Source organism: Euprymna scolopes, chromosome 9 (assembly GCF_053919585.1).
Source record: "Euprymna scolopes isolate OS-2025 chromosome 9, ASM5391958v1, whole genome shotgun sequence".
Classification (NCBI taxonomy): domain Eukaryota; kingdom Metazoa; phylum Mollusca; class Cephalopoda; order Sepiida; family Sepiolidae; genus Euprymna; species Euprymna scolopes.
Window position 1 is genome coordinate 130,533,897 of NC_136490.1, and position 60,985 is coordinate 130,594,881.

The 60,985-nt window shown below is 31.8% G+C and overlaps 1 protein-coding gene across 1 annotated transcript; it reads right to left on the bottom strand.

Annotated features, from left to right (window-relative positions):
- Positions 1-23,617: 23,617 nt before the first annotated feature.
- Positions 23,618-38,280, bottom strand: LOC145284659 (chitin-binding domain protein cbd-1-like). Its single transcript, XM_080133560.1, has 3 exons — positions 37,992-38,280; positions 27,832-28,038; positions 23,618-23,826 (listed from the first exon to the last, which is right to left on the bottom strand). Exons 1-3 carry the CDS (start codon positions 38,278-38,280, stop codon positions 23,618-23,620), a joined length of 705 nt encoding a protein of 234 aa, XP_079989686.1.
- Positions 38,281-60,985: the final 22,705 nt, after the last annotated feature.

The following is a 60,985-nucleotide window of genomic DNA, read 5'->3' on the forward strand; positions in this document are numbered from 1 at the left end:
TGGTATTTACAGCAGCTTTATTTCGGATGTTTCCCCTATTGGAAAGCTGCAATGCTGATCCCAGACTTTTACTATCGAAATTTTCCCCTACTCGGAGCCATTATTGTCCGTGGACCGTCCCTCTTTATCTAATTACCAATTGCTCTCTCTCTCTCTGACTCCCAACTCTTGACTCAACGGTACGTGCGCCGTTTTGTTCGTGTTCTAACATTCTTTTTCACCATAGTAACATTTTTGTTTGTGCTAGTTATGAGAACTAATATTCCTTTCTATTAAAACATTTTTACATAAATAATTTCATCTGTAAATATTTATTTCGCTATGATAACATTCTATTTTTACAAATATTAATAACAATCATAATAATCGTAGATCAGCACACTTTTCGGCACTGCCCGGCCAATATTTAATAATAGGCCCCGCACTAACTACCAAGCTCTAACCTCTTCTCCACCGCCGTGATGTAGTTTGTTTCACAAGTAATTTAATGCAATGTGCTCTGACGAGCTCATTACACTAGTACTCACTAGACGTATATATATCCAACAAACCCGTATAACAGCAAAATCCCATGCCTTAGCTGTAGAGCTCCTTTGATGCTGGAAAACCTTCTAATCTCATATTTTCTTCTAACGAACTCCTAGACTTTGGAATTCCCTTCCTGTTCGCTGCTTCCCTTACTGTGCTATCATGCAAAAGTTTAAATGAAATGTGAACAGATATCTCGCTCATCTCCTCACAAGTAGACATGACTCCACACAGTAGCCGCTTACGTTCAAATGGCAATGTGCCTTTGTTGTGGTAAACAAGAGTACTAAGATAGTGCCGATTAAAAAATGTGCCGATTTTAACGATCGATAGAAGAGAATTAATGTTTTTATTTCAATATATACCGCACGATCAAGGGTGTGTAGCTCAATATCATGCTTCGATGATCTTCGTAAACTATTTATTTTGTTTCCTCCTTCATAAATAACAAAGATGGTACACGTGTTGGATAACTAGATGGTAACGAGATCTCGTGTATGATGTCATTACTAGGGCTATAACAACAGCATATTATTTCATTGTTTTGACTCTCGAGTGTGTATCCGTTGATATCTTTTATGCTTTTATATAGAGTGATGTGATTCTCGGTTGATTAACTGTGTCTAACTGTGTCTGATATATACTCGAGAGTCAAAACAATGAAAAGACTATTCTGTTGTCATAGCCCTAGTCATTACAAATACAACAATTGAAACAACGGGGGGCACGTCATGCAAGCAAACTGCCTTTAGGCGATATAAGCCTGTCAGCGCAAAATATCATAAATATATCTTGCTGTATTTTTATAAATAAACAATAAAACGAATTTAGTCACATCTTTTAGTCGAGAATTTATTTTTGGAAAATATCTTTTTAGGTCCATGCATTTAAAAAATGCAAGAAATGAACTCGATTTTTTTAATTCCCCTTTATCACACTTAAAAAATATTTTTTAAAAAATGGTTTACTTTTTTGTATATACTTTTTTTAGATATAGACCTAAAGTGATATTTTGATAAAAAAAAAAAAAAAAAGAAAACTCTTGGTTGAAAGTTATGACTAAATTGGTTTTATTGTTGATTTCAACAATACTGCAATATATATATTTACGATATTTTGCGCTGACGGGCGCAGATTGCCAGAAAGCAGTTTTCTTGACCGACGTTCCGAAGTTGCTTGAATAACAAATTAACAGCAGCAAGTAGTTGTAGATTTGTCGTGCCTAATATAATCGTACATTAATAGTAAAATAGAAGCAACGAACGATAATCCCAGCAGTGAACCTCTAAATAAAACATTTATTTTGGATCATGTCGATCTTCCCTCTCTTTAAAATGCCCGCATAAAAGAGAGATAAGATCTTTTTGGCTGATTGGTAAGTGTGCCCCTATCAATAAATCTATGAACGATAGTAAACGTGTATCGTGACTTCTTGATTGGATTTTGTGCGAGTTCTCACACGTGCCTTTTATAACGTTGTATGAATTATGCAGCATTTCTGGTGTACTTTTTCACTTTGTTTCATCTTACTTCAGTTGAAGTTCTCAGAAGCCAAGGTGGCCCATTTGATCTCTATATGAGATACATAGATATTCAAATATTCCATTAAGGTTCTCCTTTACATCTCAAACACTGAGTAAATAAAGAAGTTGAGAACATAATTTTCCTCTCCCCAATTAACCATTTAAATATGTTAGAATATACCTTTCTTGTGGTTTCTTGGTCTTACTGAATTCCTGGACAATAATTCATCTAGTCTGGTGGAATAACCAGCTTCGTACGGTTACTTGAGGTAACATCACTTGGAGAAGGTTCACAATTCCTCATAAAAGCTAGTATGGGTTAGTTATATTGAGAAGATAATATTTGTGATTTTGAATATATAGTCAGGGTTTATTTTTACGGAAAAGTATCCTCATGCCAAGTTGTTCTGACAAGCCCCTGTACATACAGAGAGACCTTAGAAACTCGAGGCTAGTGTCTAGTAGGTATTCAAGTTCTCTTCCAAGTGTAAGGCCTCTTACGGTAAGACATAGATAGAAAAAGAGAATATCCTTCATTACATGTTCCTAAAGAAGTGTTACTGTATGTTAATTGCCATCGATGGCAATTCGTGATCCTGAAGCGCATTTCCCTACCTGATTATATCAAAAATAAACTTAGTCATGCCGCCATTATTGTTTTTTTTTTTTATATATAATTTTAGGGGTTCCAAATTATATAAATGTTCATGCCTGGGTCGCTGATAATTTCTTCTTGGACGAGGAGTGACGATAAACCTAATAAACCCCCTATTTCTTCTAGATGTCGATGCGAATTTATCTGTAAATCTAATTTATAAACTCACCATGTCTTTTGTCTGTCTCTATTTCCTTTATTAAAGTATATCTCCTCCGATACGGAAGGTCGCAGAGCGACGCAGGAGGGAACAAATGATTACATGTTTTATGGACCTTTTTCTTTTGAGTTTTAGCCGGTAAAAATAGCTGTTGAGGGATCAAAATAAAAATTGGCACTTGGAAAATGTAAATCGACTTGTTCTTGTACGCATGTTCAAATACACATTTATACATTATAGTCGGTTCATTCTTAATTATTTCTTATCGATCTGATGATCGCTTAAACAGTAACGACTAGGGTTGTGGTGCTATATGCTTGGGTTTTGATTCTAGCTGATGGCACACAAGTCGTATTTTTCTTATTTTTGAGATCACTACTATATATTGGGTACAATATAATATATAATGATTGATAGAAAATTGGCTCTATGATAATAAATACGAAATCTGCATAAATTAAAATATAATATTTAAGCGATTTTACGTCCGAGCAACGCCGAACGGCCAGCTTGTCATATAATAAAATGTGTGCTTAAAAGTTATAAGGCGATAAATATCATGTTCATTCTTTGTTGTAGATTATCTCCCTTTAGTAAAAAAAAAATGATTCTAATCTATAGATAACTATGCATGATATGTTTTTTACTCTTTTCCATCCCAACAATGATGTATTGCCACTTGGACGTAATGGGCTACTAATTAGAATCATGTGAAGAATTGAGCCGTAGCATGCCAGTTGGTATTATATTTAAACTTCTGTACATTAGTACAATAAGGGAAGCAAGAAACAGGGGGGGTCCGAAGTCTAGCAGTCCGTAGAAAGAAACTATTAGAGTAGAAGACATCTAAGGACTTCAAAAGTGAAGGGGTGAGATTTTGCTACATCTGTAAGAAGAAGAAGGGGTGGAACCATCAAATTACAGATCGTTTCTCTACCTAATGTTAGCTGTGAAATGAGTCCTTGACAACCATGGCATTCATATCTTTTTTTCTGGGCCCAACGGCGTTTATATGTGTTTGTTGTCATTTTTCATGATTTTGTTGTTGTGTATAAAAAGCCAGGACCCAATCTTATTTTAGATGTGATTCTATCACAGAGGTATGTGTTTATCTATCTCGTATGTAGAAATAACAATGCACTACGATAGACATTATACGAGTTAGTTTTACAATAAATAAATCTGGTCGGCATTTCATTCAATGACGTCTAACTCGGAAAACAAACGCAACTAAAAAGTAAAGCAATGCAGATTATCAAATGATAACGTCAATAATATGATAAAAATTACTTCAAAGACGTTGACACAGCTGGTGGTTTAAAGAAAACTGTGAGTTCTCAAATAACATCCGACGCAGCAGAATGCTAAAAACAACAACGAGCTTTCAGAAAAGACATAAATGAATGTACATTTCTCTAATATCTAGACCGTGTGTACTGAGAAACTATCTAGACATATACACCTGGCAACAAGCACAAAGAAACAACAAAATAATTATCAAATGTATCAAAACCTCATTTAAATAAAATTTATGAACTTGACACAGGCACTTGCATGGGAAGAAACAACAAACTTGATCAATTGTCAAAAAGAAGATAAGTTAAATGTATAATATTAAAAAGACATTTTTGGCAAAAAAGTTACATGAGTCGTACTAAAGCCAGTCAATTCAGTAGAACGACAATAGCCTTGCGCTTTGATAAAAATGTGCACCTGGCGACAAATGCAAAAAAAAAAATACATTAAATAATAATCAATGTACCAAAAGCCCATTTGAATAAAAATTATGAACTAGACACTGGGCCTCTGCATGGATCAAAACAAACTTGATCAATTGTCAAAAAAGGATGTAAGTTAAATGTATGATATTTGAAAGGTTATTTTCGGCAAAAAGTTACACATGTGTAATCAAGTCATGCCAAAGCCAGGCCAATTCAGTGGAATGACAATAGCCAATTAAAACTCCCATGCGGTGTGGCTACAATGTGACATTTCAGGTGGTCACAAATGGTTATATAATAACAACTGAAACAGACATGGTTGTTGGCTGATGAGTTGAACCGCAAAATATCAACCCGATGAATTCCTAACAATCAACCATCCATAACCGTCACCAACAATAAAGATACATCGTTATATTTTCATATATCATGATGTGTTATCATTCTTTTAAACACAGTAGAAATACATGTCTAGATTTAATTTTCTTTTGAAATGAGTTGATCTTGGCAGAAGTAAATCAACTATCATACGTTAAACTTGAGCAGTACTGTAGGGAAAATCGTAACTTACTTGGCTAGCATGTGTGTGTGCTTCAAAGGTGCGGTCATGTAACAACAAAGAAACAGAGGCTAAAATAGGCTATGGGCCCAAAGGTCAAAATCCCTCTGGATTTTTTATTCTGTTACCTCAGTTAGGAATGGAAGAAAAAAATGGTGGCAAATGAATGCCAATAGACCCTGAACATCATGCTGTTTTTCACAAGCATAAATACGGCGCATTCGCGAAAACAGCAGCCATATTTAAAGATAGCCGACAACTATTCAAATACAACATGATTACTAGCTTAAAATCTAGTAGCACCCAAACCAATAAACATACAAACATGTAGTTAAGTACATTTTATTCCCAATTAAATTATTTATCAATTATAATAAGGATATTAAACTTAATCTTTATAGTCTATTTCAGAATCGCAATTATTTGTAGCAAAAAAGCATTTTCATGCATTTTCTGTAATACTGCTTCAATATTTTATATGCATAACTTAAAAATAGATTTTTTGTTACATTTTGGTATTTCTCATGTAGAGACATTTATATTCTACCAATATGACTTGTCATACAAAATTATAGTTGCTTTTACTTCCACCGACGAGGTTATGTTTTCAGTGATGTTTATAACTATGTTTGTTTGTTTGTTTTAGTGCAGCTTAGAATTCACATCGCTTGACCAATCATCACTAATCTTCGTCAAAATATTGATCATTATCCAAATTAGAACTGATTTAATTTTTACATATGTAGCTTAAAGGTTAAAGGTCAACGTCAAAAATATATGTTTGCAATAACTTCGGTTCTCTTTATCGTAGAGATTCATTACTTTGCCCTAATTGTAGCTAATGAAGTTCTTTAGTAAGATAGCTTTGACCTTGAAAAGTTGCATCCATGGTATTTCAATTTTCGGTGTTTTAAATGTTAATGCATGAATCTGATGCCAATCCCTATGTGAAATTTCAGTTTTTAGTGTTTTCAACGTTTCCGTCGCATAATTGATATGATATGGAGAAATAAGGGCCATGTTTATGTTGTCAAGCAGTCTTACAACTTCCGTTCTTGTTGCACATAGATACATCATTTTGACTTTAGATATATTTGCGTACTTCCAAGTTTGTGCCTTAATCCAAATGTATAATAATCGTCAACTTTTATTAGAAAGAAATTTAGATTATATTTCTTTTTTTTATTCTTCAAGTCACAAATAAGAACACAGATTTTAAACAATCTTATTGATAAAAATGAAACACTCATTTATGTCAGTTTAATTAAAGTAAACAAAATGGTTTACATCATATATTGTTTCATTTAATAAGCATCACTTGTTATGTCACTTCATCATTATTATCATTGTTCTTATTGGTGACGTCATCAATGTCATCATCTTTTACAGCATTGTTTCCAGTAATTTCATAGCATTTACACATATCTGGGCATTGTACCTTGTTTTGTAGACATGTGCAAATGTTTACATCTTTACATAAACTTCATTACATTTGGGGATGAAAATAAGAGATCAGCCTCCCCGTTAGGTTATGAAGTTGATTTTGAACTCTGTCAAAGAATGAAAAAATGCTCTAAGCGACACCTCCCCAATTTGGAAACTGCATTATATAATCACGTATTATATGTATCTGAGTTTTGTAAAGCTAGCATATTGCTTCAAGAGTTTATACTTCTGAAGCAGTAGAAAGATTCATCCTTTTTTCAGCAATCTTAGAAATAGATAGAATTTAGATCTGACATGAAGTCCTAGGATTTTAACTGGAACTGAAAAAGGGTTTAAGCATTGGTAGTGAAAGCAGAGAAGCTTGGTTAAAATTAACGAGCTAATTTCTCCCATCGCACCGCACCTCATGCTCCAAATTAGAAATAAGATAATCAGCAAGATTCTAATTACAAATGCACTTCAAACTGTTGCCGTATATTAAAAAATAAGCAGATTTGCATATCAGAACGTAATAAATGAAATTATTGTAGAGCATTATCATAGATTAACACTGCTTGCTCTTCTCCCCAATAGATTTGAGATTCTATTTTTAGACGATTACGTGTGAATATCCAGAAAAACTTGACAGGAAGAAGAAACAAGAAGACAATTTAGAATTTTGACCCGTTTCGCATATAAATTTAACGTATAATGATCCTTCATTTTCGAACTGTTTTTGCATTTTAAAGCAGATAAATTATGCAAGTTCTTTTTTTTTGTAGGTTCTACTTTTTAGGCTATTACTTATCATTTTATGTCCTTACCACTCAGACTTATGATTAATGGTAAAAAGGTTAGTTACTTTCCTGTAAAAATGCAATGGTCCGGAAATGAGATATTTTATGTTACATTTGTACACGAAACTAATTCCTATACTAAAATTCTTAAATACTTTTTCTACCAAAATTATTCGTCTAAAATAAATATTTAGAAAATCATAGAGGTGGGGAGAGGAATAACAGCAAGTGTTCATCTACAAATTTTCCGAAATTAGATTACTTAAAAACATTGAAATTACGAAAATTATCGCTTGATAATTTATTTTCATTTTTATTTTATTTTACCATTGCGATTCTTTGAAGCAGACGATGAATTTTCGTATATATTTCCAATGTTGCTGTTTAAAACGAAAACAAATATTCTAACATATTTCACTCTCTCTCTCTCTCTCTCTCTCTCTCTCTCTCTCTCTCTCTCTCTCTCTCTCTCTGAACACTTATAAATTTCCTATTTATTTATTATAATAGATTAAGTCCTGATCTATAAAAACGCAAAAATAAAATTAACAAGAAAATGTGAGATATCATTCTGCCAATATGAAATCGAAAATAGTTTTGTTTTGTTTACATATTTTCTTTTTGTTTGAAGCCGCCATCTTAATTTAAACACATACTCAAATCATTGTGATTGGTTGATTATAAGCAAGTAAATTAAAGATGTATTCTGATTGGCTACTTTTTACGTAGAGAACTCAAAAGTTAGGATCTAATTTGATAATTAAAATTAAAATTATTTATTAATGCACCAAAATCCGGCATGTGAAAAATTTTCCCATGTTTTTTTTTATGATTTATGCACATTATATTCAAAAATAGTTCTCACCCCTTTTACATCTCATTAAAAGTGATAACTTTCGCCTTGGGCCTAAAATGGCGACACCCAGTTGGTTTTATAGTTGACGGTCACGTGAGCGACGCAGACTGTCGCTGTTTCTATGCAAATGAAACAGGTGAGACGAACAGGGAGACTAGTTGGAAGAATGTGTGCTAAGTACGTAGTCGCGTGCAAATCAACTTGAAAAAATGTCGAGTTTTTGGAGTTGGGAGTTTTTATAACAGTGTGTCGAATTGACCTGAGAAATTGTTAAATTAATCATAAGTACAAAATATATGAAGTTGTAAAGCCTTACAACCATGTAAATCTTAATTCAATGTTTTTTTTCTTTTGTATTTTACTGGTACTCCGTTCTCCTTACTTCAAACTGTAACGTTGTACACCTTTACACACTGGACTTACACGTTGTATGTAGTCTATGTCGCAAAGGAGACCAAGACACTCTATCAAAAACCCCAATACTAATGATTGCTACAATACTATCTCATTGATTACTGCACACGCAATAACCCTTATCTCTGAGTGGCCTTCGGGCCTTGATAAGTGGTGACCCCCATGTAAAAAAAAGACAAAGAATAACTTGAACTCACGTTTTCGTTTTCCAACAACAACATTTATTTCCTCATTTTCCCGCCACGCGTGAATTCTCGTTACATCTGTGACGTCACCCACCTCTCTAACGTTATCGTTCTCTTTAAAGTCCTCTCTCATTCTCCTTTTTATAGTCATTTATTTTTCTTACCGTGACATCACTTCGCACCTATAAAGCATTTTCCTTCCAATAAATCATTCACGGCAAACAGTCGCCTTTCTACAGTCAATATCAGCAATTACGCTTAGTCTCTATCTGTACCTAAAACTAAACGAAAACTCCATGAACAAAGCTTTTTTTTTTTTTCTTCACAACTGCTCGTCTGTGGAACACAATACAGCGGAGTTTTTTGTTTCCAGCCGACTATAAAATGGTCGTCTTCAACGTAACAAGTTCTAGTTAAGCTGTCGTCTTAAATAATTAATTTCTACCCAAATTCAACCATCATCCATCATCACGGTATTGTCTCACCTGACACTAATTAACACTTATCCTCTACTGGCCTCAGGTCTTGATAAACAGTAACTCTACGATATAAAAAAAAAATGAAATATAACAGCTTAAGATTAATTTGTAAAGAGAAAAATAATTTTAGTTACTCAAATATTTTATGCAATTATTTTTTGCATTTTTTTATCAGGATTATCTCCCCTGCATTCATTCAGAACCATTTAATAAATTCTTGCTTTAAGCTTTTGTATTTCTTAGATTCGGTTTTCGGAGTTGGTTCCTAGCTTCCAGCAAAGTAAATGATACTAATGGGTAAGATAAAAAATAAAATACAATATTTAATATCCTTTATTTTCTTCAAGCCATGCGTTTAAACAATTCCATAATGTAAATGATAAATCGCTTTGTGGTTTATCAGGTAAAGACATAGTCATCTTTTTTATTCATATTTTCTTTGCTTCAGTTCGTTATTTATTACATTTTTTCATTTTGCTTTTATTATTTTTATCCAGAAAAAAAAAACAGACATCAAAACGAGTTCTAATTTTTTCTTGAAAAATGTCTGACGTTTAAATCAGATTTGAAAAAATCGTATATAATTGGAAGCGTTTATTTCATTTATTTATTATTTCAGCAGAAAAAGTTTATGCTTTACACGATATTTGTTTGTTCGTTTGTAAGGTGAAGAAAAAATTATTTCGGAAGTTTTAGTCTTAATTTCAAACGCTATTTCAAAAGTTATCGTTATAATACCTTTACTTAATATATCATTTTAAAGGGCGCTTGAATTACAATAGTTTTTACAATCTAAATATGTCGTGGAATTTTGTAGGCGTTTAACCACTAAGCTAGGTGTTCCGATTGTCGTAAACTCCCCCACTTTTCATCACAAGACGAAACACGATCAAGAAACGGGTCGTTCTTGTTGCGTAAAGAAGGAAAGGTGACACTTCATACCGCCGTTTCGTTTGGTTGACGTTCAATTCGCGAGGGACACATTTCTCAATGTTATACATAGTTTCAGACTATTGTAATGTTGTAAAATGTTTTCAGATTATTGTATTGTTTTAAATTGCTTCAGACCATTGTACTGTTGTACAGTTTAAAACTATTGTACTATTATACATTCTTTCAGAATATTGTATTATAATAAATTAATGCAGAAAATTGTACTGTGTTGCAATTAATTTCACACTTATGTACTGTTGTGCATTGTATCAGACTATTGTATACACATTATATATTGTTTCAGACTTTTTACTAATATACACTGTAACAGACTATTTTAATTTGTACACTGTTTCAGACTTTTGTACTGTTGTAAACTGTTAAAGACTATTGTACTATTGTACACTGTTCCAGACTATTGTACTGTTGTAAACTGTTTCATACTATTGTTCTATTGTACACTGTTTCAGACTTTTGTATTCTTGTAAACTGTTTCATACTATTGTACTATTATACACTATTTTAGACTTTTTTACTGTTGTAAACTGTTTCATAAACTGTTTCATTATATTGTAATATTGAACACTGTTTCAGACTTTTGTACTGTTGTAAAATGTTTCATACTATTGTAATATTGTACACTGTTTCATATTATTGTAATATTGTACACTGTTTCATACTATTGTAATATTGTACACTGTTTCATATTATTGTAATATTGTACACTGTTTCATACTATTGTAATATTGTACACTGTTTCATACTATTGTAATATTGTACACTGTTTCATACTATTGTAATATTGTACACTGTTTCATATTATTGTAATATTGTACACTGTTTCATACTATTGTAATATTGTACACTGTTTCATATTATTGTAATATTGTACACTGTTTCATACTATTGTAATATTGTACACTGTTTCATATTATTGTAATATTGTACACTGTTTCATACTATTGTAATATTGTACACTGTTTCATATTATTGTACTATTGTACACTGTTTCATACTATTGTAATATTGTACACTGTTTCATATTATTGTAATATTGTACACTGTTTCATACTATTGTAATATTGTACACTGTTTCATATTATTGTAATATTGTACACTGTTTCATACTATTGTAATATTGTACACTGTTTCATATTATTGTAATATTGTACACTGTTTCATACTATTGTAATATTGTACACTGTTTCATATTATTGTAATATTGTAAACTGTTTCATACTATTGTAATATTGTACACTGTTTCATATTATTGTAATATTGTACACTGTTTCATACTATTGTAATATTGTACACTGTTTCATATTATTGTAATATTGTACACTGTTTCATACTATTGTAATATTGTACACTGTTTCATATTATTGTAATGTTGTACACTGTTTCATACTATTGTAATATTGTACACTGTTTCATATTATTGTAATATTGTACACTGTTTCATACTATTGTAATATTGTACACTGTTTCATATTATTGTAATATTGTACACTGTTTCATACTATTGTAATATTGTACACTGTTTCATATTATTGTAATATTGTACACTGTTTCATACTATTGTAATATTGTACACTGTTTCATATTATTGTAATATTGTACACTGTTTCATACTATTGTAATATTGTACACTGTTTCATATTATTGTAATATTGTACACTGTTTCATATTATTGTAATATTGTAAACTGTTTCATACTATTGTAATATTGTACACTGTTTCATACTATTGTAATATTGTACACTGTTTCATATTATTGTAATATTGTACACTGTTTCATACTATTGTAATATTGTACACTGTTTCATATTATTGTAATATTGTACACTGTTTCATACTATTGTAATATTGTACACTGTTTCATATTATTGTAATATTGTACACTGTTTCATACTATTGTAATATTGTACACTGTTTCATATTATTGTAATATTGTACACTGTTTCATACTATTGTAATATTGTACACTGTTTCATATTATTGTAATATTGTACACTGTTTCATATTATTGTAATATTGTACACTGTTTCATATTATTGTAATATTGTACACTGTTTCATACTATTGTAATATTGTACACTGTTTCATATTATTGTAATATTGTACACTGTTTCATACTATTGTAATATTGTACACTGTTTCATATTATTGTAATATTGTACACTGTTTCATACTATTGTAATATTGTACACTGTTTCATATTATTGTAATATTGTACACAGTTTCATATTATTGTAATATTGTACACTGTTTCATATTATTGTAATATTGTACACTGTTTCATACTATTGTAATATTGTACACTGTTTCATATTATTGTAATATTGTACACTGTTTCATACTATTGTAATATTGTACACTGTTTCATATTATTGTAATATTGTACACTGTTTCATATTATTGTAATATTGTACACTGTTTCATATTATTGTAATATTGTACACTGTTTCATACTATTGTAATATTGTACACTGTTTCATATTATTGTAATATTGTACACTGTTTCATATTATTGTAATATTGTACACTGTTTCATACTATTGTAATATTGTACACTGTTTCATATTATTGTAATATTGTACACTGTTTCATACTATTGTAATATTGTACACTGTTTCATACTATTGTAATATTGTACACTGTTTCATACTATTGTAATATTGTACACTGTTTCATATTATTGTAATATTGTACACTGTTTCATACTATTGTAATATTGTACACTGTTTCATATTATTGTAATATTGTACACTGTTTCATACTATTGTAATATTGTACACTGTTTCATATTATTGTAATATTGTACACTGTTTCATACTATTGTAATATTGTACACTGTTTCATATTATTGTAATATTGTACACTGTTTCATACTATTGTAATATTGTACACTGTTTCATATTATTGTAATATTGTAAACTGTTTCATACTATTGTAATATTGTACACTGTTTCATATTATTGTAATATTGTACACTGTTTCATACTATTGTAATATTGTACACTGTTTCATATTATTGTAATATTGTACACTGTTTCATACTATTGTAATATTGTACACTGTTTCATATTATTGTAATGTTGTACACTGTTTCATACTATTGTAATATTGTACACTGTTTCATATTATTGTAATATTGTACACTGTTTCATACTATTGTAATATTGTACACTGTTTCATATTATTGTAATATTGTACACTGTTTCATACTATTGTAATATTGTACACTGTTTCATATTATTGTAATATTGTACACTGTTTCATACTATTGTAATATTGTACACTGTTTCATATTATTGTAATATTGTACACTGTTTCATACTATTGTAATATTGTACACTGTTTCATATTATTGTAATATTGTACACTGTTTCATATTATTGTAATATTGTAAACTGTTTCATACTATTGTAATATTGTACACTGTTTCATACTATTGTAATATTGTACACTGTTTCATATTATTGTAATATTGTACACTGTTTCATACTATTGTAATATTGTACACTGTTTCATATTATTGTAATATTGTACACTGTTTCATACTATTGTAATATTGTACACTGTTTCATATTATTGTAATATTGTACACTGTTTCATACTATTGTAATATTGTACACTGTTTCATATTATTGTAATATTGTACACTGTTTCATACTATTGTAATATTGTACACTGTTTCATATTATTGTAATATTGTACACTGTTTCATATTATTGTAATATTGTACACTGTTTCATATTATTGTAATATTGTACACTGTTTCATACTATTGTAATATTGTACACTGTTTCATACTATTGTAATATTGTACACTGTTTCATACTATTGTAATATTGTACACTGTTTCATATTATTGTAATATTGTACACTGTTTCATACTATTGTAATATTGTACACTGTTTCATATTATTGTAATATTGTACACTGTTTCATATTATTGTAATATTGTACACTGTTTCATATTATTGTAATATTGTACACTGTTTCATACTATTGTAATATTGTACACTGTTTCATATTATTGTAATATTGTACACTGTTTCATACTATTGTAATATTGTACACTGTTTCATATTATTGTAATATTGTACACTGTTTCATATTATTGTAATATTGTACACTGTTTCATATTATTGTAATATTGTACACTGTTTCATACTATTGTAATATTGTACACTGTTTCATATTATTGTAATATTGTACACTGTTTCATATTATTGTAATATTGTACACTGTTTCATACTATTGTAATATTGTACACTGTTTCATATTATTGTAATATTGTACACTGTTTCATACTATTGTAATATTGTACACTGTTTCATACTATTGTAATATTGTACACTGTTTCATACTATTGTAATATTGTACACTGTTTCATATTATTGTAATATTGTACACTGTTTCATATTATTGTAATATTGTACACTGCTTCATATTATTGTAATATTGTACACTGTTTCATACTATTGTAATATTGTACACTGTTTCATATTATTGTAATATTGTACACTGTTTCATACTATTGTAATATTGTACACTGTTTCATACTATTGTAATATTGTACACTGTTTCATACTATTGTAATATTGTACACTGTTTCATATTATTGTAATATTGTAAACTGTTTCATACTATTGTAATATTGTACACTGTTTCATATTATTGTAATATTGTACACTGTTTCATACTATTGTAATATTGTACACTGTTTCATATTATTGTAATATTGTACACTGTTTCATATTATTGTAATATTGTACACTGTTCCATACTATTGTAATATTGTACACTGTTTCATATTATTGTAATATTGTACACTGTTTCATATTATTGTAATATTGTACACTGTTTCATATTATTGTAATATTGTACACTGTTTCATATTATTGTAATATTGTACACTGTTTCATACTATTGTAATATTGTACACTGTTTCATATTATTGTAATATTGTAAACTGTTTCATACTATTGTAATATTGTACACTGTTTCATATTATTGTAATATTGTACACTGTTTCATACTATTGTAATATTGTACACTGTTTCATATTATTGTAATATTGTAAACTGTTTCATACTATTGTAATATTGTACACTGTTTAATATTATTGTAATATTGTACACTGTTTCACACTATTGTAATATTGTACTGTTTCATATTATTGTAAGATTGTACACTGTTTCATATTATTGTAATATTGTACACTGTTTCATACTATTGTAATATTGTACACTGTTTCATATTATCGTAATATTGTACACTGTTTCATATTATTGTAATATTGTAAACTGTTTCATACTATTGTAATATTGTACACTGTTTCATATTATTGTAATATTGTACACTGTTTCATACTATTGTAATATTGTACACGGTTTCATATTATTGTAATATTGTACACTGTTTCATATTATTGTAATATTGTACACTGTTTCATATTATTGTAATATTGTACACTGTTTCATATTATTGTAATATTGTACACTGTTTCATATTATTGTAATATTGTACACTGTTTCATATTATTGTAATATTGTACACTGTTTCATATTATTGTAATATTGTACACTGTTTCATACTATTGTAATATTGTACACTGTTTCATATTATTGTAATATTGTAAACTGTTTCATACTATTGTAATATTGTACACTGTTTCATATTATTGTAATATTGTACACTGTTTCATACTATTGTCATATTGTACACTGTTTCATATTATTGTAATATTGTAAACTGTTTCATACTATTGTAATATTGTACACTGTTTCATATTATTGTAATATTGTACACTGTTTCATACTATTGTAATATTGTACACTGTTTCATATTATTGTAATATTATACACTGTTTCATATTATTGTAATATTGTACACTGTTTCATACTATTGTAATATTGTACACTGTTTCATATTATTGTAATATTGTACACTGTTTCATATTATTGTAATATTGTACACTGTTTCATATTATTGTAATATTGTACACTGTTTCATATTATTGTAATATTGTACACTGTTTCATACTATTGTAATATTGTACACTGTTTCATATTATTGTAATATTGTAAACTGTTTCATACTATTGTAATATTGTACACTGTTTCATATTATTGTACTATTGTACACTGTTTCATACTATTGTAATATTGTACACTGTTTCATATTATTGTAATATTGTAAACTGTTTCATACTATTGTAATATTGTACACTGTTTCATATTATTGTAATATTGTACACTGTTTCATAGTATTGTAATATTGTACACTGTTTCATATTATTGTAATATTGTACACTGTTTCATATTATTGTAATATTGTACACTGTTTCATACTATTGTAATATTGTACACTGTTTCATATTATTGTAATATTGTACACTGTTTCATATTATTGTAATATTGTACACTGTTTCATATTATTGTAATATTGTACACTGTTTCATACTATTGTAATATTTTACACTGTTTCATATTATTGTAATATTGTACACTGTTTCATACTATTGTAATATTGTACACTGTTTCATACTATTGTAATATTGTACACTGTTTCATACTATTGTAATATTGTACACTGTTTCATATTATTGTAATATTGTACACTGTTTCATATTATTGTAATATTGTACACTGTTTCATATTATTGTAATATTGTACACTGTTTCATACTATTGTAATATTGTACACTGTTTCATATTATTGTAATATTGTAAACTGTTTCATACTATTGTAATATTGTACACTGTTTCATATTATTGTAATATTGTACACTGTTTCATACTATTGTAATATTGTACACTGTTTCATACTATTGTAATATTGTACACTGTTTCATACTATTGTAATATTGTACACTGTTTCATACTATTGTAATATTGTACACTGTTTCATATTATTGTAATATTGTACACTGTTTCATATTATTGTAATATTTTACACTGTTTCATATTATTGTAATATTGTACACTGTTTCATATTATTGTAATATTGTACACTGTTTGATACTATTGTAATATTGTACACTGTTTCATATTATTGTAATATTGTACACTGTTTCATATTATTGTAATATTGTACACTGTTTCATATTATTGTAATATTGTACACTGTTTCATATTATTGTAATATTGTACACCGTTTCATACTATTGTAATATTGTACACTGTTTCATATTATTGTAATATTGTACACTGTTTCATACTATTGTAATATTGTACACTGTTTCATATTATTGTAATATTGTAAACTGTTTCATACTATTGTAATATTGTACACTGTTTCATATTATTGTAATATTGTACACTGTTTCATACTATTGTAATATTGTACACTGTTTCATACTATTGTAATATTGTACACTGTTTCATATTATTGTAATATTGTACACTGTTTCATACTATTGTAATATTGTACACTGTTTCATACTATTGTAATATTGTACACTGTTTCATATTATTGTAATATTGTAAACTGTTTCATACTATTGTAATATTGTAAACTGTTTCATACTATTGTACTATTATACACTATTTTAGAATTTTTTTTCTGTTGTAAATTGTTTCATAAACTGTTTCATTATATTGTAATATTGAACACTGTTTCAGACTTTTGTACTGTTGTAAAATGTTTCATACTATTTTACTATTGTACACTGTTTCAAATTTTGTACTGTTTTAAACTATTAAATAAACTCTTTCATACTATTGTACTATTGCACACTATTTCAGGCTTTTGTACTGTTGTAAATTGTTTCATACTATTGTACTATTGCACACTGTTTCAGACTTTTGTATTGCAGTAAACTGTTTCATACTATTGTACTATTGTACACTGTTTAAGATTTTTGTATTATTTTAAACTGTTTCATACTATTGTACTATTGCAAACTGTTTAAGATTTTTGTACTGTTGTAAACTGTTTCATACTATTGTACTATTGTACACTGTTTCAGACTTTTGTACTGTTGTAAACTGTTTCACACTATTGTACTATTGTAAACTTTTTCAGACTTTTGTATTGCTGTAAACTGTTTCATACTATTGTACTATTGTAAATTTTGTCAGGCTTTTGTACTGTTGTAAACTGTTTCATACTATTGTACTATTGTAAATTTTGTCAGGCTTTTGTACTGTTGTAAACTGTTTCATACTATTGTACTATTGTACACCGTTTCAGACTTTTGTACTGTTGTAAACTGTTTCATACTAGAGTACTATTTTACACTGTTTCAGACTTTTGTATTGTTGTAAACTGTTTCATACTATTGTACTATTTACACTGTTTTGAACTTTGTACTATTGTAAACTGTTTCATAAACTGTTTCATACTATTGTACTATTGTACACTGTTTAAGATTTTTGTACTATTGTAAACTGTTTCATACTATTGTACTGTTGTACACTGTTTCAGGCTTTTGTTTTGTTGTTAACTGTTTCATACTATTGTACTATTGTACACTGTTTCAGACTTTTGTACTGTTGTACACTGTTTCATACTATTGTACTATTGTACACGGTTTCAGACTTTTGTACTGTTTTAAACTGCTTCATACTATTGTACTATTGTACACTGTTTCAGACTTTTGTACTGTTGTAAACTGTTTCATACTATTGTTCTATTGTACACTGTTTCAGACTTTTGTACTGTTGTAAACTGTTTCATACTATTGTCCTATTGTACACTGTTCCAAACTATTGTACTGTTGTAAACTGTTTCATAAACTGTTTCATACTATTGTACTATTGTACACTGTTTCAGGCTTTTGTACTGTTGTAAACTGTTTCATACTATTGTACTATTGTACACTGTTTCAGACTTTTGTACTGTTTTAAACTGTTTCATACTATTGTACTATTGTACACTGTTTCAGACTTTTGTACTGTTGTAAACTGTTTCATACTATTGTACTATTGTACACTGTTTCAGGCTTTTGTTTTGTTGTACACTGTTTCATACTATGGTACTATTGTTAACTATTTTATACGTTTGTACTGTTGTAAACTGTTTCATACTATTGTACTATTGTATACTGTTTCAGATTTTTGTATTGTTGTAAACTGTTTCATAAACTGTTTCATACTATTGTACTATTGTACACTGTTTCAGGCTTTTGTTTTGTTGTACACTGTTTCATACTATGGTACTATTGTTAACTATTTTATACGTTTGTACTGTTGTAAACTGTTTCATACTATTGTACTATTGTATACTGTTTCAGATTTTTGTATTGTTGTAAACTGTTTCATACTATTGTACTATTGTACACTGTTTAAGACTTTTGTATTGTTGTAAACTGTTTCATACTATTGTAATATTGTACACTGTTTAAGACTTTTGTATTGTTGTAAACTGTTTCATACTATTGTAATATTGTACACTGTTTAAGACTTTTGTATTGTTGTAAACTGTTTCATACTATTGTAATATTGTACACTGTTTAAGACTTTTGTATTGTTGTAAACTGTTTCATACTATTGTAATATTGTACACTGTTTAAGACTTTTGTATTGTTGTAAACTGTTTCATACTATTGTAATATTGTACACTGTTTCAGACTTTTGTACTGTTGTAAACTGTTTCATACTATTGTAATATTGTACACTGTTTAAGACTTTTGTATTGTTGTAAACTGTTTCATACTATTGTAATATTGTACACTGTTTAAGACTTTTGTATTGCTGTAAACTGTTTCATACTATTGTAATATTGTACACTGTTTAAGACTTTTGTATTGTTGTAAACTGTTTCATACTATTGTACTATTGTATACTGTTTCAGGCTTTTGTACTGTTGTAAACTGTTTCATACTATTGTAATATTGTACACTGTTTCAGACTTTTGTACTGTTGTAAACTGTTTCATACTATTGTACTATTGTATACTGTTTCAGATTTTTGTATTGTTGTAAACTGTTTCATACTATTGTACTATTGTACACTGTTTCAGACTTTTGTATTGTTGTAAACTGTTTCATACTATTGTAATATTGTACACTGTTTAAGAATTTTGTATTGCTGTAAACTGTTTCATACTATTGTACTATTGTACACTGTTCCAAACTATTGTACTGTTGTAAACTGTTTCATAAACTGTTTCATACTATTGTACTATTGTACACTGTTTCAGGCTTTTGTTTTGTTGTAAACTGTTTCATACTATTGTGCTATTGCACACTGTTTCAGACTTTTGGAATTTTGTAAACTCTTTCATACTATTGTACTATTGTACACTGTTCCAAACTTTTGTACTGTTGTAAACTGTTTCATAAACTGTTTCATACTATTGTACTATTGTTAACTATTTTATACTTTTGTACTGTTGTAAACTGTTTCATACTATTGTACTATTGTACACTATTTCAGACTTTTGTAAACTGTTTCATACTATTGTGCTATTTTACACTGTTTTAGATTTAGATAATGTTGTAAACTGTTTCATACTATTGTACTATTGTACACTGTTTAAGATTTTTGTACTGTTGTAAACTGTTTCATACTATTGTACTATTGTACACTGTATCGGGCTTTTGTTTTGTTGTAAACTGTTTCATACTATTGTACTATTGTACACTGTTTAAGATTTTTGTACTGTTGTAAACTGTTTCATACTATTGTACTATTGTACACTGTATCGGGCTTTTGTTTTGTTGTAAACTGTTTCATACTATTGTACTATTGTACACTATTTCAGACTTTTGAACTTTTGTAAACTGTTTCATACTATTGTACTATTCTACACTGTTTCAGAGTTTTGTACTGTTGTAAACTGTTTCATTCAATTGTACTATTGTAAACTGTTTCAGTTTTTGTATTGTTGCACACTGTTTCCTACTATGGTACTATTGTTAACTATTTTATACTTTTGTACTTTTGTAAACTGTTTCATACTATTGTACTATTGTACACTGTTTCAGACTGTTGTACTGTTTCCAAACTTTTTCATACTATTGTACTATTGTACACTGTTTCAGACTTTTGTACTGTTGTAAACTGTTTCATACTATTGTACTAGTGTACACTGTTTCAGACTTTTGTACTGTTGTAAACTGGTTCATGCTATTTTACAATTGTACACTGTGCCAGACTTTTGTACTGTTGTAAACTGTTTCATACTATTGTACTATTGTACACAGTTTTAGACTTTTGTACTGTTGTAAACTGTTTCATAAACTGTTTCATACTATTGTACTATTGTACACTGTTTCAGGCTTTTGTATTGTTGTTAACTGTTTCCTACTATTGTACTATTGTACACTGTTTCAGACTTTTGTATTGTTGAAAACTGTTTCATACTATTGTACTATTGTACACTGTTTCAGACTTTTGTACTGTTGTAAACTGTTTCATACTATTGTACTATTGTACACTGTTTCGGACTTTTGTATTGTTGTAAACTATTTCAGACTATTGTACTATTGAACACTGTTTTAGACTGTTGTACTGTTGTAAACTCTTTCATAAATATTTTCATACTATTGTACTATTGTACACTGTTTCAAACTTTTGTACTGTTGTAAACTGTTTCATACTACTGTACTATTGTCCACTGTTTCGGACTATTGTACTGTTGTAAACTGTTTTATACTTTTATACTATAATACACTGTTTACGACGATTGTGCTATTGTAAAATTTTTCATACTATTGTACTATTGTATAGTTTCATACTATTGTACTGTTGTAAACTGTTTCATACTATTGTACTTTTTCACACTGTATAACACTTTTGTACACTGTTTTAGACTTTTGTACTGTATTAAACTCTTTCATAAACTCTTTCATACTATTGTACTATTGTACACTGTTTCAAGCTATTGTAGTGTTGTAAACTGTTTCATACTATTGTACTATTGTACACTGTTTCAAGCTATTGTAGTGTTGTAAACTGTTTCATACTATTGTACTATTGTACACTGTTTCAAGCTATTGTAGTGTTGTAAACTGTTTCATACTATTGTACTATTGTACACTGGTTCAGATTGTTGTATTCTTGTAAACTGTTTCATACTATTGTACTATTGTACACCTTTTCAGACTATATTACTGGTGTAAACTGCTTTATACTATAGAACTCTTGTACGCTGTTTCAGTCTATTGTACTGTTGTAAAATGTTTCATACTATTGTACTATTGTACACTGTTTCAGACTTTTATACTGTTGTATACTGTTTCATACGATTGTACTATTGTACACTGTTTCAAACTATTATACTGTTGTACACTGCTGTAGACCATTTTAATGTGGTTAATTGTTTCATACTGTTTTATTATTACACATTAATTCACATGTTTGTAATGTTTCACATAGTTTCAGACTATTGTGTGATTGTACAGTTTTAAACGGTATTATTGTTGTACATTGTTTCAAACTATTTACTGTGGTATATTCTTGAAGACTATTTTGCTACTATACATAATTTCGAACTTTTGTACTGATGTACATTGTTTCAGACCATTGTACTTTTGTACATTGTTTCAGGCTATCGTAATTTCATACATTGTTTCAGACTATGGTACTGTTGTATATCGTTTATAAATAATTTACTGTTGTGTATTGTTTTATTCTATTCTACTGTTACATTTTTTCAGACTATTGTACTATCGTGTATTGTTTCAGCCCGTTAAACATTGTTTCACACAATTGTTTTGTTGCATATTTATTACGACTTGTGTACGATTATGCATTGTTTCGGACTATTGTATTGCTGTACATTGTTTAAAAGTTTTGTAATGTATATTGTTTGAGACTAGTCACTATTATGCACTGTATCAGATAATTTACTGTTTTACATTGTTTGAGACTATTAAACTGCTTTTGGATTAGTTACAGTTCGATTTTTCATCTTCATACGTGGATTCCATGGTTGAATATCCTTTTTTATCTATATTGTTTTCTATATTATATTTAATAACATTATATCTCTCATATTCTCAAATTTTTAAACTATATGATAACAAGCAAAATTATAGCTAGTCTTCATACATGTCATTTTGCTAACTATTTTCCTCTGAGGTTAGCCATTTTTAGACTCCATGGAATAAGGGAAAATCTTTTAATCTGTGTCCCTTGTTTCGAATGATTAACTGTTGTGAATTTAATTTTAAAATTTTTTAACTTCCTTCACAAGAATATATATATATATATCTATATATATATATATATATATATATATATATATATATATATATATATATATATATATATTCTTTGGTTGTTCTGGCTACTCGCTGATAAAATCTTATAATGTTTTCTCTGATTGCTATAATTAACCAAAATGAAAATTTGATTTTATAAGGTTTCAAAGGTCATGACTCGTTTATTCTGTATTTTATTACAGGTTATTAGTTTGTCCTTTTTAAATCATGGGTCGTTCTCCACACTCGACGTTTCCTCGCCAGTCACATCGGTGTTTCTTTTGTGAGAATGCACTTCCGGATGGACATTTAATGCGCGCCACAACGCGACCATGATTGCATTTATAAAATCGAGCACAGTGATTCATATCTGGCACATCGCCATCCGAAGAACCAGCGCATGGTTTGTCGATTGTTGGGCTTGCAGTAGCTGAAAAAGACAAAATTCATGATAAAAATGAGTGTAGGTGAAAGCTTTAGAACTACAAAAAAAAAAGTAGTAATTTTCTGTGGGTAAATTACGTTCGATTATCAACTCATGGTTTTCAAGTCCAAATTTTTGTAACACGATTTTCCTCTTAGGATAGGTTGTATAAGGGTCATTTTAAACTATTATAATTTATTTTACATACATTTTTGTTACTTAAACATGTACCCAACTTTTTTCTTCCAGATTTATAAAGCACCATTTATATTTATCTGCAATATTCTTACCCATGTTAACCCGAAACGAGCTCTTTTAGTTAGCAGAAAAAAAATCATATGTATATATATATATATATATATATATATATATGTATATATACACATATATATACATATATATATATATGTATATATATATGTATATGTATATGTATATATATATGTATATGTATATGTATATATATGTATATGTATATATATGCATATATATATATGTATATGTATATATATGTATATGTATATATATATGTATATCTATATATATGTATATGTATATATATGTATATCTATATATATATATATATGTATATATATGTATATATATGTATATGTATATATATGTATATGTATATATATGCATATGCATATATATGTATGTATATGTATATGTATATATGTAAACTGTGAAACCCTGTTCCGTTTTCCTGCTTACTAGCTGACTCCAATATGGTCGTCTTCAAGTCCAACATAAACAAGTTCTCGATTAGACATCCCCCTTAAGTAATCCAATTTACCAAATTTCCACTACTAACGATTACTACGATATTGTCCCATTGACTACCATAGACTCATTTACCCTTATCCTGGCCTTGATAAGTGGTGACTTCTTTGTAAAAGAAAAGAAGGCATACACTGAGAACAATGATAGGTATGTGACGTCATATGTTCAAGGTCGACGGAATTCTGCCCTGGGATTGAGGTGAGTCTCGATAGAAGCGTTTAAAGTGTCAAAGCGTCATAAATATGATTTAATCAGCTTTTAAAATTGACTCTCTCTCTCTCTCTCTCTCTCTCTCTCTCTCTCTTTCTCTTTCTACCCTCTCTCTTTATATCGCTCTCTCTCTCTCTCTCTCTCTCTCTCTCTCTCTCTCTTTCTCTCTCTCTTCGTCCGAAAGAACTGCCACTTTGAAACGATGTAATTAATTGTGAAGCGATTGACGACCGTCACTCGAACAAACACTTCATTCTCTTAGAGTGTTTTGTCGAGTTCATTGCATAAGAAGTGTATGATTGGCGACGTTTGATTTTTAACAACAAATTCGGACCAACACGCGCATCAATGACGATCCTCAGTCGGAGAGGAGAAACGTCAGCCTAAATATGCTTTTAAAAATGAAGTAAATAGTTAAAGAATTAAATGAGTATACACCGCGACCCGCTGCATGGTGCGATTCCGAGTGTTGGCTGTCGACAAAGGAAATAGAAATAGGATTATCAATTATAGAGACGGGGATATTGCGGTAGATTTCAGGTTTGAACAGACTCGACTTTGTTCGAAATGTTCATATTCGGCACCTCTATGATTTTACTCCTTTTTCAGGTAAAATGATAAAAACTCGAAAGTCGTCCGTGCACAAACGACAATAAACGTACTCAAAATGGAGCATGAGGAGAACTAAAAACTGTGATTGAAACATATTATTCCTATGAGGTAACCTAATCAATCTATTTCTATATAATAAAAAAAACAGTAGATGCACGTATATATGTATATATGTGTGATAAAATATTTAACTCATAAGCTCTTAAACTACTGGTCATGTAACAATGAAATCAGGAAATAGTAATCATACACCAAGGATGGTTTACAACGAGTAAAATCTTTGTTTGGATGGATAATTAACACGTACAGAAATATGTCGGCAAGTTGAAATGCAAATTGTTCATTTCAACTTCCCGACATATTTCTATTACTCTTGCGCGTGCGCAAAATCATCTATATTTCGGTTTTATTTTAGATATCTATCGATAGCCCAAACGGTAGAGAACACGGCTTGAGCGCTAAATGTTTCGGTTTCGGTTCTAGCTGATTGCACCAAACCAATTTTTTTTACTTTTAAAATCAGTACTATATGCATTCAATAGAGGATTAGCTCTGTAATAATACGAAATTTGCATGAATTAAAATATATTTAAGCGTATTTTATGACAGGCAAGGCCGAGCGCCCCTTGTTAGTATAAAATAAAAATTTAAGAAAAAAATATGCTGATGATGATGATGGTGGTGGTGGTGGTGGTGGTGATCATCATCATCATCATCATCATCAATATAATACCATTAATTGTAGGAGCAGTAGGAACAATCCCAAATATAATGTGTTATAAACTAATCAACAATGAAATTACAAAGTTTCATATCTATATAAATAAAACAGTAGATGTATATATGTATGTGTGTGTGTGTGTGTGTGTGTGTGTGTGTGTGTGTGTGTGTGTGTGAAAATATTTAACCAATAAACTTTTAAACTACTACCCGACACCAAAATCTCAAGACCGTCGGACCGACCCTGACCAAGCGTTTTACCGTCTATGGTCAAGATAGAAATCCATTCCACATCTTCCTGTGCGGGATACCATTTGGGGCCATGCCTACAGGGACACCTTAACTAGAGAGTTGAACAGCAAGATATCTATTCGCATTACATTTAGAACACTGCATGTTCGTACAGTTAGGGAAGCGGGGAGCAAGGAGGGAATTCCAATGTGTAGTAATTGGAGGGAATACATTGTTAGAGTAGAAATATTTCCAGTGTCTTAAATGGGGTAGAATTTTGCTCCTTATCGTGTTAATCGGGGATATTGACGTCAAGGTGGGGCACAAGTGCTACGAGTTCGTTAGAACAGTTTCCATTAAAGTGCTTGCAATACAAGCACTTAGATGCAACATTGCGGCGATGGGACAGAGGTTTCAGCGTGGTTGACAGTGCATTCGAAGCTTGTATGAGGTTTACCACTGTGTTGTTATTATTATTATTATTATTATTATTATTATTATTATTATTATTATTATTATTATTTCGTTATTGGAATCCTTTGAGATGAGTAATTTATAAGTTATTTATTTGCTATCCTCATCTTCGTAGTTGTTGTTTCGCCGCGTTTCAGCCAACTATTCCTCTAGCGTTCTTCGGGTGGTTAACCGCGACGGGATAGAAATGCTGCGTCTCTTAACTGTATCTTCGGTAATTACTGCCTTCCATAGTTGTGGCGCAGTGGGTAGAGGTGTTGAATCTCTATGGTCCCAGGTGAGCATTGTCTGAAGATAGCGGTTTCAGACCTAACCAAAGCAAGCCAGAGGATTAGTTGACCAAAAGGTAGTGAGACGACAACTATGGAAGGCAGTAATTACTGAGGATACAATTAAAAGGCTCAGCATTCCTATCCCGTTGCGGTTAACGACCTGAAGAACGCTAGAGAAATAGTTATTTATTTATTTGCGGACTGTTATCCTCATCTTCATAGTTATTGTTTTCACGACGTTTCGGCCAACTATTCTTCTGCTTTTCGTCAGGTGGTTAACCGCAAGGGGATAAGAATGCTGAGTCTCTTAAGTGTATCCTCAATAATTACTGCCTTCCATAGTTGTTGTCGTTTCACTACCTTTTGTTCTGGCCGGCTTTGGAAAGGATTGAAACCGCTATCTTAAGACAATGCTCACCTGGAACCATAGAGACTCAACACCTGTACCCACTTCGCCATGGGCACCGAAGGGCAACTATGAAGATGAGAATAACAGTCCGCAACTATGAATAAGATGATGACAGTCCGCAAATAAATAAATTTACTTTTGTGGTTAAATAAACAATTCTGAAATCACTAGAAAAAAAATGATTGCAAAGTGTTAATGGCATTCATATTTTTTAAGACGAAAGATGATACACTTAGATAACTCGACTTTTTTTTTCATGATAGTATACAAGTGTGTTTGACATTTGAATGTGATACTTACAGATAACCATATTGTTTGGTATCATTCGATCTCTGCATTCGTCAGCAACTAGGAATCCAAGCTCGCACGTGTTGTTTTTCGTTGAAAAGAGAGTGTTCTTCGGACACTGCATTGTGGCTATAACTGACCGGTCGGTACACGCTAAAAATTGGGCACAATTTTCAGGGTCCGGGTTTATTCCGTCAGGATTAATGCAACGAACATCATCTGAAAAAAACAGAACATGAATTTCAATGTAGTTTGACAACAAGACAAGAATACGTTAGATTTTATCGTGCATTCAAGCGGTTAAAAAAATCTCTAACTGACGTTTTATTAGTACTGAACCAAAACCTGGCCTAAGGTCACGTCGGCAGTTTACGACAAAGCCGACGCGATTAGACAATCGCAGCAGACGATATTTTAGTTAATAATTAAATAAAAAAAAAAGCCTCTTATCTGATATTATTTTTGAAAAAAATGTTTTCGATCATAGTTGTTTCCATAAAAAAATTGTTTTCGTCGTTACAAAAAAATTATTTTATTGAAACTTTTTTTGCAACAAAATCTTCTTAGATATTTTCCATGAATAAATAAAAACATTTTTGATTTTCTTTCATAGTTGTTTCTTAAAAAAAAAAAAGTTTTTTGCTTTTTTAATTTGATTGAAAAAATATTTTACTGTACTTCTTAAAAAATAGTTTCGTATAATTACACTAACGGTAAGTCCTATCTGCTTGTGTTAAACTTTTTATTTTTGATGTTTTCAATTTATCATCCGGCAGTGCTCGTGTCGACCTGACTACCAACTCGACAGTCGAGTTCGATCCTGGCTTAAAACACCTGCTTTTGTAGCTGCACTGAAAAGTTGTGATACAGCGAAACAGTCTGTAAATGCAGATAGATAGATAGATAGATAGATAGATAGATAGATAGATAGATAGATCTCCTTACATCAAGTGGTTTCATGCCTTGTCTGGAGCAATTTTCATCTATATAATATTCTGCTTGTTCCTTAGTTAGTCCGTACGTTATGCTTTGAAAAATGCCAAATACAATTTTTAAAAAACAAACTGCTTTAAATAAGGCCAAATTAGGAACTTTGGCTTTAAAAGGGCCAATTTGGCAATCTAGGACAAGAATATGACACTGACCTTTGTTTGATGTAGCCTGGTTTTCGACTATCACCATAATAATGCATGATCATTGTTGTAATGATGTGAGAAAGAAACTCGTAGTAATTTTTGATGTGCACCGGTTCTTCACCGAAGAAATAAGTCAGTGAAACGTAACGTAACAGGGAACATTAGAAAGAAACAGGGGAAAAGAACATTGCCTCTCAAGATGTCAAGAGGTACTGGACTGAAAGAGTAAATTTTAGATTGTCCCTTGCAATGTGATTTCATTATTTGTATTGAACTATGTAGCACAATATTAATTTCTTAGTATCCATTAGTACTTATTACTATATCTCATTTAGGTCAGTTTTATATTTAAAATACAATGCATTATTATTTTTATAGAAATGTTAATAAACTCATATCTGCTGCGTATTATTGGTTTTTTCTGCCCAGAACTATGTTTTTGCGCCATGCTGATAAATATCAGCTTTATGAAAGCATATTTGTTGTTTAATACATTTCTCACTCCGTGGATTCTCCATGGATCCTGCTAGTAAAAAATTATTCGCCGAATAAAAATAAACTGCGTCGATCGCTGATATTCGGGACGTTTTGTATTTAGTCAGTGAATGCTTTCTTTCTATTTATATCGTCTTGAAAACTTTAGAAATGTCGTTAAAAGAAAACCGAAGATGAAAAATAAATCATGAATCCATCATTTGCGAATTTGATCGAATGTATTCAGGCAGGATTGGAAAAAAATATCGATAAATATTTTCAGTTATTCCTTTGATGATGGAACGCGTAATTCTTTTAATTCTTTGTTATTTTCTTTATTTTATGAAAATAAGAATTTTCAATATAAAACCAACTCTAATTAGTAACATTTCTGTGACTATAAATAGCAGTTTGACCTAAAAAGTAACAACAGAAATACATTGCTATCACAAAATAAATGTAATAAAACAGGGTCCAAAAACGAATCCTGATCTGAAATGGAACACATACATCAAATCTGTTGCCAAGATCGCTGGGAAAATGGTGAGATCACTCTACTGTTTCCAAAGATATCTCACTACCGATGCAATCCTTTTCTGTATAAGAGCCAGGTACGCCTTAAAATGGAGTACTGTTACCACATCTGGGTAGCAGATAATCGGCGACTCTATCCAGCCTTGATAGAGTTCAAAACCGACTTCGAACCCTAGTAGGTGATACCTTTTTCTCTTTTCTGCAACATCTTTTCCGCAGAAGAGACATTGCGAGCTTATCTCTGCTTTATTATTATTTTCATGGCAACTGCTCGACTGAACTCCAATCTATGGTCCCTTCTTGCCAAACTTTCACACAAAAATACTAGACTGGTTACAAGCACTATATATGATTTCCCCCACATTCTAACTGTGCCTAAATCTAAACGTAAATTCCATGAACAAAGCTCCCTTCCCAGAACTGCCTGCCTATGGAAAACTGTTGTGTTGGCCTGCTTCCCGGTTAAATACAATATAGTAGCCTTCAAATCCAATGTAAACAAATTCTTGTTGAGCCGTCCCCATAAATAATAAAATTATCCCCAATTTACACCATTAACGATTACTAAACTACCACTTTACATTTATTAACCCTTAACCTCAAGCGACTATTGGCCTTGATAAGTGTTGACTCTCAAGTAAAAAAAAAAACGTATTTTAATGGAATGTGCTCTGGTAAACTCATTACACTTCTAGTCCCTCAACGTATACACACCCCGACAAACCTATCTGATAGCAAACTCCCACCGCTTTACTGCAAATTTTATTTTTTATTAACTGTTTACTCATATTATAAGCTCTATTTCCTATTTGGTTTTATCGAGCTTTTACATCTGGCTGTGATAATTTTATAAATATTAATTCTTTAATATTTATAATATACTTGAATTTTACCATCTTGGATCATTTTGGTAAATTTAATTGTAATTTTTATTTTTTATATATATATATATATATATATATATATATATATATATATATATATATATATATATATATAAAATAAAAATTACAAGACTCGGCGTTGCCCGGGATTGAATGATGACCAATAAACGAATGTTTCACACTCCAATATTGTCATCAAAATCTGTAAAATCGACCTTTTCTTTTTTCAATCATATCGATTGATTACCTGCTCTAGTTCGGAACACAACGCGAGAGAAAGCTTCGTATGCTTCCCTGCAGTGACTTAGTTTACAACACAGTGTAGTAAACATTGCACTGTAGATAACATATCGTTCATAATGGCTTGAATTAAAGTTTAAAATACAAAAGTCAAGTATCATGCTTGAATTGTGCTCTAAACAGAAACATTTCGAACGCGCCCCTGTCATATCAAAGAAGCTACTATTCATTTTATATGACGGACGTTTCGGCTTGTGTGGTAATAAAACTTCTCAAATGCACTTGTGATATTAAGCTGTGTAAGATGTTAACTTTTGTTCAAATCGCCTGTTCCTTCTTTCATCGGATTATTTCGATTATCAATACTTATCGAAGATATTCCGGCACAAAATATCTAGGAACACCCCCAGACACATAAGGTATATTTGTGTGTAATTTAATAAAAATCGGCCCAGTCGTTTTCAAGTCCATAGGGAACGAGCTCACAGACACACAAAGTTTCTGTTTATATAATAATATATGGAGATATATAGAGAATGTCCATAAAGTTGGTGTGCACGTTAAAAATGTATGTTTCTTTGTGCTTGCGAAAGAAATAATCTGTAAACATGATATTAAGTTTCATGTAACTAGTGTTAAGGATTGTTATAGAATTCAAATTTTTTTTTTCGACTTTCTAAACTTTTTTTATAGATTATTTATTTCAGATACAAATAAAGTTATACATTTTTAAGGTGCACACGAACTTTATGGACAACCTGTATATATATAATATATAAAAGGCTATATGTCTGCCTGTCTCTCTCTCTCTCTTTCTCTCTCTCTCTCTCTTTCTCTCTCTCTCTCTCTCTGTCTCTCTCTCTCCATATTTTAAAACTATATATCTACCGAAACTAAAAGTCAAAGAGCGGCGCTAGGGGCCTCAAATGATTGGATTTTTATGGACCATTCTTTTATGGGTCTTTAGCCAGTTAAAATTCTTTTAATGGATCAAAATTGAAAAAAAATCGTTATACATTTTGTATATTTATCTTAGTTTATTTTTAATTATTAATTTTTAATCAGTGCCTAGGCGTATCACGTTGGTACAGTGGTAACGTCACCAGCTTTGAATTCTACAGTTTGGCTTTCAGTTTCGATTCTAGCTGATGGCACTCAAATAGTTCTTTTTTTATTTTTGACACTTTTGAAATCACGACTTTATAATAATATATACGAAATCTGCGTCAATTAAAATATCATATTTAAGCGTATTTTACGACCGGGCAAAGCTGGGCACCCTCCCCTCTAGCATATATATATTGGTATTAATATTTATTTCGACTTTAGGTTTACAGTATTATATAATTTGTAATCCTACTGCATTTCAGTATTTCATTTAATATATATATATATATATATATATATATATATATATATATATATATATATATATATATATATATATATATATATAAGCTGAACGTATCTGTGTGTGTGTGTGTGTGTCTGGTCACGAATAGGCTCCTATATGGTTGACTATTATAGAAAACTGATCACATATAATGATAGATATATCGAGACACAGGAATGAGTGTTTGATCTGGCATAATGATCATTCATTAAAATTGTGGGGTCTGCGTACGCGCCTGCTCCACAAAGTATGGAAATAAAAAAATTAAAAATTAAAAAAAAAATGTTTACAAGTGTTTTTGATATAGATGTACATAAGAATACTTTGATAAGTATGTTTTAACTTAAATAGGGATGGTATAATAAAATTGTGAGGTCTGCGTTCGCGCCTGGTCTCCATAGAATGGAAATAGGCACAAGCTTTAATAAAGACTTTTCATATCTATCTGCATAAGTCTACTTTGATAATTATGTTTCAGTTTGAAGAAATATTGTATAATAAAATTATGGGGTGTTCGTTCGCGCCTGACCTCCATGGAATGGAAATATGTCACAAAGTTTAACAAGGTTTTTAATATAGATCTACAGAATATTGTGATAAGTGTTTCAGTGTGAACAGGTATGGTATAATAAATTATGCAGCTTATCTATTTTATTTTTACTTTCATCATATTTTGCTTTTGTTTTGGTACCCCCAAATTCGAAGCTATCTCTTTACAAACCTTTCTTTTCATAACCTATCATACTTTAATAAATCAGAGTCCATTTTCTGTAAGCTGTTTTTGAACCCAGTCAACGACGAGTACTTTTGCTAGTATGTATATATATATATATATATATATATATATATATATATATATATATATATACATATATATATATATATTATATGGCAGACTTAGAAAATAAAACATTTAAAAATAATATAAAGCCCCATATGTATGTACGTTATGTTGACGACATACTCCGCTTAGCTGATAATGACGAACAGATATATAAACGTCAAGATCTTTTTCAAAAGAAAACTCTGTCCTTAAGTTTACAATAGAATTAAATGATAACAAACAAATTCACTTTCTGGACGTCCTTATAGACTCATTTAACAATACTTTCGACACAGCGGTATACAAAAAAAAGAATTAGTGCTAAATCCAGCATCTTAAACTTTAAGAGTGAGTGCCCTCAGCGTTATAAAATTGCCATAATCAAAAATCTTTTAAACCGTGCTAAGATGATTTCTTCTACGAAAAAAGCAGTACTAATAGAAATTAAAAATATCAAACATGTTCTTATAAATAATTCCTTTCTGAATTATATTGTTGATCAACAAATTAACCTATTGTTACAGTCCCCTAAAAACCTTAACAGCAATACTAGTCAATCTTCTAACACTAACCCTATAGACATATTTTATAAAAACCAAATGACACCAAATTTTGGAGTGGAAGAAAAAATAATTAAAAGCATGATACATAGATATACAGCACCTCTAGAGAACAATTCTAAGATTAGATTTATTATATACTATAAGAAGTATCGAACCCAGAATCTCATCGTTAAAAATAACTCCTCTCCGGCGACAAAAATGTTGGAGCAAACCAATATTGTGTACAAATTTCAATGCCCCTTAGGAGAGTGTAACTCCGAAAATAAAAACGCATATATTGGACATACAAAAACAACATTGTCCCGTCGATTAACGATGTATTTGAACAGTACTAGCTCAATATACCAGCATTTAATAAATCAACATAGCTGTCCCCCCTCTAATCTTAGAAAGGTCCTCGTGGACAACACAAGGATTTTGCAACGAGAAAGTAATTGTAAAAAATTAAAAATACTTGAAGCACTATATATAAAAACCCAGCACCCATCTATAAATAGCATTAATTTTGAAAGTAGCAATAATGTGCTGAAATGTTTAGCATAACCAGTATACGACTGGTTTTACTAACATTGCCTTTTATCATCCTAATTTTTAATCGAGTTTTTTATCACTCGTAAATGTATATCTTAATCGACTTTTCATTGACTCTTTTTATCATTCGTAATTATATATTTCACTCCTATTTTTGATATTTTATCTCCACCTGATAATGATTCAAGAAAGAATCGAAAGTGTTCGTGTGAACCCTGGAACATTTGTAAATACCTTCCATCTTGAAGTTAAAAAATCTTACGAAAGATCAAAAACATTAAAAAAAAGAATTATTAAGCAATGTATCTCTGTTGTTTTTAATAATGTTTGCCTGAATATATACAGGGTGAACAGAAAGTCCTTGGACCATTTTTAGTTTTATAATTAAATATTGTTCAAATCACTTTTTCTCTTTTCGAATAAAGTAAGTATTTAGTCTAACTATGGATCTAATTATTTTCAACAAAAATATTAAAATAATTTTATTTAAACTTTCAGAAAAATGAGCAAACGAGAGGCCATAATTCAGCTTCATTGCGCGGGAAGGACAAACTCAAAGATTATTAAGCTATTGAAAGTGGCTAAATCCACCGTGTACCATGTTGTGAACAGATTTAAGGAACTTGGTACATCTGAAGACCGTCCTAGGAGAGGAAGACCTCGCACTGCTCGAACAAAGAAGGTGATTAAAGCTGTCCGAGAGAGGGTACGGAGGAACCCGAAGAGATCTGCAAGACAAATGGCTAAAGACATGAATGCGAGCGTGACCCCGATGAGAACCATCGTAAAAAACGATTTCCAGTTGTCCCCCTACAAGATGAGAAAGATACAGTACCTCACACCTGCCCAAAAGCACAAGAGACTTGAAAGAGCAAAGCTTCTTCTTGGAGAACTGAAAGCTGGTACGGTAGAGCGAGAGATCGTTTTTTCTGATGAAAAACTCTTCACAATTGAAGCGACTGTTAACAATCAGAACGACAGAGTTTACGCAAAATCTTCAGCAGACATTGATGACTCCGTGAGAATAGTTTTCCACTGACAAAAGCCGTCTTCCCTCATGGTGTGGGCTGCAGTCTCCAAATCTTGGAAGTCGCCTCTGATTTTCGTAGAGCAGGGGGTTAAGATCAACACAGATCACTACATTAACGATATTTTGGTTCTAGCATTTGAAGAGATGAAGAAACACTTCAAAGATCAGCCTTTCACCTTCCAACAAGATGGAGCACCATCCCACACCTCCAGAAAAACTCAGGACTGGTGCCAACGTCATTTTCCAAGATTTTGGAGTAAGGAGATGTGGCCTCCTGCGTCGCCTAATTTGAATCCCATGGATTTTTCGGTGTGGTCTTTGTTGGAGGCAAAGTTCTGTTCTGTTGCTCATCCAAGTGTTGATGCTTTGAAGACATCTCTTCTGAGTGAATGGGCTAAAATACCTCAGGAAACGCTGCGTGCCTCGGTTGGTAACTTCAGACAGAGAATTGAACGTCTAATCGAAAGGAAGGGACATCACATTGAAAATAAATAATTGGAATTTATTCTTGGTTTCCTAACTTATAATTTTCATTCATGCTTAATTTATATTTTTGTAATTTTCTATTAATAAACCACTTTTGAATTGGTCCAAGGACTTTCTGTTCACCCTATATATATATATATATATATATATATATATATATATATATATATATATATATATATATGCTCTCGTGTAGGGTGTTAATTGTCATGGCATGTTTTAGCTCAAGTGGCTTTATGCCTTGTCATGAGTAAGTTCTTTAAAATACATAATAATAATAATAATGATAATAATGATGATAATAATAATATTAATAATGATAATAATGATAATAATAATGATAATAATAATGACAATAATAATAATAATAATAATAATAATAATGATAATAATGATGATAATAATATTAATAATGATAATAATAATAATGATAATAATAATGACAATAATAATAATAATAATAATAATAATTTATATTCTTTAATGTACTTTTTTCTTCCTCCATAATATAATTGCTATTATCAGTTTGATGTTCTTTAAATAAATAAAACAAATATGTCTCTATTTATTTATTTAAAAGTGTAGCAATTGAATACTTTTTTTTACACACTGATCACCACTTATCAAGGCCCGGAAGCCACTCAGGTATAAGGGTTATTACAAGTACATTACGTTAGTGTGGAGATTTGATGAAGTGTTTAATTAGGGGGGGGGCGGTTCATTAGGAATTTGTTAACATTGGACTTGAAGACATCCAAGTTGTAGTCCGGATGGAAGCAGGCAGACGGAACAGAGTTCCACAGGCGTGCAGTTCTAAGAAAGAAGCTTTGTTCATGGAATCCGCGTTTTGATTTAGGCACAGATATAGAGTGGGGGAAATTTTTCACAGTGGATTCAGCTAGACGGGTGTTTTTCGTGAAAAATTGGCGAGGGGGGACCAGGGATTGGAGTTCAGACGAGCACCTGCCATGAAAATAACGATAAAACAAGGATAGGCTCGCAACGTCTCTTCTGTGGGAGAGAGGTTGCAGGGTAGAGAAAAGGGCATACCCCACTAAACCACGAATTCTATTTTGTACTCTGTCAAGGCATGATAGGCTGTTTTTGGCAGCTCCTGCCCAGATATGGCAACAGTATTCCATCCTTGGACGTACTTGGCTTTTATATAGATAGAGAATTACTTTTTAAAACAATATATAATCTTTATCTTCTTACCGTAAAACCAATTTTCAGCTAAACATATTTAAAATCAATGAAACAAATGTCATTTTTGATAGGAGAGTATTTATTTTTAAAATGACTATTTTAGTCGACGAAGCGATATAATTTGATTGGAATAATTCATTTTTAAAATATTAAGTCGTAACATCAGATATACTATTCAACATCTTTGCCGATCTAACGATCTCATTCGTTTCAATATGTGTGAAATGTGATAACATACGTATAAACAAAAAATGCATTAGCGTATATGTAGGGGAGGCGACCGACCTTGCCGATCGGAAAATACGCTTAAAAATATTTTAATTCATGCAGATTTCGTATTTATTATTATTACAGAACCAATTTTCTATTGAATATTATGTATGGATATATATATATATATATATATATATATATATATATATATATATATATATATATATATATATATAGTACTGATTTCAAAAGTTTTTTATAAAAATGACTTGAGTGCCATCAGCTAGAATCGAAACCGAAATATTTAGCGGTGCAGACGCGTTCTCTACCATTAGAGCTAACCCGACAATTAAATATTGCATCAATTCTAGCTGTGATTGAATTTACGCATGCGTAAAACTAATAAAAATATGTCAGCGAGTTGAAATGAACATTTTACATTTCAACTTGCCGACATATTTCCGAACGCGTTATTCATCAATCGCAACAAAGATTTAACTCATTAAAAAACATCCTTGGTATATGATTACTATTTTTTGTTTCTTGTTTATTTTAGTATTATGTGAGCAGAGTTTATCGCCTAAGCACACACACACACACACACACACATCTCCTGTTTTAGTTTTATAGATGAGTTAAAAGTATTTAAATTTACTTACTAATTGAACGTGTTGTTGGTACTTGATTACAGTCGTCCCACTGAGACATCGGCTCTACACATGCATGGCCAAAGTTTGACCAAACACGGCTCTCGTTGCAATGAATCGTCCAGTAACGTTTTCCTTGGACACAGAAGTGTACCTTCGTACAATCATTGACGTCACGAGTCCATTCAGACGTCCAAGGATCTACACATCCAGGATCTGCTCCGAAATTATCTTCTGATTGCTGTCCAGTCGTCAAACAAAACAAACAAATATAGAAAACCGAAGCAATTGGTATCCACATTTTTTAGGGCAGTACCTCCTTATGAACGTTCCGGTAAACTATCTTGGATAAATAAAAGAAATGAATGAACTCAGTTCAAAAGCGTCCAGTATCACAATATATAGTTATCGACGAATAAATTGTTTAAAGGATACTTGGAAGGTCACCGAGTATCTTTATGCCTAGGTGATGACATATTAAATATAAACATCACATATCCTCAATATATGACCAATGAGTTTTTTCTTCTTTTCTCTAAAATCGAAAAAGGTTAACTCGCGCAAATCTTTAACTTTACTTTTGTGTCTTTTTGTTTTTATACATTTTGGTTTTAGTTGTTTTTTTTTACTCTCTTTATTTTCGCTGGTAATGAGATGCCAGATATTCATCTGCTATTTTAGAGACTAGAACCGAGAGACCTTTTTTTAGGAATCTAATCGTCCATTTAAGTGCATGGTTTACTGTGTACATAGGTATATTTGCAAGCAGACATGCGTGCCTCTCAGACATTGTTCAAAGTATACTTGGGAGCCAATGGGTATCTTCATGTCTAGAACATAGCATATGAAATATAAAATTTACATGTCCCCAATACCTGACTGAGATTTTTTTTCTTTGTTCTTTGTTTGTAGATCATAGAAGGTGAACTAGAACTGCCTTTACTGTTTGTGTCGTTTCCTCATACATTTAGTGTGTACACACGCATGTTCGCAAGCAAAACTACGTGCCTTTAAGCATAGACATGTGCACGTGTGGATGGTTATGAAGTATTAGATGCGAGTTGATTAAGAGAGCATAACAAATGACATGCACTAATTGAACTCCATAAATAAGAAGCAACATGTGCTTATCAACGCTCACCCTGACAAAAAAAATATACTATCATTACACACAAGTAGTAATTGGTTTGAATATAAAGAATAAAAAACATTTTAAAAAAAAAGAATATATATATATACTTGTTTATTGTTATATAAACATGCTCACATCCCGCTGCTACAAATAGCCACTTGTTTCAATCAAACAACAGATATCATCAGGCAGCGACTTGACTATTCAAAAGTTCAATGAATAATTAGTTTATTCATTGAACTTTTGAATAGTCAAGTCGCTGCCTGATGATATCTGTTGTTTGATTGAAACAAGTGGCTATTTGTAGCAGCGGGATGTGAGCATGTTTATATAACAATAAACAAGTATTATCAGCTCTTTTTATTGAGCACTATCTAACAACCTCGTTGAATTCATTAGTCCATTACTTTTGAATATAAAAAAACCCGAGTATATATATATATATATATATATATATATATATATATATATATATATATATAAAGAAAAAGAAAATTAAAAGTATAATTTGAACCTTACAATCAAAATTTATTGTTCGACTGAATACTCCAAAAAACAATTCACAAAGTTATTCTTCCGCGGAGTTTCAAAGAATGCTACTCTTGTTATTCTTCTCAAGTGAGGACCTAAACGAATTCAGCTAATTATATTTGTAGCAATGCTAGAATTTGCTATTTAAGGCATTAATTGATTGTGCTTATAAATTGCCAAATATAAAAAAAGAAGTGAAAAAATATTGGATATGTAAAAAAAAAATATATATATATATATATATATATATATATATATATATATATATATATATATATATAAATCGCGCATAATATTTCAGCTTGTATGAAAATCCTCTCAAGTTGGTCCGAAATACAAAATAGTTCTTTAGAGAGAACAGAGTCCAAAATAAGTCTAGCGTGATGATGCATATAATCCGATTGGAAAGCCTTCAAAACAGCTGAAATAAAGAAAATTGTTTGTTCTTTCGGGCAGTGCACTAGCCCAAAGAGAAGTCTGTCCCCACTCAAATGGGACCTAATAATAAAAAGAGAGAAACCCAGTATGAGAACCTTCATCATCGGCTTAATTAGAAAAAGTGATTTCTGATAAATTTTAAAGAAATTAAGATCAGGCGAAGCGGAAATATATATATATATATATATATATATATATATATATATATATATATATATATATATATATATATATATATATATACATATATGAGAGAGAGAGAGGGAAGGGGAGTGAGAGCTCTCTCTTTCTCTCTCTCTCTCTCTCTCTCTCTCTCTATATATATATATATATATATCTATATATATATATATATATATATATATATATATATATATATATATATATATAATAAAAAGAGAGAAACCCAGTATGAGAACCTTCATCATCGGCTTAATTAGAACAAGTGATTTCAGATAAATTTTAAAGAAATTAAGATCAGGCGAAGCGGAAATATATATATATATATATATATATATATATATATATATATATATATAAGGGGAGGGAGAGCTCTCTCTCTCTCTCTCTCTCTATATATATATATATATATATATATATATATATATATATACAAAGAGAGAGAGAGAGAGAGAGAGAAAGAGAGAATATGAAGAAATAAAAATATATACTAGTGCATATAGATTTAAAAAGTGTGATTTAAAAAGTGTGATTAGGGGTGTAGAATAAGTAAAACTCTTTATACCATTTCGAAGCCTAATCTGAAGAGGAGAGAAGATGCTAGGTAACATATTAGGGATGCGACATCTAGCGGTAGCTACATTAAGAGCGAAATAATAAGCCGTGGGAGGAAATATTTTCCTTCTTCAACAGTGTCATTTCCTCTCACGCCCAATTATTTTGCTCCAAATTTTTTAGCTTTGCATTATCCTGATAAGTCTCCTTTTAAAGAATCTATGTTATTCTTTTAATTCCCCCAGATACATACACACACACACACACACACACACACACACACACATATATATATATATATATATATATATATATATATATATACTAGCTGTACCCTGTCACGCGTTGCTGTGGCTCAATTTGGTGTAATGGAAAATTCTAATAAAAAGAGAAAATGCATGTTTCTTATATTCTTAGTACAGCAATCCACTCCAAAAAGTAAAAAAAAAGGCGAAAATGAAAAAAAAAATGTTACTCTTGCTTGGATCCTGATCCTCGGAATTACCATCAATCATGGCTTGGGCTCGACCAACAATCAGTGGATAAATATGAACGTAGTAAAAATGTTGAAACGCTAAATGTTTTTTGTTTTTTTTTTTCTGTATACAAAAATGTGAGTTAGTAATTGATATTTGAGTGATGGGGGGGGGGTTACTATACACAGATTCGAAAAAGTTGTCCAAAAACAAATAAATGAAAGCAAAGGTAAGTTATGTTTCTACCTAACTTGATAATTGTTTAGTGTTTTTATGTAATGTAAAATGCTTAATCGGCTCGAAAGACAGAAATGGTTGCAGACTCTGTTGAATACGTTAAGTTTGGGAAAGTAAGTTGAAAACTAAAAACTATACAATACAGTGTCAAAAACCCACCGATTATATGTTACCATGACATAGGCTGACATAATCGGTGGGTTTGTGACAGTATTTTGTATAGTTTTTTTAGTTTTAACTCACTTTCTCAAACTTAACGTAATCAACAGTGTCCGCCACCATTTGTATCTTTCAAATACACCGATAAACACTGTTTTTCGAGCCGACTAAACGTTACATTAAATGAAAAGGGTTCGTATCACTAAACACAGATACAAAGAAGTTGTCAAAAAATAAATATATAACAAATAAATGTTATCAAAGGCAAGAAAGTAAATGTTCTACCTAACTGGATAACATTGTAGTGTTTTTATGTAATGTATAATGTTTAATCGGTTCAAAAACATGCAGTGTTTATCGGCATATTTGAAAAATACAAATGGCGGCAGACTGTATCAGACACGTTAAGTTTGGGGAAATTTTGGGAAAATGAGTTTAAACTAAAAAACTATACAAAATACTGTTAGGAACTCACTCAATATATGTTACTGTGGCGTAGGCTGACATATAATCAGTAGTTTTAAACTTTTGCTCGATACAGGTGACGACTTTTAAGAGTCCCTTTTAGTGATTACCTGGTTTGAGGATATTTGTACAACTAAACGGCAAATCTGCCCTAAAAATCCGGTATTATTTTACTTTAAGGCCCGTCTCATGTTCGTATATAACGAAATATTTTATTGTAGATTTCGGTGTACTAAAAACGAATCTGAAAACCGTTTCCGTCGCAAAAAGAAAGTTTTCATGATATGAAGAAATTACTTTTTTGAAAAGTGGGTGATCACTTTTCAATGTAAATTTAACTTAGAATGAGCACCCACTTTCTGATCACCTGAGAGAGGGGCATTTTTCTGTGTGTTTCTTGGCTAAAAAGTTTTTTGCTTGATTTCTTTTGCATGGTAATAACCCCTGAACTCTGAGACTATTTTCCATTTCACAGCAGTAGCCTTCATTTATGCTACGTGCGAGCATAAACGAAAGCTGTTTAGCCAATAAACATGGGGAAAAATACCCCCCTCTCTCAGGTGGCTAGAAAGTGGGTGCTTATTTTAAGTTAAATTTACATGGAAAAGTGATCGCCTTTTTTTCAAAAAAGTAATTTCTTCATATCATAAAAACTATTTGTTTGCGACGGAAACAGTTTACAGATTCGTTTTTAGCACACCGAAATCTACAAAAAAAAATTTTGTTATATACGAACGTGAGACGCACGGCCCTTTATGGAAAATTTTATCAAAAATCCGGGAGAAAATAGTTTTAAAAAAAAAAACAGCAATTTCGATAGAACAAAAAGGGCACTATTTTTTTTTTTTTTTCTGTGTGTTTCTTGGTTAAAAAGTTTTTTGGGTGATTTCTTTTGCATTTTGCAATTTAAACAGGTAATTTTCAAGGATTTTCCAAGGGTAGAAAGAAAGTACCCACCCAAAAAAAAATAAAATCGTGGCCACAAAGTGGGTGATCATTTTACGTTAAATTATTATGGAAAAGTGATCCTCCACTTTTTTAAACTAACATTTTTCATATCTTGGAAACTTCTCGTTTGCCTTAATTATAAACGTTATTTTCGTTTTCACCGGCCCCGAAAACCTATAAGAGTGGTAATTTTAAAGGAATTTTCGAGGGTGGAGCAATTCTTCATATTTACCTTTTTTTTTCCAATAAAATAAGAAATTAAGAATTAGACAAATTTATTTCAGGTAGGCTTCGCAAGGAAAGCTTTTAAAAATAAAAAATTAAGATAAACAAATGATGGTACTGCATTTACTGATCCGCGCTATTTCTTAAATCGTATTTCCAAGTTTAATTAAAGTTGTATGATATGTTTTTTTATTCAATTGTAAGGTTAAAGTACAAATATATATATATAACCACACCCAGACATAACACCCCTATCTCTAATACAACACACTGAACAATACCAACCCTACTTAACCTCGAAACCAACAACACTAGGAAACACCTAGAACCATAGTATAATATCTGTTCCAACACCTCGCTCCCTCTTCAGTCAGTGGAGGAGAACCCCCTCATGACTGAAACAACTATCATCCCTTCTATCATCCCCCTCCCATACCTATACCCCCTCCAATGCCCCCCTCTGGGGGAACAAAATCTTCCCCACACTAGGAACCGATCCTGGGTCTGGCCATACCCACATGGGGAGACAAATAAATAGAAATATTAAAAAATCCCCGATACATATTTTAAATACACCTCTCTTTCTAAACAAATATAATATAAAGAATACCCGAAAAGACTAAAACGAAAAATCACAATACCAAAATCCAAGAATCCAAAAAATAAATACCAAAATAGAATGAAAGCACCCCTATCCTTATTTCAGAAGAGCTAGTCCCTCCTCCCCACACATACACGTTAGTAACGACCTCACCTCGGACCACAGTCGCCTTCCTAAAGAAGCAAATAACCCCAAAATACTATAAAACAATATACACATTCCCAAACCAACAAAAGCAAATACACACACGCACACACACGCGCACACACACACAAACACACACACACATACACACACACACACACACACCCTACCCCACCCTAAAGGAAAAGAAAAAAAACATTTGCAGAAAGAGATAGCCAGGTCAGCGGTCTCCCTCGACAAGCCCAATAAAAGAGCAATAAAAGAGTAATAAAAATTGAGCATACCAATGAATAATAAATACTTACAAGCCTCCACCCCTTGGAAAAGCTTCAAATTAACTACGAAATCGCCATTTTTACATCTCCAACACATTTGGAAATAATTTCTGACGAGGACGCATCACAGAACGTCTGAAACGCGCGTAAAAACGATTTCAATGACTTAAAAACATTATTACAATGATCCAAACATAATTCACAATGAAAAACCAAGACACGGAATAATAAAATAATGTTAAAAAATACACATTGTTGGTGACTACTCCCTTATTTAAATATATATATATAAAAAAATTTAAAAAAATGTATATATGTAAAAATATTTTTAACCTTTATATATCTAATTTTAAATAAATAAGAATGTAAATAAACTAAATACTAATAATAGTGGGGGTGATAAGTAGTGAAATGGAATAATCCGTAATCTTATAAATACAAGACTGAAAAATTAAAAAAATATATCCATTTCAAATGGATAGTACCAGTCAAGGATCCGTCACTTGACACTCAGCCCAACAGGTGAGGGACCGGAGACCGGCCCAGCACCTGTTGGACTGAGGTACACCGCCTGGGTAATACCTAGGAGGTCCACCCTCCCAGGCCTTGCCACCGGGCTTTCCGGTGGGGCAAGTTTATTGCTTGTTGCCTGAGGCGCCCCGACCGGGGAATACCGACGGGGTTACTCAGGCAATTTTTAAAATTGCAGGAGTGCCCCTCCTTTAGGGGAGCCTGCTAGGTTACCACTTTCCGGCCTTGTGCCACATTTTGCTGAGTGGACAGCAAATAAATATAATCCATTTCAAATGGATAGTACCAGTCAAGGATCCGTCACTTGACACTCAGCCCAACAGGTGAGGGACCGGAGACCGGCCCAGCACCTGTTGGACTGAGGTACACCGCCTGGGTAATACCTAGGAGGTCCACCCTCCCAGGCCTTGCCACCGGGCTTTCCGGTGGGGCAAGTTTATTGCTTGTTGCCTGAGGCGCCCCGACCGGGGAATGCCGACGGGGTTACTCAGCCAATTTTTAAAATTGCAGGAGTGCCCCTCCTTTAGGGGAGCCTGCTAGGTTACCACTTTCCGGCCTTGTGCCACATTTTGCTGAGTGGACAGCAAATAAATATAATCCATTTCAAATGGATAGTACCAGTCAAGGATCCGTCACTTGACACTCAGCCCAACAGGTGAGGGACCGGAGACCGGCCCAGCACCTGTTGGACTGAGGTACACCGCCTGGGTAATACCTAGGAGGTCCACCCTCCCAGGCCTTGCCACCGGGCTTTCCGGTGGGGCAAGTTTATTGCTTGTTGCCTGAGGCGCCCCGACCGGGGAATGCCGACGGGGTTACTCAGCCAATTTTTAAAATTGCAGGAGTGCCCCTCCTTTAGGGGAGCCTGCTAGGTTACCACTTTCCGGCCTTGTGCCACATTTTGCTGAGTGGACAGCAAATAAATATAATCCATTTCAAATGGATAGTACCAGTCAAGGATTCGTCACTTGACACTCAGCCCAACAGGTGAGGGGCCGGAGACCGGCCCAGCACCTGTTGGACTGAGGTACACCGCCTGGGTAATACCTAGGAGGTCCACCCTCCCAGGCCTTGCCACTGGGCTTTCCGGTGGGGCAAGTTTATTGCTTGCTGCCTGAGGCGCCCCGACCGGGGAATGCCGACGGGGGTTACTCAGGCAATTTTTAAAATTGCAGGAGTGCCCCTCCTTTAGGGGAGCCTGCTGGGTTACCACTTTCCGGCCTTGTGCCACATTTTGCTGAGTGGACAGCAAATAAATATAATCCATTTTAAATGTGGAAATTGATGAATCACACAGGTAAGAAATTCATTTTTATAGTATGAAAAGGTTAGTAACTGCAATTAAGAATAGGAAATTGGATCAAATGTTTGTAACATGACTTCTTCCTAAGATTAAGGGTGATGGTGTTTGATCAACACTGCTGGGGAGCCATGATGTAATATACTGTTTTGTTTTTAAATCCCCGAAACAGTGTTTCATGGTAAACAACTGATGATCCCTTGAAAAATAAATTATTGGTACTATAGTAAATTCGAGAGCGAGTTGATGCAGCGATTGCAGGTGATTAAATAACTTACTGACTAGATGGTTTTCTAACGAATGATAAAATTTCAAAGACTATATATATATAATATATATAAAAAGCAGTGAAGCAGAGGGAATGGGGAAAAAATGATTTCACGTGCATGGATATATATATATATATATATATATATATATATATATATATATATATATATATGTATATGTGTGTGTGTGTGTATGTATTAAGAAAAACTCTTTAGGTCATGGTTATATATATATATATATATATATATATATATATATATATATATATATATATATATATATATATACGTACATTTGTGCATGTGCTTTTGTACGTATGTGTGTGTTTATGAATGTGTCAAATCATTTCTAGGAATTGTATGCAGAAGGAGAGTACCATATTGTTCCATCGGTTTTATTTATTTTTGAGCAAAACAGAAAAAAGTTTAATTAGCGCTAAAAACGTGTCATGTCTAGGTTCATTCTATCGGTGAACGTGGTTTTGAATGATATTTCAACCAACTTGATCCCAAGTTCAAGGTAAATTGTTTTGCCCAATTGTTGCGCGTCTTTTGGCAAGAAGTCTGTTGACACTGCTGATGACGTCTTCCAGTATTTGTTCTGAATTTGCTTTCGTCATCATTGTTTAATGAAATCTAAACGTAATTTCAAGTTATTATGTGGGGCAATGAAATAAAACATCTGTTCATTATCAATAATGAATGAACGGTTTAAATAATTTGTGCAAAATTATGTCTTCTATTAAGCACTCCTTGTATTAGCGGCTTTTGTGATTTCCGAGAACAACACTGACATTAAATAGATTGTTTTATATGGCTACGTTATAGCGAAGGAATAAAATGGAACATATTAAACGGTTGTGAATGCATACCAAAATGACACAGTGCCACTTCGATGCAAGGTGCTATTACATTGGACATAATTTACAGGGATACTATGTAGGGAGTTGAGTTTCGCAAATGGAAAAACAAAGAAAACAGGATTAAATTACAAAATATAAGTCTACAAAAAGATAAAGGTCATTTTTAGTAAGAAATGTTCATTTGGGAAATTATATATGCTCATTATACTTATGGTGCGAGAACAGAACTCGTAATTTCAGCGTGCAGCAGTTTTTTTACTGACGAAAGAAACCAACGAAAGGTTACGTAAAAAAGGGAACATTCGAAATAAACAGGACAAAAGAGAGCGTTGCCTGATGAGAACTGCTTGACCTAGAGAGTAAATTAAAGATTGTCTCTTACATTGTGATTTTATTATTTGTATTAAACTATGTAGCACAATATTTCTATTTAAGTATTTATTAGGACTAATTACGTTATCTCCATTTTGGTCTTTTCTTTATTTAAAATGAATTTTTATACAAATGTTAATAAACTTATATTTGCTGCGTTATTGTTTTTTCTCTTCAAAAAACTATTTCTTTGCACTTTCAGATTTATCAAAACATGTTTGTTGATTCAACATATTTCTCATTCCGTGGAATTGTCACAGCTCCTGCTATTATATGTACATAACTATATATCTACAAAAAGATAAAAAATAATTTTTAATCGAAAATGTTTACTTGGGAGAAGTTTATGATAAATCGTCGTTTGCTTAAGTATCTTTGATGATTAAGACACGATAGCTAAAGATGGGTATGTCTATATATATTTTAGTTGAATTGTGAAGAATATTATGGGAGGACTTAAATTAATGAATTCCGATGATTAAAAGTTTTCTATCTGTTCAGTATTCTTAAAAATTCCAAATTATTATTTGAAAGCTAAATTTACATATTATGATATCATTTGCCCATTCAATTTTTAACTGTTTTTTTTTTTTTTACTTGTTATAAAGCTATAAATTGTTTTGTTAGAGTAATGCTGTTTTAATCTGCATTAAAAAATGACTGGATGTAGTTTCAGTATTTGAATATATGATTCTAAGAATTTTAACGTAAAAAGATTACTCATATCTGCTTAAACAAGAACATCCTCAATTCCGTCTTTGCTGTTATGCTCCATTTATAGAACACACACATACACATACACACATACACACACACACACACACATATATATATATATATATATATATATATATATATATATATATATATATATATATATATATATATATAGGTTAAAAGTATTTATGTTTTCAAAGAAATCCGTTGTAGATATTTCTAGATGAGTGACCTGAATGACCTTTGAGGGCAGGTCTATCCGAAAAAAATGTTTTGGACACTTTACGGAAAATTGTACAAAAATACAAATACTTCATCTACTTTCTACAAATCTTCCTCTACAAAGAATATTAAAAATTAAAATTTAGATCCTTTTACAAAAAAAATACGAAGCATCATTACATAACAAAAATAAAGTTTCTGTTTTGACCACACCGATTGCTATGTTTTAGTTCAAGGCATGCAACTTGTCTCAGATGGAAGACTGGAACTAATAATGTTGGTTATATAAAAGTCACGTTGTGCGTTTGTATGAGTTTGTTCATAGGTTTTGAAACGGCTGGGTTTCTCTTTTGCAAATTTCACACAATTCTAATTTATATGACAATGGTAATTTATATGACAATGCTAATTTATATGACAATTCTAATTTATATGACAATGCTAATTTATATGACAATTCTAATTTATATGACAATTCTAATTTATATGACAATGGTAATTTATATGACAATGCTAATTTATATGACAATGCTAATTTATATGACAATTCTAATTTATATGACAATGCTAATTTATATGACAATTCTAATTTATATGACAATGCTAATTTATATGACAATTCTAATTTATATGACAATGCTAATTTATATGACAATGCTAATTTATATGACAATTCTAATTTATATGACAATGCTAATTTATATGACAATGCTAATTTATATGACAATTCTAATTTATATGACAATGCTAATTTATATGACAATGCTAATTTATATGACAATTCTAATTTATATGAAAATGGTAATTTATATGACAATGCTAATTTATATGACAATTCTAATTTATATGACAATGCTAATTTATATGACAATGGTAATTTATATGACAATGGTAATTTATATATGTTCTTAAACAAGTTTTGTACAGAAATTCGCCCGATAAGTATAAAAAAAATCGAAAAATCTTATCCTAAAAATAGTTTTTCTTTCTTATAGATAAAACAAAAAATTTACAGGAGAATATTTTAGGTTGCACCGGCAAGGGAGATAATAAAATTTCAGCAAATCTTAGAAAAAAGAGATTTGTTGACATCAAGAAACATAGTTCAGTGGTAGAGCATTCGACTACAGGTTGAATAATCCCGAGTGTACCTCACAATTTTATTTTAATTTTTTTCTTATTAATGAATTCAATTTACGGTAAAAAAAAAAAAAAATAAATAAATCGCCGCAAATTATTTATTTGTTTGCATATTTTAAAACTAAACATTAACCCAAAGTGAGTTTCCTGGCCATTCATCATCAAGCCCAACTATCAGCTGACGTGATGTTGTAAACAAACACAGACGGAATTTGATGAACTACATTATCATTATTATTTATAAAATATTGGGGAGGGTGCGAATTAGTCCACCTGTCAAATTATTCCTCGTAATATATTATATTCAATAGAAGATTGATTCTATAATAATACATATGCAATCTGCATGAATTTAAATATCATGTTTAAGCGTATTGTACGACCGAGCTACGCCGGGCATCCAGCTAGTAATGTTGATAAGTTCATATTTCACTGAGATCTTATGTGTATTACAAACGTGCTGAAAATGTTTCATATACTTACTCTCATTTATTATGCTTTCGTTGTGTGCAACCTGCAGTTAGTAGCAATTAACGGCAATGGCGCGCATTTAGTTTCTTTATTGCGACATACACTTTGCGGCACTTGTATACTTTGGATTGCCACGAATAATTATTTGTTTTCAGTTTCTGAAGAGATCTACACGATAAAAAAGAAAGAAATCCAGAATTTTTATTATTTTCAGCGAAATGTGGACAAATCAAACTTACTTAAAATTAACGAACACAGTATAAAATATTAATTACCGGTACATTTATTGAATTAAATGAATTTAAACTTATCGTTAAAAAAGAAAATTGATATATTTCTAAGTATACTAAGTTGACTGTTGCATTTCATGCCTAAATAATTTTATTTTTTCAAAGGAACTCATTATTTTCAAAAAAAAAAAAGAAAGAACAAATCATATATTAAAAGCATTTTAAAAGATTCTAAATTGATTGTTATATAGATTTTTTTTAAATACGCCAGATTGACTTTTAATTTATTTGGAAATATTAATTATTTATAAAAGAAAGTGTTCGTGTTATATATATTACATTAAAATAAAAAAGAAAGTGTTCCTGATTTTTTAAATATTAATGAATTCAATTAAATAAATGTGATAAATTGTAATTAATGTTTACCGTTGTGTCAAGTAGTTAATTTAATGTAAAAAAAAAAATATTAAAAATCGTCAAAATTCTGGATTGTCTTCCTTTTTCCTGTGTAGAACTCTACCGAATCTGAAAACAAATAATAATCAGTAGGAATCTAAACTGCACAAGTTTCCACTTGGCTATCCAAGTGAGTTATGTAAAGCGATATTAGTGCTAAATTTGGATCTTCCATATCTCAGATTGTTTCAGAAAGTTCTTAACGGTTTCGGGCCATACTCTTCATAAACCGATAATGATCTACTTCATGATAGTCAAGACTACCTGCTCTTTGAACTTCCGTTTTATTTTGTTTTTTTTTTGTTTTTTTGCTGTCCAATTTCCTGAATAACTAAACATGGTCAAGCGGACAAGAAAACTATTCTTAACATGAGGAAGAGGAGAGATTCACGTTATTTCAGAGGAAGATAATCATTGATCAGAAATAATCATACTTCACTTATTCCATCTGCGGAACAGAAACCGGAAATCAAAAAAGAGTTAACAATGTTGACTACAGCTAATTTATTATAGAATACACAACTGCAATACTAGTCCGTTATTATTACTTACAGTATCTTACTATCAACGAATACGGACTTCTGACTTAAAATAAAATCATTTGAACTTATAGAAGACAAATTTCTTAGTGTTATAGATTTCTTGTAGTAATTTGTTAACACTTTTTCGTTACTTTTCACTGCCAAGATCCATTCATTAAAAGAAATGGAATGATTGCCAGCCGAAAGATGAGGAGCCTTATCGGAGTGCTAACTTTGATTGATTGATTTATTTTCTATAAATCAGATTATCCTATTGATAACATTGGTTTCTCCGGTATCTTTCTAGTTAGAATTCTTTCTAGGAAGATATCGGATACTTGCAGGAGAGATTACGTGAAGGTTGCCAACATCTTGAGTGAAGGGGTTTTCTGTGGAACAAATTTAATTCAAACTTGTCACACTCACGTTGTAAACATCGGTATTAACTACGATTGATTACTTATGAGATGGTTTATGACAAGTATTTGTTGGCATTGGATTTTTAAAACGGAAAAGTTGTAATCAGCAAAGAAGCATTCCTGCGATAATATATCGTTTCACATCACGTTTACACACAGAATCCACACGTTATAGCAGAGTACGTCACAAGGAACAGAAGACGAGTAATAACTCGACTCCTTTTTTAGTAACAATGACATTTACTTTCGTAACTTATCGTTACGGCTGTGACGTCACCCACCTCTTTAACGTCATCGTCCTCTCTAATATCTCTCTCTCCTTTTATTCTTTTTCTTTGCCATGACGTCATTTCACTCACGGCTCGGTATTTGCATATAGTCGTCATACGTGCTCTATCACAATAATGCGTTCCATAGGCGGGAAGTCCTTGCAAAGAAGCTTTATCCATATAAATGTTGCTTGATGCTAGAAATATGGGAGTAGAAAGGGAAGTCTTGTTTTGTCTGGTAGAAAGTTGAGTTGAGCATCTCAGATGAAAATAACGCTTGTGTGGCGGATGCCAATATTCCACTCGAGATTGCTGATCGATGTGTGATAATGGTGAGTATCACCATAAACCATTGACCCCAAGCTGAAGAGTCATTACTCAAAACGACAAGGTACTACAAACTCCTCCAAGGATGGAGTACTGCTGCTACATCTGGGCAGGAGCTGCTAAAAACAGCCTATCCTGCCTTGACAGAGTACAAAATAGACTTTGTGACTTAGTAGAGGATGCCCTTTTCTCTTCCCTGCAACCTCTCTCCCACAGAAGAGACGTTGTGAGCCTGTCTTTGTTTTATCGTTATTTCCATGGCAAGTGCTCATCTGAGCTCCAATCTCTCGTCCCCCTCGCCAATCTTTCATGAAAAACACCCGTCTAGCTGAAACCACTGTAAATAATTTTCCCCATTCTTTATCTGTGCCTAAATCAAAACGTAGATTCCATGAACAAAGCTTCTTTCTTAGAAGTGCACGCCTGTAGAACTCTCTTCCGTTTGCCTGTTACTCACCCGACTACAACTTGGATGTTTCCAAGTCCAACATAAATAAATTCCTGATAAACCGCCCCCTTAAGTAAGACACTTTATCAAATCTCCATTACTAACGATTACTACGATATTATCCCATTGATTACAGTACACGCAATAGCCCTTATCCCCGAGTGGCTTCCGGGCCTTGATAAGTGGTGACTACCATGTAAAAAAAACGAGCTGATTGTGAATCCATCAGAGATCACGTCAGTGAAAAACTTTTATTTTCTGGTGAAAAGTGCAATAATGAGATAACTGAATCTATCAAAAACGGGCTTAGAAGCACATGTCCCTACGCATAAATTCTATAGCAAGACTTACTTTCCTCAATGATTAACTTCAACCTGGGCAGCTACTATTGTGTATAGGCACTAAGCATTTCAAGTCAACTACAAATAGACGAACATTCATAGTATAAAGACAGCATTGTCATAGTTTAATAGCCGAGATAACCAGAAAACGTATTGGGTCGCAGAAATTAGGAACTCGTGTTTTCTGGAAAAACGCTAATAGTGTTGTAAATAATCAACAATTTCCTTTTCATCCAACCACCATAATGCCATCTGTACAGAAATTGATTAAACTGAATTGCTTGACTATCAGTTCGCCACTTTAGACTCCACAAACCGCTTCCTCCCAAATTACCCACTGCAAACAAAACCACTATATGATATGATCATTACTCCTTTCAATGGTCGGGATATCATAAAAACAACCTTGAAGCCTCCAAAACACGTGAGACTGATCTTATCTCTATAGTAATAAACAAATGCTACACTGCTGTTTTCTCTAAACTATACAATAAGTATCTTGCCTAATTTTGCTTCCTTGATACCTGAAAAATTGCCTCTGTGGTACTAATTTTCGATAATTCTGTTTAAAAAACTGGACCCCAAAACTGGACCCCAAAACTGTCCCCTCTCAGTTTATAAAGTTCGATAAAATATTTGAGTCATTAATCAATTTAGCGATAGACCCTCACCTTGTAAATGTGTAACTTCTTTCTGACCAGCAGTATGGATTAAGGCGAACTCGTCTACTGTGAATATTCTAACGGATATCTCTTAACGCATATATCATACACTGCATAAAACAGAATAACTTGATATTACGCTAGGACTCTTTCGTGGAGCTGTCATCTCAATTATCATTGAGAGGTCTATTTTTCTGCCATCTTTGAAAAATATATATTGTTATATCATTCTGAAAAAGCATTCGAATTATTTGACCAAGTGTCAAACACGCGCCCACTGACCGACAGATGTTTCGACTTGTAGAGTTATCAAACATTGTCCGGGACATAAATAATGTCGTACAAGGCCTATGACGAGGTCTATCATGAAGGTATTCTCAGAAAAACTAATTCGTATTATATTACTGGACGAATATTCTATAAAATCAGATCATTTTCAGCCAAAAGAAAGATTCAGGCCGTACAGCTAAGCAACATGGTATTATTGACCATTATTGTTCCTGATGCGATTGTATTCGAAATTTATATATATTTACGAATAACACGAACCTCTGTTCTCAACATATGAGCAAACGAACATACACATATCCAAGGCAATGGTGGATTTTTTTAAATGACCTTTTTAAATGACCTTAAGTTGAATATGGGGGGCATAAACATTTAATGCTACTAAGACAAAACTCCTTTCTTTTAATAATTATAAAAAAAAACTTTTAAACCACCGATTGCCATGGTTAATAAACTTAATAGCAACACATTTATGAGTTTAACATTCAAAATCCTTGACTTAACATTCACAGCTAACATAAATTGGTACAAATACATAGTAGACAATGCCAAGACAGTTTTAAAGAAGGTGGGCTCCCTCTGGCGAGCTAGAAAACTTCTTACACCTGCTAGTATCCTATATTTCTATAAAGCCACCATTCGCTTATTGCATCATGCATGTCACTTCTGAGATGGTGTACTAACTCTATTAAAAAAAGGGCTTCTAATCAACTTGGTCCCACACTGTCTACCAAGCTCCAGACCCTATCCTATCGTTACTTTTAGCAGTATTTTAATGGGTGCTTGTGCAAAATTTGAACCAAACGTAACTAACTGGCCGTTCGGCTTTGCTCGGAACATGACGTCAGCCGCCGGCTTTCGCCGAGCGTCACCGATTATCAAAGCGTAGCAATATCGCTACTCAAGGAAAATACTGAAGAAAACTTTTAAATATAATAAAATTCACCAGAAAAAAAATATATGTATAATGAAAAGAAAAAGAAACAATGACCAATCGTAACAATTTCTGTTTTATTTTTGTAGCACTTTTTTAATGAAAAAAATAAATATTTAAATGTGATTTTTTTTGTGTGTGCTTTCTTAAAATATAATCTTTTTTAAATGGTTGTGTTATGCTTATAGCCATTAAAGATGCAGACGGTATGTATAGATAATAGTGTTGGGACGATTAATCGGAATTGGAAAATGTTGAGCGTAATTTTCGGTTCCAAAAAACAATTTTTTCATTTTTACTGAACATAATTTTCTATTGTTGATTCAACGCTAAAAATTTGATTTTAAACTACCAATAAAACTAACAATCTAAAGATCATAATAACGAATTTTGGTAAAAACGTTTCAGAAAAAAAAATAACCCGATAAAAATTACTTAGTTCAAAATGGCACGAGTAAGTATAGAGGACACAATGGGAAAGATACAGATTAAAATATCACAATCAGTTTATGAAAATCTTGAATATAGGAAAACGATTAACAAGTTAATCAAATCAAAAAGAAAATTATATCGACATTTAAAAGTGAATGCTAAATTTCATATATATATAGCAGAATAGCAACGTGATTCCTACGAACACTAAAAAGTAAAAGGCTCTAATTGCTAAACTCTTTCTTTCTCCAATTCTTTGGGGTTCGCTTTCCTTCTCACTTTTCAAAGCAAGGAAGTTTTCACAGAAACGTGAACTCAAAATATTTTTCAACCGATGAAAATCGTTTCAAACTCCGAACACTAACACGTACTAGGTAAAACACGAAGTTAGAAACTTCTATAAAGAAAACAGCCAAAAGCTAGAGAGATAGAGATGACATTAGCCGGCTGCACCTGAAAGTTACTAAAGAAAATAACTCAGTGACTCACATACCGGCTTCATTTACTCGGACATATCTATGCACCTTTTAACAAGAACAAGAAAAACAACGCGCACACATACACAATGCCACGCTGCCAAATACTCGCATATCTTACTTATACACGCATATTCAGACTATGAACATATTGACCCACACATTTCTAAGCCGTGTGATTACTATTCACTCAAATTTCTTTATCCAAACATATGTTTGCATGAATGGACATTTACTCAAAGTATCATTATTATATTCTTATCTCTTGTAGAAAAATGTTTTGACGTAAATTTCGTTTTTCTCAATCATTTCATTTACAAAACTCTGTTTATGTTTTAGGTAGCACTTGCTACCTGGTGGCTCTTCTATTCCCTTAATGTTCCATTTGTATATATATATATATATATATATATATATATATATATATATATATATATATATATATATATAATTTTATTCCTTTGATAAAACACAGCTTTTATACTCAATTTAAGCTAAATGTTTGTATGGTTCTTGGCCAAACCCAAAGACGTCATTGTCGTCCAAGATTACCACTACCAACGCCAGATACCATGTCACATATATTTGCTTGTGTTTTTTTTTTTTTTTTCAATATTCAGGGAATAAAAACGTGAGAATATAATGTAGAACTTTCAAAACTGTGACGTAGTTTTGGTTACAGATATGCAAATACAAACTCTCTCTCTCTCTCTCTCTCTATATATATATATATATATATATATATATATATATATATATATATATATATATATCGTGTTTTCATTTTTAATTCTAATAATTAAATTACGTAGTTAGATAATATTATTCGTAAATGTCCAACATTTGATGATGAATGCTTATGTTACTGGCCAATCAAAACGAACGATTTATTTTGCCTTCGTTGTATGACGTCACATACGTCCAGCAATAAATTAAGACCGTTATTATCTAAGTGTGATAAAATATTGGAGACGACACAACACGTTTTGTGAACATTTTTCGGGATTGAATGGAGAACACTGGGTCCATTTTTTTGGCTAACCTATAACAATTCTTATTTTTTTATATTTCATAATTTTACATTTTTAGAGTGGCGCCTATGGATGCATTGGGTGGTTGAAAGTATTAATAAAATGACATTAATTAAAACAAATTTCGGTAAATTTATTATTTTCAACACTCTTGTGCTTCAAGCTCATTCGGGGGTGGGGGTTCCCTCGGATCCCAAGCCACAAGGTTTTGACATTTCTGAAATGGCATTTTCCCTATTGATTGTGGTATGTTGCTGGTCCTGTGAAATTCTAGGGGGTTAATTCGTTCAGTCTTTTTCTTTTCTTTTTGAGAAGGGGTTAGTTTATTGCTAATTGTCTGATGCGCCTCTACTGGGAAATACCACTGGAGATGCCCAAGCATATTTTGCGGACCAAAATGCTCCTCTTCTGGGACGCTGGCTCTTCGATTTCACTTTCCCACTTTCCGATTTTCGACCCTAGTGTCTAATCTCCCGTTGTGGGAGAGGGGTAAATATTAACAAAACCACCAGAGTCTATGCCATTACTGAAATGGCCTTTTCTTTGTTAGCTGAAGTTCGTCTGACTTTGGTTCAGTACATTTCTAGTAATTCACCCTCCTCGGCTTTGTCTTCTTCCTTTGAGAAGCTCTCTGAGACGCCCTTACTAAAAAAACCGCAAATTTAAGCTAAATTGAATGTAACTGTTTAAACATCTTATACCTCATTTGATTCGCCTTTTATTCCACTATAATTTTCCCTGTTCGTATTTGACTTTTAATTGAAGTATCCTAGTGTTCACGTCAATTTAAAAATTAAATTCAAATCGGGAAGACAAAAATTTGCAGTTTTTGAAAAATGACAAATGCTGACTTTCTTTTTTGGCGGCACTATATATATATATATATATATATATATATATATATATATATATATATATATATATCCGCATACAGTACTGCTTCGCAACTCACCAGTGCGGATAGACAAGCAACTACCTCAAGCCAGGATCGAAACCCGACCGCCCAAACGACAGTCAAGGCTTCTTAGCATTACGTTATTCGGCTGCTGCTGTGCGAGTAGTAAATTAACGATGTTTTGACATCGTCCAAATGCCTACGTTCGATTTGTTTACACAAAGCGCATCACTTGATACGCTAATGGCAGTTTGTATATCACTTCCCAATATGCTCAACTCAAGATAGGGAGCATTATAGGGATCCACATACAGTACTGTTTCGCTGTATCACAGCTAATCACTGCGGGTATTGAGCACTCTTGTATTAACCTCGTTAAACTTCATTGGTTACTTAACCTCTGAAAAACAATAACCTCAGATTATATATATATATACATATATATATATATATATATATATATATATATATATATATATATATATATATAAGAAAATGAAAAGTTTAGATAATGGATATGCCATTCATTTACATTTAAAACTAGTTGAGAGCCTGCTGAAACATGTATGCACATATGTAGCCAACAATCTTTACATGATTAAAGAAAATTATACAACAGTACAGTTCAATTTGTTTTTTGGATATTATTTTATAAACACCGAAGTTTCATTGGATTAACATCTAGAAAACTACAGAAATACAAGCATTATATATATATATATATATATATATATATATATATATATATATATATATATATATATACTTCTCTTTGCCCCCTGCCCTAATCTAAGATAAGATTCTTTTTTTTTTTTTTTTTTTTGTAGAAGACGTAGTCTCACCAATAACGGGTGATTACAGAAATATGTATGCACATATGTAGTCACCATTTGTTTGGAAAATATATTGTATATATATATATATATATATATATATATATATATATATATATATATATATATATATATATATATATATGGTGGGGAGGGGAAGAAAGAGATAGGGGAAAGTGGGCAATCCTGGCATTTATATAGTGGAATACATGCGTACAAACATAGACATACACACACGATTTGCAAAGTTATTTTCTGAGCACACAAAGTTTTAAGACATATTTTGCGACTTAGTATTTATTGTCTTTTGTCTTCTTGCTTCCCACGCAATATTTCAACGGTGCATTGTGCCCCTACCCTTTCCTCTCTCTCTCTCTCCTCCCTTTTCACTCTCTTTCTCTCCCTTTCTCAAAATCTCCCACCCACGCCATCCACCAATTTTTATTTACTAAGCACTTCTTGAGCCCACGTTCCTTCCGTGGTTCCCCTACCAACTCTGGGCAGCGACCAGTTCTTGGCCACCTGTAGAGTTTGGTCTTCTTTTTTCTTTTCTTCTGTCAACAGTACGTGGTCTCGGTACACTGTAAGTGGACACAGGACGCAAAACATCAGGCTTATGAGTTAATAGAAAATGATGGGAGTGGTTACGTTGCCTTGTGAGAAAGAAGTTGTTTTGCGGGTTGTTCTTCTTGAACAAATACAGGTGTCGAAATCTTGCAACCATTTGGACGGTTAGCAATGGTACATAGTAATGGTAAGATGATTGAGGCAGGTGGGGTAAGTATACATGATAACAATGATGGTCATGGTAATCATCATCGTCATCATCATTAATGTTAATATATTTTTGCAAAAAAATGATTAATGTTAATATATTTTTGAAAAAGAAAAGTTCTGGTGATAATCACAATTACGGCGGCGGCGGCGGCGGAGATGATGATGATGATGATGATGATGATGATGATGATGATGATGATGATGATGATGATGATGATGATGGTGGTGGTGGTGGTGTATTTTTGAAACCGATAATAGCTTTTACGATATAGATGTCATGTCGACTTTGAAACGGTGTAATAACTATAAGAGTTTACAGGTTATGCTAATTGAAAATTGTGTCCGGATGAATGGTCCAATCAACGTTCACTATACGACATCCAAGTTTATATGAGCGGTTTTAAGACTAACGCAAAATACACCATTCATGGGTTTGATCGTAATTTCTTTCTTTTTTGAGATTCATTGTCTCGTGACTTATAACTAAAAAAACAAAAGAACAAATAATAATATTTAATGTTATCGAATTGAACAGAATCAACCGTAATGTTGTGTGTCTCGGATTGTGTAGATCCACTGAAATGTTAAGTATTTTTTACTGAAAAAAAATGGTCACCACTTATCAAGGCGAGATTCTACTCGAGATGAATTCAATTTTGGAGAGATCAGGGACAAAAATTACAAATTTAAATTGAGGAATGGACATCTTTAGAGGCTTCTTATAGGCGTGAGGTTCATTCAATCGACTAGTTAGGAGACGAAAAATTTACCGAAGACTAAAGTCAGATGGAACCAGGAACAACGTGTACAATATTCAGGCAGGGAACACGTACTCAAAGTTGATTCATTTTCGTGCACACTCTTTAAAAAAAAGCTACGGAAAGTGATTCTTTATATAAGATCTGATCTTGACCTTCAATTGGTGCTTGAGGAACGCGATCAGATCCTGATCAGCAAAAGATTAAACTTTTTGGTTATCTCTCAGACGCGATGTTCACACCACAATTCGCACTACGGCCAGACACGGAACACCATTCGTCTCTTCCTGTCCAACAGCGGCCATGTGTTATTGATTACGTAGCATACGTTCAGCGAGTGAGGATGCTCGGCATTGATACCAGATGTCACCTCGTTGATTTACCACAAGTACCACCAGAATTTGTGGCATTCAAAGAAAGCGTGTTCAGGAATTTCTGCTGGAGTTCCGCGGCGAATCCACTATTCCGGAAATGTTATTGAGGAGTAACGCCAATCGTTAGGTCAGAGAGAACTCAGAGTTGTCGAGGTGTATCGAACCGCCTCTCAACTCTACTTAAAGCGGATTTTCACTTCCAACTATCTCAACTGTCCAACGAGTGGGTCATCAACGCCCGCTCCCCCCCCCCTTACTGGTTCTCTATGGAGTTCTTTTTAAAA

Excerpts from the sequence above, each read along its gene's own strand:
- LOC145284659 (XM_080133560.1), bottom strand. The coding sequence starts at position 38,280 with ATGTGGATACCAATTGCTTCGGTTTTCTATATTTGTTTGTTTTGTTTG. Across the intron at positions 28,039-37,991 it reads ACCAACAACACGTTCAATTA|ATGATGTTCGTTGCATTAAT; the intron begins GTAAGTAAATTT and ends TGTTTTTTTCAG. Across the intron at positions 23,827-27,831 it reads ACCAAACAATATGGTTATCT|CTACTGCAAGCCCAACAATC; the intron begins GTAAGTATCACA and ends TGTCTTTTTCAG.